This window comes from Alexandromys fortis, unplaced genomic scaffold (assembly GCF_014885135.2).
Source record: "Alexandromys fortis isolate MF-2015 unplaced genomic scaffold, M_Fortis_MF-2015_v1.1 scaffold_88, whole genome shotgun sequence".
Classification (NCBI taxonomy): domain Eukaryota; kingdom Metazoa; phylum Chordata; class Mammalia; order Rodentia; family Cricetidae; genus Alexandromys; species Alexandromys fortis.
In genome coordinates this window covers 444,241-513,430 of record NW_026067961.1, presented here as the reverse complement: position 1 = coordinate 513,430, position 69,190 = coordinate 444,241, and the positions used below count along the sequence as shown (strand labels likewise).

The window sequence follows — 69,190 nt, the reverse complement described above, 5'->3', positions numbered from 1 at the left end:
GGACAGGTAAGCATGTGACCTGGGCTGGGGTACTCCACAGCAGGGAAACCAGCTTCAGAAGGTTCCCTTTCGTAAGATGAATGTCCCATCTGCTCCAGGGAACCTGACACCTTCACCCCATTTCACACACGGTACATGCATAGCTCTGAATCCCTGAACTCAGTCACCTGTGTCCCCTCCCCTGAAGCAGGATCAAGCATTCACTGACAAAGGTCTTTGTACTCTGCGCAGGGCCAGGCTCCCCTAGTACTGAGAAGCTCCAAACCCAGACTCCTGTCCCTACCCCACCAGATCTCTAGAAGACACTGGAGGCCTCGAGGCCCAACCAGGCCCACTGGGGCTCTGTGCCCCACAGGGTTAGACACTATCATGCTCCCTCTGGTCAGAGGCCACGCTCAGGGAGGTTTAACCACGGCCTTTAGTCCAGGGACAGCAGCCAGCTTACACAGAGGTACCCACCACCACCTCTCCTAATATTTCATTCAATACTTGGGGCCATGAGGTTCTGCCTGGCTCCTTACCCTTGGTGCCCCACAGTGATCAATGCTGCCACTGATAGCCCCAATAGTCTTGGTCCCTGTGAAGAGAGAGAAACACTCCTCCTTAAGTCCCTGAGCAACACAGAAACTTCTCCCGGTTCTCTCTCTTTCTCTGTGTCCTTTTTTGTTCCTTAAAGATTTATTTTTACTATTTTTAATTGCGTATACGAGGTAGGGTACATGAGGTGTCCATGTGTCCACAGAGGCAAGAAGAGGGCCTTGGATACCCTGGAGTTGGAGTTACAGACAGTTGTGAGCCACCTATGAGTCTTCGCTCTCAGTGGCTCTTAACTGCTTTGCTCATAACGGCTGAGCCATCTCTGCAACATCACCCTGTTCTTTTACTAATTTCCAAGTAGCAATCTTTTTTTCCAGGGGTGGGGCTCAGACAGCTCCCTTAAACACTGCATGTATTTATAGATACAATGTAGTTGCCTGCGTGAGGATTTCTGTGATCTCAATAAACAAAGTTTCCCAAGTACTAAAGACTTCAATTGGCAGAGAATCATCCAGTTCCCTTAAAATGCCACCGCTCTTCCCGCCCTTAGGCAAGCCGCCCTACTCTGCCCGACTGAAGATTTAACGACCACTTAACTATGACATTAGTAAGTGAGCAGTCACAGGCTCATCCCCACACAGTGCGGCCGCCAGCGCTTCTTCAGCAGCCTGAGTATTCGCAATGCCAAATACAGAGATTATATCTGAACTGCCAAACTGGATCCAACAACTCTGCCTCAGTGTGCCAGTTCTGGGCTCCATTCCCATTCTCCAAGGGGACAGGGACAGTTACTCCCCAGGGGAGTGGGCTGTGGATCCAAGTGAACTTTCTCATGATCTGAGGCTTTTTATAACCACAAGACTCAAATCATAAAAAGGCTTGCCTCAGAGTCCAAGCCTGGGGAAGAATATCCCCCTCAATGAGACGGCTGGCTTTGTTTCCTGGCTGCAAACTGAACTGAGCCAAGACCAGATGACCCAGCAAAGCCCAGAAGGGCTGGGCTATCAAGTCATCTGAGGGAATTCAACAGAAAAAAAACTGATGCCTTCAGTCACTAAGGTCCTGTGAGCACAGCAAGAGCTGGCAGAGGCTGTCTTGGGCTCCTCCTGACACTCCACATGCAGCAGGCATTCAAAGATCTACTCTCCCTGATTGTAGATACCTACCCTGGGTAGGAAGCTGAGATAGACCTCCATATGGGACCAGGGTCATGGGCCAGAGTGAGCAGCTATGGGGAAAAGCTGCATTCAAGATCCCCGGCCACAGAGCCCACCTGTCTGCCCACCACTAACACTCCAGCTGCTGTGTCCTACTGGCCACATGCTAAAAACTCCAGTGCCACAGACTCGGTGACCTCTCCCAGATCTGGACTTATAGCCACATACCCCCCACAAAAGCAGTGGTTGGATGAGGAGCCAGGGGCAGGTCCCCAGGCATATCCTTCACACCCTGCCAGGCCTGTGGCTCATCATGAGCTGTGCACCCAGACGCACATCCATCCTGGCCGTTGTCTTTACCACAAGAAAGCTGCCAAGCTGGACAGGGAGTAGGGACATCACAGGGAGATCAAAGACAGGAGCCTTAAACAGGGGGTGGGGGGAAGGCAGAGGCAGTAGCAGTCCCCATGGAGGTCAGAAGTTCAGCTGAGCCTGGACTGACAATTTCTGCCCTACAGACATATGTCCCCACCTTGAGGGGCCTACTGACCCTTCCGTCTCATGGAGGGAGGGGTGAAGGAGGATCGGCTAACCACCAATGGCACAGCAAGAGCCACACTGGAGACCGGACTGCAGACTGCCTGACAGGTAGAGGTACAGCACTGAGACTCCATGAGAAAGGCAATGCCCTGCGTTGTTTGATGGTGTGTGGAAAAGCCGAGGTTTGGGGAAGGGTCCATTGTGGCGGAGCCAGTGTTGAGTCAGTGTGAGGAAGGAGGGGGTGTGAACTGAGCCCCCACAACACAGCTGATCTGCTACTCTTCATGGGTTCCATACATGTCTCTCTGACAGCCTGGTTCACCAACACCAGACTCCCTGGAGATTATCACTCACTGATATAGATCTGGGGTCCCAGATACACAGTCGGACTCACTGAGGTGGGAATCCAACTTTCAGAAACATTCTGATAAGGCCTAAGAGGAAAGCAGCAAGGACCACCCCAGCAGAGCCAGACTCCCTACCATCCTTGCCAGATCTGTATCCCCTGGCTCACGTGTGACTTCCCAGGCAAGAGCTGCAGGCTCCTTAAGGCACAGAGCAGGTGGCTTTGCTCCTGAAGGTTCCCTTCCTTCTCTGGCTTTGTGTCCTCGCCTTTAACAAGGGATGCTTTCCCTGGCCTGTGTCCCATGAGACCTGCATCGGCTGAAGCTTACCCAAAGCCTGTATGTATACTCCTGTAGTCTCGGTACACCCCGGGGGACAATCACAGCTGCATACGGATATGGGGCTGGGTGACCATGCCTGGGTCTCAGCAAAACCTGAAGCCTGTGGAACAGATTACAGCTCCCAGGCATGGCAGAGCTATAGACAAAGGTCATGAGCATAGGTCTCCGCTGCCTCCATTCCTGAGAACTTGATCATGTACCATAGGTAAAAGAACTGAGCAATGGGCTCACGGTTCCCTGTGGATCCACCCACGGCTCATCAGTTCCCATGTGGACAGTACTTGTGCTATGCCCAGCCTCACTGCACTAAGACTTAGCAGAGCTCTGAAGCAGCATCACACACCCGATCACAAAGCATAGCTGTCTGCGCCATGGCTTAGGAACCCGACTGCAGTGTGCCCCTTGTCCCTGGACCAGTATGACTTTCTTGGGCCTTCCTGGGTTCTCTGATTCTCATGCTCATTGTCCAGAGCCCCCATGACCTAGTCTTCTGCCTCATGCCCCATGGTTTTGCAGACCCAAGACCAGAACACAGAATCTTCAACTCATATCCACCCTCTGTGCCCACCACCTCTGGCTCACTACTAGGGGCCCAGAGTCCTCCATCCATTTGGGACTGCCCGCTTGCTCCTCAAGGGGGAGCCCACTCTTGAAGGACCTGAACACACCTGGCTTATCAGCTGTGATGAGTCAGCCCTGATCAGCAACCCAAGAGAATGAGGGGCGGGCAAGCATTGGGGCGCACAGGCCAGCCTGGAAGGATCTCACTTCCTCTGACATCCTAGGCACGCGGCTGCAGCAAGGGGCCTGTAGGCAGCTTCTGCCCAGGGATCTTGGGGAACCTCCTCACCACTCATACAGTTCTTGGGGGTCCTTCCCTTTGCTGGAAAATTAAAAAGGGCTGACCATCACCCCCACTGCAGCTCTGAGCCCTGCCCCTTTGGATTCTAGGCCTAATTTTAAGCAGAAAGCTCCCGATAGCTTCCAGCATGTTTCCAAAGCAGGCAGCCAACAGTAACCCAGACACAGTCCTTCTTTACAAGACTCCTGATGTGGACGGTTGCCACTGTGACCAGCTGCCCAACACTGCCCTCTGCCTGCATCCATCCAAGTCAGCCGGATGGGAACTGATAACTTGAAGCCATCTACCCAGGTTGTCACCTTCTCATGGTCACCAGCACCTGGCCCAAGGCTCTCAGACTTCCTACATGACACCTGAGTTCAAAAAAAAAGAAAAAGAAAACCACCCACCAGGAGGAACAAGCACCTGTCTAGAAGCAGCCTCTGGAGGGGTGACAGGGGGAGGTGACAGGGAGGTGGGGTGACACAGCGGAAAGTGGCCCTTGTTCCTCAACGAGTCTGATCTTTGAGGCACTGAGCAGCGGCCGACACCAGGACTTTCTTGGTGCTTAGAAAAGGACAAGGGGTTGTTCTCTGTCCACAGATGCCTCGTGCTAAGGGATAGTGGCTTCTCTGTAGGTGTGGTCACAGCCCTTGGGTAGCCACAACATCCAAGGAAGTCAAAACCATCTTTCTGCTAGCCAGATGGTACCTATGTGAGACCCCATGGTCTCCTGTGGAACTAGGGGAAGAAAGAGTAGGAGGGGGGTTCAAGGGTGTGGGAGGGGACAGGGAAGGGTTAGGAAGACAAAGGCTCAGCCACAGGGTGTGGAACTTGTTCCAGTGCTGACTGGTGGCTTCTGCTCTGTGGAGATGGAGGGAAAGCTTTCCAGAGACCCCAAGTCTCAAAAGTGCAAACGTCAGAAGAGGAGCTTTCCAGAAAACGTCTGCTGGCTCCTCTGGGGAGAATGCAGGATGGCGCTCATCAAACACCACCTCCACCAAGGAGGGCAGCAGAAAGAGCCAAAGCAGCCAAAACCGTGTGAACAGGCCAGGGCCTGAGAAAAGACACTATGGGCCAGCATGCTGGGCGGATCTGGGGGAGTAGGAAAGCCGATTTCCTAAAGAGGAGGCACCTAGCTGAAACCAAGATTCTCCAAGGCCCGGCCCTCATTCAGGTTTCCCCCTCTCTAAACCTTAGCTTCCTGGTCGCTGAATTGGGTCTACCTCACTCATCCTTCACAGGACTACTGTACGGGCAAAGCCTGGCACCCAGAACCGTGGCATACATAGCTGCCTCTGGTGAAGAACACAGCCTGCTTGGCTTAGTGCTCCCCCTCCCCCACGTGGGGTGGAGGATCTTAGACTTTGTGATGATGGACTTTAGACCGGTCCAGTTGTGGTCGAGCCTCATCTGGGCCTACCTGTGGACAACCCATTCAATCTGTAGCAAAAGCCTGCTCGTCCTGTGATGTCCAGTCACCTCTGCTGCAGTGAGCAAGAACCCGATGGAGTCACTGAGCAATCCTGGACCCCGGACAGCTCCTCTAGGGAGCACTCCCATCTCCCACCCTCATGAACCCAACTTGTCCTTGTAACAGGCTTCATCCCTCCAGCTACAGCACCAACTTTGAGTACAGCTCCCTTGTCACAGCGACGGGATCAGAATCGTCTCCCTGCCAACTGCCCTCCGCCCTTGTCCTCTCTTTCAGGATCAGGAGACTTCCGGTGCACGCTGAGCCCACAGTCAATGCCCTCCCTGTCACCCAGACTACCAAAGTCACGACACCCTGAACACCCTGGCAGTGGGGCAGCTCTGCCTGACATCATTAATCTCATGCTTGCTCTTGTGTCAAAGTGCACGCGATTTCTTGTAAAAATGATCCGGCTGCTAATTGGGCTGTTTATAACTTGTTTCCCTGGTTGCTGATGATAATTAACATGCAAATGAGCTTGGGGAGGGGAGGCTCTGAGCCCCCGTTCATTACCACGTTAATTACTGTTTGCATATTTAAGTATCTCAGACACAAATGGCAGCAGTTAGCAGAATGGGCAAGATGATCATTATACCCTCGGCATTTTGAAAAGTCATTTCGCTCTGTTATTTTTCTGAGTGATTAATGGCTCCTGGTGGCCTGGTTGATAAACTTCGTTAGTTCAAGCCAATCTGGGCTGTGTACACAGACTGCGAAGCGGCTCCCGGCCCAGCGCCATCAATCTCTCTCTGTACCGCCCCCACCCACTCACCCCCGTTGGTGACAGTTTCAGGAGAAAGAGGAGGCAAAGGAAAAAGTTGGGCAATACTTGGACCCAAAGAACTTCTTGGTGTTAAAGGGATGGACTCCAGAGCCATCTCTGCCCAGCAAGAGTGGGGCCATGTTCAGTTATAGGACTGAGTTTGGGGAGACCTGTGTGCATCTCAGGACTGACCTAGGGGTCCAGGGCATCCCTGCACAGAGTCACGTGAAGTTCTTAGACAGAACCTCTACAGCCTGTCCCTCCCTCCCTTCCCCTCCCTCCCTTCTTCCTTCCTTCCTGTCCCTTCCTTCTTCCTTCCTGTCTCCTCATTCTTTGCTTCCAGTTCCTTTCTCCCTTCTTCTCTTCCTTTCTTTCTTCCTGTCTCTTCCTTCCTTTCTTCCTTCCTTCCTGTTTCTTCTTCCCTCCTTTCCTTCATCCTTCTTTCCTTTTTCCTTCCTTTCTTCCTGTCTCTTCCTTCCTGTCCCTTCCTCCTTCCTCCCTCTCTTCCTTCTTCCTGCCTTCTCTCCCTCACTTGTCCTCTTGCCTTCTTCCTTCCTAGCTGCCTGCCAGGCAGCTTCTAGGTGATGGTAAGCAACCCTGACCTCCATTGGGAGGTTGGAATCCTCAGTTGAAATCCCAGCAAGCAAGTCAACAAAAAGTGAGCACAAAGCTGATGGCGATGGTGACAGAGCAGACCAGGGAAGTTACTTCATGTAACTGGGTCTGTCTAGGTGGGGATAACTGAGCCCAGGCCTAAGGGAAGTAAGGAGAACCAGGTGGATAATGAGAGGAAACAGGGACACAAAGACCCTAAGTAGGACCAGGCCCTACAAGGGACCACTGCGAGTGGCCTGAGTAATTCGGGTGCTGAAACAGGTGAGAAGAGGCAAGGCAGATCCCTAGTTAGGATCGGAGTGGGCTTTGTGTGCTGTGTTTCAGACATGGTACAGACGGACTGCAGGCATGCAGGCAGTGAGGTGGTCAGACGTGGTACACATGGGATGCAGGCATGCAGGCAGTGAGATGGTCAGACGTGGTACACACAGGATGCAGGCAGTGAGGTGGTCAAACGTGGTACAGATGGGATGCAGGCATGCAGGCAGTGAGATGGTCAGACGTGGTACAGATGGCATGCAGGCAGTGAGGTGGTCAGACGTGGTACAGATGGACTGCAGGCATGCAGGCAGTGAGGTGGTCAGACCTGGTACAGACGGGATGCAGGCATGCAGGCAGTGAGATGGTCAGACGTGGTACACACAGGATGCAGGCATGCAGGCAGTGAGGTGGTCAGACGTGGTACACACGGGATGCAGGCATGCAGGCAGTGAGATGGGATGTGATGAAACGTGTTATGCTTTGATGATGGTGAGACAATGCGGAAGGGCGAGGAGTTTCATGGAAGGCGTGTCTGAGAAGGTCTCCTCTCTCTAGCCCAGCTCCTGTGGCCAGGTAGCCAGAAACCCAAGGCTCCGGGCACAATTTCTGAGCCAAGTCTCCTCTTTAGGGCCTAGACCTACCACCTGGCCTCAGAACCCAACTCTCAGTGGGAAGACGGGGCCCCCACTGAGAAAACCAGTCATGGAGGGCCATGGCTTTTTCTCTATGAACACAGCCCTGTCTGTAGCTGGGCTGCCTGCCAGGGGAGCCTGTAAGCCCCAAATGAACAGCCCCCATGAACTCTGGAACACAGACCCCGTAACCTTTCCCACATTAGGTCATACAGCTCTTGGCTTCGCCCACCTCCTGGCCATAGGGATGGCTCCACACCTAAGAAGAGCCTGAAGCAGCCTGAAGCAGCAGGTGGGCAGATGGCAGGAAGAAGGGAGTGAGCACACTGTCCTGCTGCATTATTGATTTTAGGATGGAACAAGAGCCCCAGGGAACAAGAGGAGACAGCTCCCTGGCAGGTGTGGATTGGGCATGTCTGCCAGCTGCACGGCCTGCCAAGGACCGAGCTCAACTGAGATGGGGTCTAGGCTGGTAAGGAGGGGGGAAAAGGGGAGGGCAGAGGAGAAAAGAGGAAAGGAGAGGAGAGGAGAGGAGAGGAGAGGAGAGGAGAGGAGAGGAGAGGAGAGGAGAGGAGAGGAGAGGAGAGGAGAGGAGAAGAGCCTTGGATTTACCTGCAGGTCCTGCTCACTGTCACCAGAGAAGACAAACTGGAACGCCATTAGGTAACTCCCAGAGTGCCCCAGGTAAATAATCTGAAACCTACTCTCTACTCTCTACTCTCTACTGAATGAGGTCACATAGAACCCTGGCTGGGGAGGGTATCCCAAGCTCTGATGGCTAGAGGGGGCTCAGATGCTTACACAGCCTGGCAGAGCAATCTGGATGCTTGGGAGGCAGGTGGCCCTGGTGGGTATGGGTAAGAACCAAGCTCATGGACAGTGCTGTAGCCAGCTCTTGGGCCAGTGGTGAGTGAAGAGCACTCCTGGGAACCCAAGGTTGCCCTTTGGGGGATCCTGGGTGCTGATCTGCTCTAACTCAAACTGCCTTAGACACAATGAACCCTTGAGGTGAGCACCTGTGGAGGAGCAGAAGGAGAGGGAGGCAGGTGGGATGCCGGGTCAGTGGCAAAGAGAAGCTCAGACCCCCTCGGAGGCCTGGGATGGGCAGACAAGGCTGATCAGTTTACCGCTGAGTTGTGTCATGGACTGTACCCTGAGTCTAGCACCACTAGTAGCTTTCAGTGTCAGGAAGGCTCAGATCCTCAGCCCTTGGGGCTGAGCCTAACCATCAGGGATGTATCAGTATCTGAGGGGCAAGTTGTCACTGCCCACTAAGTGGGTGAGATGTCAGACTTCTGGAAAGACATGGACCACATCTTTCTAATTCAGTCCTCTTGGGAGAGCACCTAGGGGTCTGGGAAGGGGATCTGCAAAGACTTCCCATGGGAACAGCCACTCCCAATCTTCCTCTGGAGAGCTGGGAAAGCCGTCCCTATAAGCCCTGCGAGCATTGTCCCTGAACAGTAACTCACAATCGCCAGACCTGCATCCCACAAGGTCAGCCTCAGTTTCCTCAACTTCTCCACTGTTCTCTGCTCATCTATGAAGACCCTGGTCACCAGCCCAGTGCTCTTTCCAATGCAGGGCATCCCAAGGCCCTGCTTAGACATTGCATGCCTTGGGGAACCCTTGGGGGAGGCCATGACTCTTCTGTCTTTCCCAGGGGCCAACCACAACCACAGATATGAAGCCAGATAATCAGATACCTCTTGTGAAACTGCTCTCATGCGGCATCTAAGGGCTATCATTATGGAGTAGGGCTGACTGGATTCCCAACAAGGCAGGGTGTCTAGGGCAGCAGGACCCATGTAGTGCACAGGGCCAGAATTCTGGTCACTACCATCACAGGGAGACTGAAGCTGTGTGATCTATTCCCATGTCCAGATTCTGAAACTCGGGGCCACAGGCCTTGGCCTCTCCACCCAGGTCCAGCAGCCAGTGTGTGTCTACCACGGTATCAGAAGATAGCATGGGCAGGTAGGGCCCAGCATCCAGGCGTGCTGCCCTCCAATGGGAGCTGCGGTTACAGCTCACTCCCAACCAGAAGACGGCCCATCTGGCCAGTGCCTGCAGGCTCTCTGGCTCCATACACCCAGGAAGGACACAGGGGACAGATCAGGGCTAATGTGATTGCCATAGTCGGTGCCCCTCTGTGCCCCAGGCCCTTCCAACAGCCCCACAGGACAGCCTACTCCATTACAGAGCTCACCTAATTAGGGTAATTAAAATGAAAGTAATCAAAGTAACATAATAGGAAATTTCTTAATAAGCCCTCACCACTGCTGATTGCCTGAGTTCCGTGCCTTTGTGAACGTCAAGGAGCTGGGGAGAAGGTTAGCCATACAAGGAGATGGGCCTTGCTGGCCGTGCCCACCCTGCATCCTCAGACTTCAGCCCAGGCTCTCTCCACAGAGGGGTCCGGAAAGGTAGCCTCTAAGGAGGACATCAGAGGACCCCACTCCCCAGCAACCTTGCACCCAGTCCCCAGAGCCCCTAGAAGAGCCAGCACTGCCCCAAACCTGGACACCATGGTGCAGTGAGTTGGGAGGGGCTGCCCAAAGCAGAACCCCTCTGCAGCCATGTGAAACTGGTTACTCAGCATGCCCCATAGGGCAACGGACTGAATCTGGACTGATTCTCAGGTCCCAGTATCTACACCCTGTTTCCAAAACTGAGCCCTGTGCCCCACTACCCAACAAGGAGGAGTTCACCAGGGCTGCCAGAGCCAGGGCGATACCAGGAACAGGTTGTAGGCACAGAAATGCATCCCAGCCCACTTGTTCAGTTCAAGGAGCAGGTTGTGGTGCAGGGACTTGGGGGCAAGTGATAAGACCCTCAGGACACCAAAGTGGACAGGGGACTGAAGGGAGAGGCCTGGGGGTGGGAGTGGTGTGGAGATCACACTATCCCAACCGCTGAGTTCTGGGGTGCAGAGACAAAGTCTGAATGTGCAGGTCAGGGACTAGCACAAGTCATCGGGTAGCTTCACCCAGAACCAGAGGCTGTACTCTCCTGAGCCTCCCTCCTCCAAGACTTAGATTCTCTACTCCAAGGTCATCGCGAGAAGCCTCTTCTCACCTACTTTCCTCTCCCTCCCCACTCCTTACCACTGCAAGGGCTGGGGAGGTGGGTACCGATCCTGAGCATGTCTGGCCACTAGAGGGCAAAGCTAAGCAGCCAGGCAGCTTTGGGATGTTGATATTCTCCCTGGAAACTGGAGATTGGCCCTTCCTGCTTCTGGGTCTCTAAAGGGGCCCAGAGTACCTGGGGCTGACCAGCGGCTGCACCCACCAACCCTGGTCCCAGCCTAATAAGGAATCTGAGTCGTCAGAGATTCTCCATCCCCAGACCTGGCTGGTTCAGCTTGTGAGTGCAAGCGTTGAGGGTAGGCATGAGTACACGTGTCTGTCAGGGAGGGCTTGCTGGGGCTTTTCACTGAAAGCATTTGGGGACCAGGAAATGAAAGGCCAAGAATAGTTCCTGGGGTCAGAGGCCAGGGTTAGAAGACAAGTTATTCCTGGGGTCTTACCTCAGAACTCACCGTGGGTTCTTGTGCCGTTCCATACCCAGCTCCAGCCCCGGCCCTCAGCCTGCATCCCCCAGGCTTGAGCAGGTTGGTAGGGGTTGGAGCTCCGAGACCCTGCAGCTATTTGCCTTCCTGACAGAGGGAGCCAGGGGTCCCAGACTACGCCAAGGCCCTGACCCCTTAAGCATTCAGCTGCTCCCCAGACGTGGACACCAAGGCCCCCTGAGGCTGACCCGAGTAGGCAGGGTCCCATCCCACTTGACAAAGGGGGAAACTGAGGCTCAAGAGATAAGAGTAGTAACTTGAAACCCAAACTGGCGGGCCCCAGTAGAACTCAAGTCCCGCTAACGGAGACAGCCTGTCAAGGGGTTCCAAAAATGTCTCTTTGGTAACCAGGTCCCAGGTTCCGTCCAGCAGGGTCTGTACAGGTTCTGAGGTCTCAGTGGCAGGAACTGGGAGGTTTCTCTGAGGTCAGACTCAAGAGAGGCTATGGGGCAGGTGAACTTGAACCTCGGACACTAATACAATTCCCCTTCTGTAGGTATCGGTGGTACTCATGAAGACCGAACACGGACCAGTGGGGACTGAGACTCTGATGTCAGCTCAGGAGCTCGCGGTCTGCCTCTGCCAGGAGGGGGACAAGCACCTGACCCTTGGGGAGCTGCCTTTAGCCACAGGCTTCTACCTGGCGGCCTTCAGCTGTCATGCCCCTTCGGCCGTGCGGCACGTGCAGGCTGTCCTGGCTGAGGCCCCAGGGACACCTGTGGGGGCCACACTGGAGGCCTGGTGTCGCGGGGACAGCCAGATTCCTGATATCCAGTGGGATGGCATGGCCGTGGTCTCCCTGACAGGGCCACTGGCCTCTGCCTTCCTTGGTGCCATTTACCCAAACCACCCTGCCACTGTCCTGTACCTTTTAGCTGGCCTGCTGGCCCACGGGCGCCACACGGAGGTGGTACAGCGTTGCAATGCCCTGTTGGATACACACTCCCAGCAGACCCTGGAGCTACAGCTGACCCGTGCCCTAGCCTGGGTTCTCTCAGTGGACCAGGTCAGTGAGGGCATAGCTGCCTATCTTCAGACCTATGCCTCGAGTGCAGACCGGACGGTGGCCTTCATCCGTAGCCACCAGCAGCCCTATCTCCCCACACTGCTTGGCACCCTTTGGGACTACCTCTCAGGACTCCTGAAGGCCACAGAGAGCAGCGGCCCACAAGAGACCAACTGCCGGGCACTCCTGAAGGCCCTGGACCCCAGGGGCAGCTGGGTGGACGCCATGTCACCTAAAGCTCTGCTTCATAGAGGCAGATTTGAAGACTGCCTGGCAGCGTGCAGCCGGGACCTTCAGCCTGACCCAACGGGGAGCAGACCCCAAGGTAGGACAGTGTATCACTAGTCATATCCCCCAAGAGCCGTGGCGACAGTTACTCCAACAACAGCTAAAACCTGTCTGTGGTGGGACCAAACCTGGGGTGGGGCAAGGGCTGGTGCTGGAGCTGGGGACACCACAATGAAAAGACAGAGAACCCAGAAAGGAACAAACAAGGTTCTTGCCTTATAAAATGCAAGGCACAAATCTGGCTGTTAGCAGAGAAGGGCTTCCCAGAAGAGGTGGCTTTTCAGCTGAGCCTCAACCACGCTTCTTATGGTATCGTGTATGAGTGTGATTCAGGAGTCAGAAACAGGCCAGACTTGCTGGGATCTGGAAGTCTGGGAGGAGGTTGGGAGACTGGGAAGTCAGGAGTCTTAGGGAAGGTGAAGGAGACAGGCGCTGGGAAGGTGGAAGGCTGGAGCAAGGGCACTAGGAAGGTGGGGGCTGAGGGAGACCACGCCCTCGGGCTGGAGGGAAGAGGGAAATAAATGGATGTGAGGTGTCACTGAGTCACACACTGTGAACCAAGAATGGTTTAAAGACTTGACTGGGGAGGGGTTAACGCGGACGGCAACCCTACGCCAGCAGCTTTCTCTGGCTGTAACACAACACCTACGATAATCAACTTATAAAGAGTAAAGATTTCTTTCACCTTGCCGTTTTTCTGTGGACTTCAGTCTGTAGTCAGCTGTGGTCACACAAAGGCGCTGGGATGTGGCAAAGAGAGACAAAGTGTCTGCTGAATGCCAGGGTCCCTGCCGGCCGGAACATAATAAACAGGAACAGGAAGGAATTGGCAAGAACCGGAAGCTCCGTGTCCTGGCTCTGATGTGTGTGGTCGGCAAAAGTGCATCACATCATAGAGGACTTGTAGCTGGATGTGATGGGACACACCTGCAATCCCAGCACTCTGGCTACCGAAGCAGGACTAGCAGGATGGGTGTGAATTCAAGGCCAGTCTGTTTACCTAGTGAGTTCCGGGCCAGGCAGGCTGTGCGGTAAGACTCTGTCTCAAAACAAACAAAAGCAACAGATAATATTGAACTTGCTAAGTTTACATTTGCAGAATAATATGATTCGCCATGTTCAGTAATATACTAAAAGGACATATGAGATTGGAGAGCTGCCTCAGCATTAAAAGCACTGGCTGTTCTTGAAGAAGAGCTGGATTCAGCTCCCCAAGACCTACATGGCAGCTCACAACCATCTGTAACTCCCATTTCAGGAGATCTGATGCCCTCTTCTGACCTCCATGGGCACAGCACACACATGGTGCACAGATATACATGCATATAAAACACTCACACATAAAAGTAAAAATAAATAAATCTTGCAGGCTGGTGGCACACATGTTTAATCTCAGCACTGGGGTGGGGGTGGAGAGAAACAGGCAGATCTCTGAGTTTGAGGCTAGCCTGGCCTACAGACTGAGTTCCAGGACAGCCAGGGCTACATATAAAAACCCTGTCCCCTTCAAAAACTTTATAATAAATAAATAATTTGTTTTGTTCCGGATGGAAGCTCCACCCCAGCTCCTGGCATCCATATACCCAAAGAGTCTAGAATGTTCTAGTGAAAGTTCTACCTCAAGCCTCCTCCCCATCTCTCTCCAAACCCTGCCTCATCTCAGAAAACCTGCCAAACGATGACCCCCTCCCCCCAAAGATGCTCAAGACCACTCCCACAGGGGATTTAAACTCTCCCCCTCCGAGAAATCAGACGTGATTTTCTGGTGTTTCTCTAGGGGGCCAGAACACCATCTGGGAGCATTTTACCCATTAAACTGGGCCTTTTTAAATTCCGTTTGATTTGGTCTGATCTGGATTGTGCATGAGCAGAGAGATTTATCAGGATACACAAACTTTCAATGTTTTTTTTAAAAAAATACTTTATTTATTATGTATACAAAATTCTGTCTGTGTGTATGTCTGCAAGCCAGAAGAGGGCACCCCATTACAGATGGTTGTGAGCCACCATGTGGTTGCCAGGAATTGAACTCAGGACCTTTGGAAGAGCAGGCAATGCTCTTAACCACTGAGCCATCTCTCAGCCCAACTCTCAATGTTTTTAAAAATGTAAAAGTAGAAACAACAAGAAATTGTAATACAGTTTATAAAACTAAAAGTTTCTCCCTCAACTGTAAAATGTAAAAGAAAGGACAATTAGCAGAGAAGAGATTGTTTTCAAAATACACAATGGCAAAAAGAATAACAATAACCAGTATGCAGAGATTTGTGGAATTCCTACATATCAGTGAGAGTAATAAATAAATAAAGTAACTGGTAAAAACTTCCCCAAAGAGAAAACGCAGCAACAAAACCTGGGGAAAGTATCCAGCACCGTGGAATCAAGATGGAGGAGAAGTACAGCAAGGAAAAGCATTTTCTTTACACAGCTGATCGGAAAAGAAATTCATTAATGAACCCCAGAAAATCGAAAATGAAAGCCATGAGACGGTGTCTTAGAAGTCCCGGGCCATCGACATCGCTAAAGCTAAGGGCGGATCCGGCTCTCGGAAAGGTGGATGGTCCTCACAGGTCACCTGTCCCAAGGGCGACAGCTACCTGTTTTGGATGAAGTATCAAAAGCCAAGTATTTGAAGGAAGGTGTCGGCTGGTGACCGCCTGGAGGCGGGAGCTCGGAGGCTTTTCCTTTAGCATCTCTGCAATCATGCCTACAACCGAAAGCCCCGGTTTAAAAAGAGGAGGGGGCCACGGGAGGGATGCGGTGCAGAATCTTAATGTTAAACCCATGCTGATTGCTGAACTGGATGCACGCAGGAGAGACAAGATGGTCCCTGTGAAGCATCAGGAAGAACTAAAAAGAGAATTTGACAGAATTTTGTAGTGGTCTATTTGTATTTTGATAAATAAATTTTCCCTGAAGACCAGAGGCAAAGCTAAAGCCACTAGAGGTCAGGCAGTGGTGACACACACCTTTAATCCCAGGATTTGAGTGACAGAGTCAGATGGTTCTCTGTGAGTTCAATACCACCCTGGGCTACACAATATTAATGCAGAAATAAATCCAGGTGGGGTGGCCTACACCTTTAATCCCAGCACTAGAGAGTCACATGCCCTTAATCCCAGCACTAGAGGGAATATAAAATGGGAGGAGAGAGAGGCTTAGTTTGCTTAGTTTGTGGTTGCCCAGCCTTGTAAGACTTCTCTAGTGGCTTGGCTTTTCTGGTTTTTAGGTTGAACCCCAATTTCTGTCTCTGGGTTTTAATTATTTCTGCTACAGAATTCGGAGTTTGAGTCCAGGCAACTTAACTGGCTACAAATACAAAATTCAGTCCTCATCTGAGAAGCATAATAAATGAGAGTCTTTGCAGGGCATTGCTCAAATGTCTGGTCTACAACTTAAAAAATACTAGCGGAGGTAGCATAACTCAGTGATGAACTGCTTGACTAACATGTACGCAGACCTGGATGTGCTACTCGGCATCACCCAAAAAAATGGAAATTAATTAAAAAGTGAAATAATAATGAAAAATCAACACTATAAAGATAGAAGAGTCATCAAAATTTAAAATAAAAAAGAAGAAAAAATGAATAGAGCCTTAACAGCCTATGGGACGATGAAGAAATCGAATGTGTGTGTATGTGTGTGTGTGTGTGTGTGTGTTTGCATTCTTGGAAGGAAGTGCGGCTGTTTCCAGGGTTGATCTTTCTTCTGTTTACACCTTTGGCTTCTGCCACCAGGACTGGGCAGGGGACCCTGTTGGAGGCGGGTTTCTTGGTCAGTCTGTGCAAACTGGTTGTTTGTAGTTTTGCTGGGTTCAGGGCTGTGATAGTCTGTTCTCCACGTCCATCCTCACACCTTGGGGAGTGTCCATCACTGTAACCCCCACGCTAACAATGGGAAGGGATAGAAATCAGGAGATTCAGCCAGTGACCTCCACCCACTCTTCCGGTAAGGGCTTCAGATTACTGAGCCCCCTTTTCTGCTATCTCTGTTTTCCTACAGGAAAGCGTTGGGTCCCGAGATTGTAGGATGCAAAGATTCCAGGACTGGTGACCCTACAAAGTCAGACTCAGAATCCCAGTTTCACAGAGTGGGTTGGATGGGGTTACATCCCTGAAAAGGAAACTAAAACCTATCGCTGGAAGTCAGGGCGGAAGGAAATGTAAATAAATTTCGATTGGGACTGAGAGGTGATGCCTACCCAGAGTCAGGGGGAATCGTGATGGGTGGCACCAGCTGTGGTGCTGGCGCGGATGCTATGGCATCACTCACGGGCGCCATTTGGGGTCGTCCTTGTGGTTCTAGGGTCCTGGGTTACCTGCGGACTTAGGGGAGATACCCTGAGCTGACAAAAAGAGCTTTCGTAAGGCAGAGCAATACAGGTTTTTCTCCCCAGGTGAGCACCTGGCGGCCCTGCTGGTCACCCGCGCAGCTGCGGCCTTCTTCCTGGACGGCCGAGCGGGGGACATGCTGCTGGACCTACAGGAGGCCTTCCGTGAGAGTCCCGCCGGAGCACGGAGGCACTTCCAGGCACTGCTGTCGGCCGAGGACCGCGAACGGGTGCAGGCTCAGGCGCTGGAAGCCGCGGACGTGGGCTTCGACCGATTCCTGGAGGCTGTGCGAAGCCGCCGGGACCTGCGAGAGGACGCGGACCGCGAGCTCTTGGTTCCTGTGACCCACGCGCTCCAGGTCCTGCTCCGTGTGGCTCCCGCCCGAAGGCGACTCGAGCTAGGGATCCGCCTCGCCGAGTGTCTGCTGCTGGCCGGGGACGTAGCGGGCGCTCGCACGCAGTGTGAGCGTCTCCTGCGGCCCAGGCGTCCTGGGGAGCGCATCGGGGACCGCACCGGAGACCTCGCGCCGCTGCTGGCGCTGCGCGGCTTCTGTGCGCTGCACGCGGGTGATGCGCGGCGCGCGCGCGAGGACTTCCAGGCGGTGGTGGAGCGCGGGGCGCCGCACGCGGAAGGCTGCGTGCGCGCGCTGTGCGGCCGAGGGCTGCTGCGGGTGCTGGAGGGCAGCACCTTCCTGGGCGCGCTGGACTATGTCACCGCCTGCCGGCTGCGGCCGGAGGAGACGCTGCTAGTCGCCAAAGCCTATGTGCCCTGGAACCAGAGAGGGCTGCTGCTGACCGTGCTGCGGGAGGAGGGCCGCAAGATGCTGCTGCGCTCGCCTAGCTGCACGAAGAAGGCTGTGCGGGGTGCTGGCCCTGCAGCAAGGGCGCAGGAGGGGTGAGAGCCTGCCCCGCGCTGGAGGTGGGGGAAGTTAGGTAGGGATGTCTGATAGAACACTGTGCTAGGATCGGCTGGGTGGCTAACGGTGGGAATCTGGAACAAGGGCTGAAATCTCAGGATCCTGGATCTCAGAAAGTGATGCCTTGTGGACTTCCTCCCCTTAATGTTAGGAATACATTAGGTTAGGTGGAGGATCACACCTGCAATCCCAGCCCTTGGGAGACTGATACAGGAGGATCGCCATGAAGACAGCTTGAGCTATAGAGTTCCAGGTCAGCCTGGGCTACAAAGTGAGCCCGTGTTTCAAAAACACACAGGAAAAAGAAAAAAAATAAGAAGCGAAAAGGTCAGGGGGCTGATGAGATGGCTTAAGAGTTGAGAAAAAGTGCTAGTAAGAACCTGAGTTCAGTTCCCAGCAGTATGTATACACCGCCTATAACTCCAGCTTCAAGAGAACCCTTGCCTCTGGCCTCCGAGGACAACTGCTCTCGTTTACACACACACACACACACACACACACACACACCACAATTTTTTTAAATGAAGTACTTACATTTTACTTTGTGATTTTTTTCCGTTTTGTTTTGCTTGCCTATATGTATATCACATGCCTGTAGTACCAGCAAAAGCCAGAAGAGGGCTTCAGACCTTGGTACTGGAATTACAACTGTGGTCACCATATGGGTGCTGGCAATTGAACCCTAGTCTGCTAGGAAAACAGCCAGTGCTCTTAGCCATTGAGCCATCTCTCCAGCCCCATTGTTTTCCTTTTTAAATGGAAGGGATGAGACCTTCTGAACATCAGACCCCTGCAATGCGTCGTTCTAGCCTTTTCTTATTGCGCACGTGAAATGCCTCAAGATACAGAGTTTTTGCTGCAGCTGCAGCTTGCATCCTCCTCCTAAACTTGAGTGATGTTTCCTTTTGTTGCTAAAGACATTTGTGACACCCTGTCTCCATAACAACTTGTCCCAACGTGCAGACAGGTGTAGCTCTGGCTCAGGAGACCGCTCCAAGGAAGGTCTTTGACTTCAAGTAGCACCCACCCTGCCCTCCCAGGCCCATGTGACATGCTGTGGGAGGGGTGTACCTCCCTCTGCCCAGCCTTCACCCACCACCATTAGTCCACACCCCATGCCCACCCTTGAGCTTCCTCTGCCCTCGTGTGGATTCCTATTGCTGTTACATTTCACCATCAATTCTTATATTAATAAGAAAGGAAACTGAGGCAGGGTCTGCTCAGGGTCCTTAGGTGACTTTGGTCCCTTCTTCTGCAGAGGGCCTGCCCTGTGTGGTGGTGGAAAGAGCATGGGGAGGGTGAAGGGGCAGGTTAGGAGTCTGGAGAGAGGTGACGTGGTCCTCCCTCTTCAGCTCATTAGGAAAGGAGCTACCCAGACTACAGGCATGGTTGGGGGCAAGAGTCACCTGAGGCCTGACATCGTGAGTGATGTAGGGGTACAGGAAAAGGCCTGTCCCACACTGAACCACCTTCTCCATAGGGATACCTATGGTGTCTACCAGCTGGCCATGCTGCTGATGGAGCTGGATGCAGAGGATGAGACTTCCTGCCTCTTGGTGGCCGATGCCCTGTACCTCTTGGGTCGCCTGGATGATGCTCACAAATCCCTGCGGATTGCCTTGTCCCGGAAGCCCCAAGCGGCCCCTGTGCTGGTGCGACTGGCCCTGCTTCAGCTGAGGAGGGGCTTCTGCTATGATGCCAACCAGGTGAGAAGACCTGAGTGGGTATGTACAGATAGGAGCGGGCACTGCTCTGCGGAGAACACCGTGCATCCCATGGCCCCAGATCTGCTTCCTACAGCCTGGGCTTTGGAATAGGAAAATAAAGCCCCATACCACCACCACCTGCGGCCATCCCTCACCTCTCTGAGCTTCATTGGCTGAGGGAGGGCTCAGGACCTGAGAGGTACCCTGCACACAGTAGGTGCTCCTACTTGCTTTGACTGTGGTGTAATGAAAAGTGGCCAAGAACCAATGGATCATAGTCTGAGCCTAACTCAAGCCTAACTCTGCCTGGAATAGAGGTGCAGCTTTACAAGACTCTTGACCCCTGCTTCCCAGCCTCTGAGAACCCCTGCTCTTGGAATGGTGGAGTTTAAGACCTGGCCCATGTGTTGTGAGCTTTCTGTTTGCACCAAGGTTCACAGTTCATGTTTCTGAGGAGATTTCTGGCCATGAAGCCTGGGCTGAGGGACCAGCCAGCTTCTTCATTCTCCTCTGGTTTGGCTGGAACCTTGATTCTCTGGGCAGAAGGATGGGCAGAAACCTTCTCTGTCGGGGTCAGGAGTCTGCACCAGGCCCATGGGGAACAGTTGTGTCTCCTAAGATGGAATCATGGAGAGAGGAGCTTGTCTGTACCTGAGGAGAACCCTTGGCTAGAGTCCGGCCAGACCCTTGGCTTTTGGTCCACACCTTATGAGCAGCTCCCTAGAGTCCCCGACACTTGCTCTTCTAAGGTCTCCTGCTCAAACTTATTCAAGCCTTCCTCGGATCAGCTTGTTGGGGTGGGGTCTCCACCCACGTGATAGAGGACGACACCAAGACTGGGAAAAGGAGCCCACCCCACCTGTCAGTTTCTGCTGCTGCATTCTATGCTTCTTCACCCCCACATCCCTGTCCTCTCAGGAGGAGGCCAGGACTTCAATTCCTGGAAAACCTTCCAGTGCTCAAAATAGATATCTTTCCCCCACTCCAGAATGTTCTTCCATGCAGAGCCAGGACGTACTCAGAGCAGCCAGTGCTGGGAAGGGCGTGGGTAGTAAGAAACGAGGAACAATGGAGATCACAGCAATGACTCTCCTCTTGCCCCACAGCTGGTGAAGAAGGTGGCCCAGTCTGGAAACACCGCCTGTCTCCAGCACACCCTGGACGTCTTCCACCAGGAGGACCTGAAACTGCTGCAAAGTCACTGTCACACACGGGCATTAAACATACTGCAGACATGGACAGGGGGCCCAGAGAGCAAGGCCCACACCAGGGAAGCCATCGCGTACCTCTCTCTGGCCATCTTTGCTGCAGGTAGGAACCCCCCCCCCACCAGCCTCAGGGGTCTGATCCTGTGCCAGACGCATGGGAGACATGGGATCTGAGGTCAAGCTTGCTCCACACAGTCCTGTGCTTTTGAGACTCCACAGTGTAGATGAGATGGGACCATTTACCAAGATCACCTAAGTGCTGAACCCTGGCTATCTGGTGAGCGTACCAAAGCCTGAGGAAGGCCTGGGCCAGCTGGGACTCTGTTCTGCAGAGCAAGCAGGAGTGAGGGAGAGCAGGATGCTGCCTGCATGCTCCCCTCTGAGGTGTAGGCCAGACCTTGGCTCCCCTGAGCCCTTCACAGTAGTGGCAGGTTTTCTATGCCCATACCCGGCCTCCACATCCAGCCAAGTCTTCTCATCCAGGCTGCAGCAGGTTCCCCGAGCATGCTGGAGCCCAGTACTCGAGTGCCAAGGTGCAAGAACAAGTCCCTGGAGCCGGGCAGGGTCAGGGGTGGGAGTCGTGTAGTCCTGCATTCGATCATGGTGGCTTCTTGGTGACTTGTGCTGGCACCTCCCCACTGCTTGCTCCTCATAGTAGGTGAAAGGGAGCTCCTAGGGGGAAGGAGGGGAGTGGTTGGTGTACCCAGTCCAGCAGGTCACCAGCGGCAGGGGAAGGTCAGGACCCAGAATGGCCTGCAGAGGGAGTTTGTGGTTCCCTGTGTGGGACACTAGGCAGATGTACAGGAGTGTGACGGAGGCAGTCTGTCTGGGGAAAGGCTCCACCTCCCAGAGTTCGCTGGGAATAGCTGCCCACTCTGAGCCTCAGTCTACCTACTACATCCTTCCTCTCTCTACCCTGGCCTAAGGAACTTGTCCTACCCCCTTCCACCAAAACAGTGGCATAGACCTTCCGAGAACACCCCAATCATCCACTAGTTCTCCCAGGTACCACCCCTCCTGGTTGGGCTTCTGCCCTGTGGCCAGTAACCCTGGTGGCCTGACAGAGTCTTAATACCCAATGGAGTTTTAGCACCCCAGGGTGGACCTTGTATCCCTTTGCCCACCCAGATTGGACACTGTATGGGACCCTGTTACAAGAGCCCTAGCCAAAGCCCTGTCCTGACCACATGTACTTCCTTCAGGGAGTCGGGCCAATGAGTCCCTCCTCACCCGAGCCCGCTGTTACGGGATCCTGGGTCAGAAGAAGACCGCCATGTTTGACTTCAACTCCATGCTTCGGGAGGAGCCAAGGAACGTGCAAGCTTTGTGTGGCCGAGCCCTCGTGCACCTGGCCCTGGACCAGCTTCAGGTGCCAGCCCATCCTCCCCACCTGGGCCTAGGCAAGCAGATGTGAGGGAGACCGGGGTGCTACCTTCCTCCTCTGCTGAAGGAAGGTGAGCAAGGTCAGGCCTTCCAGTGACGGGGCCCATATGATCCCGATGCAGCTAGGAGCCTGGCAGAAGTCACCCCCAAAAAGGTGGCCTATGACATTCCATCCATCAGGGAGCACGTCAGAACTCTTCTGCCCACAAGCACTTGCAGAGAACGAGAGTCACATTCCCACAGCTTCACCTTTCATGCTTTCCTGCCTCAGTCTGCAGGGATAGATATGCAAGGCTTTGGGGCAGCCAGGGTCTTAGTAAACCTGTGCAGGTGGTAGTGTTGTAATTTATTTTAAAACTCTACGAAGAGAAATCACACCATGCAACAAGGCTCACATAGGAGGCTTATTTGGAGAGGAGAGAGAAGAGGCAGAAAGGGCTGGGGGGAAGAAACCAGTCTCCGGGGACAAAAGTGGCAGAAGAGAAAGAGATGAGAGAGAAAGAGATGAGAGAGAGAGGGAGGGGGAGGGAAGGAGGGAGGGAGGGGGGAGGGAAGGAGGGAGGGAGATGGAAAAGGGCAGGCCAGCCAGTACAGATGCCTGAATGCTAACAGGTAGGTAGGCCAGGATAGTCAGGATAGGGAAGGTGAGAAGCTGGGTGGGACGGACCCCCTGAGACTCCACGGACAGAATTTGAGAAGAGAATTGAAAAATGGGAGTAAAGCCCTCCCACGCCCACACTCACAGGCCTCCCTCCCTTCGTAGGAAGCTGTGGAGGACATGCTCTCGGCCCTGAAGCTCGATCCAGGCACTGTGATCTCTGAGATCCACTCCCTGAAGCCGGAAGTTCAGTTGCCCCTCACCCAGGGCCTCCATAGCCGCTGCCAGGTCCTCCTGAACCAGTGGCTGGACGCTGGAGGCCTCCTTGGGGAGGGGGACACCCAAAGCCTCCTTGCCATGGGGGAGGCGTTGATTAGAATCGACCCTGCACAGCCCAGTTGGCACCTGCTTCTCACGGACATCCTCACAGGGCTGGGTATGTGTGTAAGAGCGGGGGACATGGGCCTCTGACCCACACTCCTGATCCTCTGTTAATTCTCTGTGAAGTGGAGAAAGAGTCTCTGGACTATGGTGTCTATGTTTCCAAATCCCATGACCTCCAACCCCTGTAGGGCCTGTGGAATGGCAATTCTCTGGCTTTTTTGTTTGTTTGTTTTGTTTTCCAAGACGGGGTTTCTCTATGTAGCCCTGACTGTCCCGGAACTGGCTCCTTAGACCAAGCCGGCCTCAAACTTAGAAATCCACTTTCCTCTGCCTGCCTAGTGCTGGGGTTAAAGGTGTGCCACCACCGCCAAGTCACAGGGAACACCCAAAGGACCTGTGCATCCACATGCGCCATGCGTGTTTTCCTGTCACCTTTTGTTTGAAAGGAAGCTCTCTCTCATCTGCGTTTGTCCTCCAACGCCTACAGGGAGCTGCCCCACAGCTCTGCCTCCTACTGGGGCTGAGTATGCTCCCATCAACTGGACCCCAACCGAGACAGAATAGGGGACACCAAAGTAGCTCCCTGGGGCTAGATGTCCCCCTTCCTGGGCATACCTCTTACACACACACACACACACACACACACACACACACACACACTGACCGTCTTCCCCTGATCCCCACAGGCAAGTATCAAGAGGCTGGCACCCACTTGCAAGAAGCTCTACAGCTCAGCCCATCATCAGAGGCTGCCCAGGCCCGGCGAGGCCTGCTCCAGCTTAAAAAGGGAGCTGTGTCAGCTGCTGCCCATGACTTGCAGTGCCTGGCAGAGACAGACACTCAGGACCTCAGCTTTCTCCTGCGTCTCCTTGAATCCCCAGAGCAGCGGAGTCTCACCCAGGTGAGAAGGTGGGAAGCCAGGTGGGACAGACCCCCTGAGCCCCATGCTGACCTTGTCCCAGCACCACAAGCTTCAGAAGTCCACTCCTAGCCCAGGGAGCTCTTCTTTCCTTGCTGTTGGCTGGTTTCCTTGGGTTTGGGATGAGGTGGAATAAGAAACCCCAGATCTGGTCATGGAAAATTTCTGGAAACACATACCCTGTTTCTTTGCTTGTGCATGCGAGCCACAGATGACTTGGGCACCTTACCCCAGTATAAGGCCCACCCCAGGACCCAGCTCAGGCTGGAAAGAGCAGAAGGGGGGGGGTATACAAGTCCAGGCCTTGGAGTCTGAGAGACATTGCGTCAAGAGTTGACATGAGGCAAAACAAGCATCTCTCCAAATGCATCTGTCTCTCCATTGCTCTGAATTCTGCCAGCAGAGTGACATGGAACCGGGCATATCTGTAGAACAGTATTCTATAGTATAGATTCTAAGGGACTAAAAGCCTCGGGACAGGGGGTCTGGGATCTGGACTGTGAGCTAAGAGAAAGGGAAGAAGGTGGGGTGTCAGGAAACCCAGAGAAGCTTACACAGGGTCGGGATCAGAGATGTCTCTGGGGTCCTGGGTGCCAGATAGGAGTCCCCGAACTGGAGGGGGCTGGGGAGTGGGATCCTGAAGATCTAAAACGGTCAGAAGGGGAATCCCCAAGCTATGGGAGGACTGGGGAATTCTGAGTTGGGGGGGGTGGGGCGCTGAGGGTGCTGCTACGGGGTTCCTGGAGCTCGAGCAGGGACTGAGGACTTGAGATGGAGGCCTGGGGAGGTCCCGAAGCTTGAAGGGGAAAATCGAGAAAACACTAGGGAGATCCCAAGACCTACGGGAGTTGGATCCCAAGAGCTGGGTTTAGCAAGGCAGCGTTCGGTTGCTTAGCAACAGGGACCAACCCGGAAGTGGCCTTTCTTAGCTTCCTGCCTCGCTCTGGTCTCGCCCACCAAGAGCAGTCCTGCTGAATATACTGTGCCAGCGACTACGCAGTCAGTAGCCCGTTCCTGAGCTGGGCGGAGCGGAGCTCCTGCAGAGCCGGGGTGATCCTTTGCACCGGCGGTCTCTGAGTCCCTTCTAGCTGCACCCGGCAGTCACGAGGAGCAGGCAGCTTGGCAGGGAGGGCAAGAGGCTCTTGCAGGTCACACAACAGGGAATAAGAAGAGCAGATGCCCTTGTGCTAACCTCAAAGCCTAGAGCCCTCCCTGGGAGCCTTCAATCTAGTACAGAGAGAAGGCACTGTACCCCATGAGGGGAAGCCGGTTCCTGTTCCTATGGACCCCGGGACCCATCAGCCCTCCTAGCAGTGACTCTGCAGAGCCCTGGGACCAAAGGGAGGCAAACATACTAGGCCAGCCCTCAGTCACATGGAGTTGACTACCTAGGGACCTCTAGGCATCTCTACCCACGTCCAGTCCAGGCCCCCAGAAGTGAGTGGGTCTTCTGCACAGGGAAGGGACCGCACTCCAGCAGAGGCTAACTCTGCTTTTTCTCTGTGTCCCCGGCGCAGGCCGCTGCCAAGGAAGCAAGCAACCTCTTGGATTTAGGACAGCCGAGGCGGGCACTGGGATACTGTTCTTTGGCCGTCCTGGCTGGTGGTGGCAGGCCTTATTACTTGCGTCTCCGAATGGCCTGCTTGACCCAGCTGCAGGAGTATGACCGGGCACTCAGGGACCTGGATCGTGTGCTGCAGGACGGTGCGGGGGACAGTGACCCGACAAGGCAGACACAAGATTTCTGCACCCGGGGTCGCCTGCTGCTGAGTCTGGGGGATACGCATGGAGCTGCAGGGGCCTTCACCCAGGCCTTGGCCCTGTCACCAGCCCAAGCTCAAAGCAGCCTGGCAGAACAACCTGGCCGGGCGCCCACAGCCAGTGTGTTCCTGACCCATGGGCAGCACTGTCTAGAGGAACAGCGCTATGAGGAGGCCTGGACAGCAGCCCAGAATGGCCTCCTGGTGGACCCCAGCCACCGTGGGCTGAAGAGGCTGAAGGTGAGGACCCGCAAGGAGGTATCCTCTGGCTGCAGACTGCACTGACCAGTAGATCCAAGAGCTGCTCTCTTCACTGGCCACACGTCCCTGTCTGGACTGGAGGAGACAGTTCCTGCTTATGTAGAACAGCTGTCCTGGGTGACTCACGGCCCCACTGAAGTGGGCAGCCTCAGTACTCTGCTCACACCTGGCCTTGGAGCAGCCACAAGCAAGATCAGAGCTGGCACCTCAGGGTCCTGGGGGAGATGTGCTGTCCTGGGGAGCCCTCCCTGGAAAGGAAGCTGCTTAGACTGGTCTGGACTGGCTCCTGCCTCAACCTTTCCCAATGTCCAGATTCCTGGATGCATAGGTGGAACTGGCTTTGCAAAGCCGTTCACCGGGGAACTCCGTGCCCACGCCAGCAAGCACAGCCCACGCAGTCCCTTCCCTCCACAGGTCCCTGAATGCTTGTGATGTTGAAAGACCCTGGCTTCCACTTGGCCTGGGCCTGTCCAAGTTGTCAGCATGCGACTTGATCCTTCTGAGCTGGGACAGCAATTTCCAGACCTAGGCAGACTTCCCCTCCTGTCTTGCTCCCTGTCATGGGGCTCCAGCCGGTCACCATCACCACCACCATCACCAAAGCTGTCACAGAGACCAAGCTGGGGTGGCTCATTCATTCGTGACAATGGGCAGGGCTGCTTGGCATGAAGTGGCACAAGCCCCTTCCTAGGTTCTTCTGGGAGGGTGAGAGCAGTGTGTCTGAATTCTAAACACATCCCTTTGCCCTGGGCTGCCCTCTCTGCCCCTTCCTTCTGCAGTCCTTAGTCCCATAGACTAGCCAAACCAACCCCCAGGCTCAGATACACAAGATCCCTAATCCTGCCCATCCCCAGGCAGCAATGAAGTGACTGGATGGGGTTAGAAGCCTCCTTCCTTGCCATCCCTCCAGTGGAGTGAGAGCCAGACCTGCCAAACTCTGTCTCCATGGGTCAGTGCATTCCACGGAGGACCAGGAAGAGCAGGGAGCCTAGAAAGGCTTCATGAGCCACAGTCTGGTTCCTGCCTGCCTTCCACACTGCAGTCTCCAGGACAGCCTGGTGCGCCCGTACCCAGGTTGCACCTTCACCTACCACACGTCTGTCTGTCTGTCCATCTCTCCGCCTGTGCATTCCTTGGCACTACAGACACTTGCCAATACCCAGCAAGACCAAGGTCAAGGCCACAGAATCCTGGTGACTAAAGACGGGGCAGCAGGAAAGAGGGGGTGGCAGGCAGTAGTCACCTGGGCGTGCCTTCCCCACCCTGTGCCTTTTGTTCCTGCCATCCCTCAACCTGAGGTATTTCATCACATTCATTCACTCAAGGACATCTCAGCATGAAGGTACTGAAATCTGGCAAAGCTTCTCCCCACCCTCTCCTTCTCCAGCCACAAGGGGGCATCGCCCAGCACCTCAGGGTTCAACTCACAGGGTCTTGGCATATGTTCACGCGTGTGCGTGCGCTCACACACACACACACACACACACACACACACAACATCACACACTGCTTATCTGGCACCTTGCTGCGGTCTGACTGTGTTCCCAGAATTCATGTGTTCAGATCCTACTACCAAGGGGATGGTGCCACCGTTGTAGGGTCTTGCAGATGGGAAGTAGGTTGTGATGATGGAGCCTTAAGAACTGGGTGAGTGGCTTTGTAAGACACTTCAGCCCACCCACGTGTGAGGACAGAGTGGGAAGGTGTCAACTACAAACCAGTGCCCAGCTTGGACTCAGCCATGATAAATAAAACTCACTCGACAATGTTCCCAGCCCGTAATATTTTTGTCATAGCAGTTGAGTGAACTGAGATACAGTGTCTCCTCCTCACCGCCACTTCTGCCCTGACCAAACACTTCTAGTCCCTGAAGATGGAGGTGAGCCTTAGCTGGCCAAGCTCCTCAGCCCACACCTTGTCTCAAGAAATGGTCCCAGGCTAGATCAGGCACCACTGCAGTCTGCAGATCTTGTTGGAATATTATGGCAGCTGTGCGTGCACCCTACCTGGGGTTTATGCCAACAGGCCATCTCCAGGGCTACTGGCCCCCACCGTCCTGGAACTTACACTCCGTAGACCCCTCTACCTCCTTACAGCCCCCAAACTCCTACCCACAATCTCCCAGCTCCTTCTTCCATGCGTGGCTGGAATGGAAAGAACCCAAGCCATGCGCCCAGGGCAGGTGTCCAGCTCTTGTGTGGTTCCTGTGTCTCTGGACCATGGAGTCCAGCTTGCACTGAACCAGGCAAACCATGAGTCACTTCCAGCTGAGTAGTTCTGATCAGGATCTGTGTGCACACAGCCACCCCAATCCAATTGGCTGTCACCATTGACTCTGCCCCCACCTGCTTTCCCAGGACCTGGAGGTGTCACGGTATGTGAGCCACAGCCTCAGGACTCCTGTATGTGTCACAGTGAGTGAGCTACAGCATCAGGACTCCTGAAGGTGTCAGCGTGTGAGCCACAGCCTCAAGGACTCCTGGAGGTGCCACGGCGTGTGAGCCACAGCCTCAGGACTCCTGAAGGTGTCAGTGAGTGAGCCACAGCCTCAGGACTCCTGAAGGTGTCAGCGAGTGAGCCACAGCCTCAGGACTCCTGAAGGTGCCACGGCATGTGAGCCACAGCCTCAAGGGCCTAACTTAGACTTCATTCACTCAGGGGTTCCTAAAACTTGGCCTGATAAGGGTCTAAAGGCAGGTCTTTTAGCATTGACTGACTATGGGGTTTTCAGACAAGAAAGGCTAGTGCCCCCATATGCCCCTGGTGGAGGGTCACTTGAAAGTCTGGGGCTCCTGAGTTCACACCTCAGCCCATCCAGACGTTCCCATTCCAAGTTTCAGAGTCCAGCTCCTGTCCAATGCCCTAATTTTCTCATAAGAATTCAGTAAGGGGCTGAGGAGACAACTCAGTCAAATGCTTATTTTACTTGGGTTCAATCCCCAGAACTGGGGTGATAAACACCAGGCCAGAGTGTCACACACCTGTAATCTCCATTTCGGGGAAGTCAGAGACAAGAGGATCCTTGAGGCTAATGGAACAGCCAGACTTCCTACTTGTGTAGGCAGTGGGAGACATCCATGAAGGAGGGGAAGCCACTCCAGAGATCCCCGTAACACCAGCTTACATGGAGAGCTACTGGTGGTTAGGTTAGGAAGTTTGAGTGTCACTGGGGTAAAGATAACTCGTGAATCACATACTGCAATGTTCTGAGGCGTCCATCAGACCAGCCAGCTGCCCCTCTCTGCTCAGGAGGCTGGCTCCCTATTCACCCTTCCCAGCCCCTTGCAGGTGAAGCTTGACCACACCTGCCTGGCATTGGGCATACATTCGTTTTCATGACAAGATCCATCTATGTTAATCAGGATCAACTGCCTGGATTTGGAATCATCCAGGAGATAATACCTCTTGAGTGTATTTCCAATACTATGTCCAAAAAGTTCAACTAAAGAGGGAAGAACCACCCTGGATGGGTGTGGTAGCGATGGGCTGGGACCCTGGACTAAATAAAAAGGAAAAGGTGGCCTGAGCCTCAGCATCCACCCCTGTGGCCTGAGCATCAGCGTCCCCCACTGTGGCCTGAGCCTCAGCATCCACCACTGTGGCCCAGGTACCAGCATCCACCACTGTGGCTTCAGTGTCCACCATTGTGGCCTGAGCCTTAGCGTCCACCACTGTGGCCTGAGCCTCAGTGTCCACCCCTGTGGCCCAGGTACCAGCATCCACCACTGTGGCCTGAGCACCAGCGTCCACCACTGTGGCTTCAGTGTCCACCATTGTGGCCTGAGCCTCAGCGTCCACCACTGTGGCCTGAGTACCAGCGTCCACCATGGTTCCTGACCGCAGATCCACTGAGGTCCACTGCCTCACGCTCCTGCCGCCTCACCTCCCCGACACCACACTAGACCTTCAAGTGCTCTAAACTAAATCCTTCCTTAAATTGTTCTCGTCAGGCACCTGTCCCTTTAACTACAATTTCACCCTGAATTCCAGGTGAGGGACCTAAGACCTGAACCCAGCTCTGTGCTGCAGGCAAGACTGCCCTCCCCGCAGGTCATGAGTCACCCCCAGAAGCCATCAGAGAACAAACCCAATGTCTCCAACAGTTCAGTTAGGAGATTGCTCTCATGAGACCCTGGCTCTACAGTCCAGCCCTTCCTGATGCCCTTGGAGGCCAGGAGCACTTGTCCATGGGCCACCCGGTTAGGTCTGAAGTCAGCCCTTGCTTAGGGCCCTATCACTTTCTTTGAGCATATTCCTGGCTCATATGTGAAGATCTGAAAGACAGCTCCTGAGCCCAAAGCCCCTCTTCCAGATCCCAGCCACACTGCCTTCCTGGCTCTGTGGAAGGTTTGGTGTGTAAACTTCACAGACAATCCCTTTGGTGTGTAAACTTGACAGACAATCCCTGGGAAAGAGTCCAGCCTTTCACTATCATCTGGAGTGAGGATCCTTTCAACTGCCATGCCTGTTCATCACGATGGGCAGGGCGTTCCTTACGCTGACAGGTCCTCCAGAACCACCCCTCACCCCACCCAGAGACTACAGGAAAGAAGCCCAGAGGAGGGGCCACACATATCAGCCTGAATCAGAAACCCAACCAACACCTCAGTTCAAAGGAGCAATGTGTTTCCTACCCAGAAGTCCCTAGGTCCCTTTGGGCTAGTCAAGAGACAGAAATGAGAGGTAGATAAGGCTTGGGGGATCAGAATACCCACTTATGCTAGAAAGCACGTCTGCCCCTCCCCCACACCCAAGCTCATGGAACGCCTGAGGATGTCACATCTCCAGGGAACTCACGCCATCACAAAGGTGAGCCAGAAGCCAGCTCCGTCTGACCTCACAGCCATATCGGCCTGACCGCTGCTCTACTCCACCGAGAGCCCACCTTGGCCAGCTCACCCCAGCTCTGAGACACCCTAACACAGCCCTTAAGGACCTGCCCAGTGGTGGCTGCGGCTCCTGAGATCACTCGGTAAGGTCCGTGGAGAGGATCCTGCCCTGCTGCCTCACTGGGTGGTATCTTATTTTGTTTCGTTGTTTTGGTTTGGGGGGATGTTTAAATTTTGTTTTGTTTGAAACAGTTTCACTCTATAACCCAGGCTGCCCTTGAGTTCACAGCAATCCTCCTGTCTCAGCCTCCCAAATGCACCATCACGCTAGACATGTAAGCCTTGTCATGGGACCCTCTGATAACCCAGGCATTTCATTCGATGGCACCGAGCATTTCAGTATTTCATCACCTACACCTAGTTGGTTAGCCCCTTTGATCCCCTTCCTACCTGAAAAGCCCCTGTCCCTTTATCGTGACAACCCAGAGCGTCTCCTAGAAGATCTCCAGGGAGATGAAAACCCACTTCAGGGCCTGGCCACACTGACTCCTTTCCCTCTTGCCCAGCACAGACATGCCCCGCCTGTCCCGGGTCACCTGACTGCGTTTGTATTGTGTGTGCCTTGTTAGCTGGAAGTGGGTTTCAGGACAGAGTGGTGTGAGCCCGTAGAATGCAGAGGAGAACTAGCCAATGCGTTCGGAGTCGGAACAGGTTACTGGAACTAGAGCTGCAAAGGCCAGGCCCAGGAACCGGCTTGTCTGCAGGGTGACAGACTCTCTTTCACGAGTCACCTTTTCAACTGTTGCTATGGATACCCTACAGAAGCCACAGGAGCTCCAACCCTGGGGGTCTGGCAGTCTCATAAGGATGACTTGAATAAGAACATTTGGGGTTGTAAAACTGTATGTTAACGCAGAACAGGAACAAGCTGAGGTTGCTCAGTTGAACTTGAAAGCCAGATCGGGGAAGACCCTTGAAGATACAGCCTTCTCTATTCTCTCCTTAGTTAGGGATCTGGGAGGTGGGCACCCTGAAAAAGTGGCTTGGGGAATAGACAAGGGGGGGCGGTTGAGGTGGCAGGCCCACAGTGTCCTGAAATGACAATAGGAACTGATGCTCCAAGGGAGGTTAGAGGCGACATCTTCTGACTTCCCCACTAAGAGGATGGAAAGGGGACACACCCTCAGTAGGTCTGGCTGCAGCTCAAGCAGATGGCAGCCTGGAGCCAACTGGGGGCAGTAGGAAGGGGCCAAGGTCAGACTCCTGCAGAACTAAAGGCCTAGGAACAGAAGTCTCCAACAACATGGGAATGGGACTGGCTGGAGGAAAGCAGAGGCTCTGTGGGCGTGCAAATGGTCAGGCAGCCATGGTCTGAGCATCCAGAGGAAGTATCAGAAGTGCTGGGTTCACGGATAGTTAACTGACCGCCAAAAAGCAGGGAGTGAGGCCCAGGGTCCAGCCTACTCTCCACCGTATCGAAACCAGCCATGCCAAGCTTGTGAGAATTGCCTCAGAGCACATAAGCCCCCTTCCCAAGCTGGGCCATTTGGAAGATGACATAGAGACAGGGGTGTCTGAGATCCCCAATGAATGGGCCCGGAACTGAGGCAGGATGACCAGGGCACTCACCACTCCAGGAACCTGGTCACTAACCTGCACCTGTCCTGCAGCCAGCCCCTCCCAGCCACCTGTTCTGGTCACAGCAGCAACCTGCCACCCATATTGTGTGTCCTCCACTTCTGTCCACCTTAGGGGGGCTCAGAAGAACATCTTCCCCATAGTGAGGAGCTGAAGGGATGACCAGATCTGCTCACAGCCCCAGGGATGATAGGGAGGAACTTCCAGACACCGATCTCCTCTTGCTCTCCTTGGTTCCCACATGCGTTCTCGCCCTTCCTAACCCCACCAACCCCCGAAACTCCTGGATTCCAACAAGAACTGTGGAAGGAGAGGCAAGGAGCTCGGGGCCTGAGCCATCTTCCCAACAACATCCCTGATCCAGCTTCCAGGCCCAGAAATCCAGGAAGCCCTGGGCATAGGCAACCCAAGAAGGCTCCACTGCCAGTAGAGATATCTAGGTGGAGCTTCCTGGGTCCTGCATGCAGACCCCAGGCCGGGAGCAGAACAGCTCCAGGACTAGTTAGTCCCTGTTGTGTTTGATGATAGAACAAGAGAAACTGACTTTGAAAAGCAATGGCCATCGTGACCCATTGGCCAGGTCTCATTTCTACACAGGGGTTACCTGGGCACTCAGAGACCCCTACCCCTAGCATAAGAACCCCTGGTAAGACCAGGGCACGCAGGGCACAGCTTGCAGCTTTGAGAGCAGAGACCAGGACACGGCATCCCCAAAGCACCAGCTTCACTGTGGTCAAGGCACTCAAGCTCCAGCTGCCTCTCCTGGCCCTGGCCTGGGGTGCTCAGCTGTGTGCTTTTCCCCCAGAACCGGCTGATGGGGAAGTCGGAGAGCCCAGTGGGGATGGTGGAGAGAGCAGACCGGTCTGGGAAGAAGAGGCGCTCAGGTTTCCTGGAGGGGGGGCTGCTGCTGCTACTGCTGCTGCTGCTGGGAACCCTAGTGGCCCTGGGTGTCCTCTACAGCAGAGGTGAGTAAGGACACCCTGCCCTCTTACCTTCCCCCTACCCACCCCCGCCCAGGGCTTTGCCTGAGAGACGCCAGCCTTGCAGAGTGAGGCAGAGGGCTCTGCCAGAACCCCCTGCCCGCTCCCAGGGCCATGGTGCTGACTCCAGAGATGCCACGGAAGGGACACTGACCTGCACGGACCCAGCGACCCCATCCAGATAGCTCTGTCCTGGCTTGCTGGCGCGGCAGCTGCTGCAGGCTCTGCCTCCGCCCCCTCTGCCACAGCAGGACTCTAGGATGCTGCAGACGGCAGACAGGTCCCCCGCCCCACCGGGCCAGCCCCCTTCTAGTCCGCAGCACAGCCTGGCAGAGAGGCTGCTGCAGTTCCCAGGTGGCCCAGCAGCAGGAGCCCAAGCCCCTGAGCGAAGGGGTCCCTCCAGCTGTCTCACCTGGTGCCAGTCAGGATGACCTGGTGGCTTCTGAAACAGGCTCTTGCTTATTGCAAGTTTGAAGGAAGGGGCTAGCCTGAGGACCCATGAAAGTGGAGGGGTGGCTAGGGCTGCCCTTTGGATAGACCTCGGGTGTCCCAGGAACTGCTTTAGCACACTGACCTCTCCCTAAAGGACCACATGTAGGCCCAGGGTGCTTCCTTTGGAGGGGGCACCTAGACACCCAGCAGCTCTGTAACTTCCAAGCCCTTCATCCCTTTTGAGCCAGGAGCAGGGGGATAAACACACAGGAGGAAGGAAGGTCCACCTTCTCCACTCCGCCATGTCTGTAAGTGATGCGCTCACCTTGGTCTGGCTCTAACTCCAGGGCACCAGACCTGAATGTCCCCTCAGGGGACTCCTGATGAGGGGCAGCTGGGAATGCAAGTGGGTTCCGCCCTACCCAGGGCTGCCTTCAAGGGCCCATGTAGAGTGTGGCTCCCGCCCAGTGGCTGCTGTGGTCTCTGCCTGTTTGGTTTTCCTGCAAGGGTTGACAGGTACAGCCAACTTCAAGGTCAGGAGTGACAGAGCCCCTGTGCCCAGTGGAGCTCAGGGCCCCAGGGCCCTTTGTTTGAGGAGCACTGATCTCAAAACACCTGATTTTGAACCCTCCAGAGAACAGGTCTGATGACCCCACAGCCAGCAGTGAGGTCAAGGGTGGGAGTCCTCTCTCTTGCCCTGTCTGTTGTCCTATCTCTCTTCTCCCCACCTGGTTCTCCCTTTGCCCTTCAAGCAGTATGACTTCTGGGACACCCAGGGTCTCCTTGCCTCTACCAGGGCCCCACAGTTTCTGCTTCCTCCTCCTCCAGGGTTCCTGGGCTGCTGGAATGATCTCACATCTAACCTGGGCTTCAGTCCAGGACTTCAGTCAGGACTGGGCAGATAAGGAGTTTTGTATTAGCCATTTTCAAACATTTTCTTGTTTCTGTCTGGAGGATTTTTATTATTATTATTTCCAATCTGTGAGCTACTGTTTACTCTTTAATGTCAATATCCACATGAGCGTTACCATCTTAACTTTTACTGACCTCTGGGTCAGTTGCACAATTGTCAGAAACTCAGCTGGAGGTGGTCTGGTGGGATTTCTCATGATTGCCTGAGGTTAGCCTTCTTGGGAATGTTTCTGCTGTTGTGATAAAATATACCCTGAAAAGAGCAACGTAAGAGATAAAGTGTTTGGGGATGTCACAACAGCAGGACTCAAAGCCATCAGACGAGAGCAATGACCGCTGTGTTCAACTCATTGTCTTCATTCTAGACAGTCCCGGGATACCTACCTAGGGAACGTCCCACCCACAGTGGGCAGCTCTTCTACAGCTCAGTCAGTCAGATGGTTCCCCTCCCACATGCTCCCAGGTGGTTCTGAATCCTATCAAGTTGGTAATGCTGACCATCACACTAGCCCTAGGCCAAGTAAGGCTTGGCCAGTTGTCCTACAGGAAAACTGTCAAATCGGCCAGAGGCGCTTGAGGGCTGTGCCCGCCCCTGCCTGCTGAGTGACAGTGTCCATAGGTGCCTGTGAGTTCAAAGAAAGCCCCTGTGATAGTTGCTTCCTTCGTTCTCTTGATCTTTCAGATAGCTATTAAATGTGTGTGTGTGTATGTGTGTGCGTGTGTGTGTGTGTGTGTGTGAAATTCTTGCACTAGAGACTTGTCAGATTCCTGAAGTGATATCAAGGATTAATTTCTCTCACCAATTTAAAATTAGCCCATGACCATAAATTTAGCCATAAGGGGTTGGAGGTGGCTCAGCGGTTAAGAGCGTTGGCTACTCTTCCAAAAGACCCAGGTTTAATTCCAAGTACTCAAGTGGCAGCTCACAACTGTCTTAACTCCAGTTCTAGGGGATCTGACACCCTCTTCGGGCCTCCACAGGCACCAGGAGCACAAATGATGCGCACACACACACAAGACAAAACACACATACACATAAAATAAAATCTCAAAAAAAGAGAGGACTCTACGATGTTTTCCTCAACCACTTCATCAAAACAGCCACAAAGTACAAACTTAGCTTCATAAATTTATGCAGTTCTATAATATATGTATATTATTTATTTACTTTGTGTGTGTGAGTGCTGTCCCTGCTGTTTTATATTTAGTTATGCATACAGAATCAGCCCACTACAAGTCATTACACAATGATCTTATCTTAATGCTTTTAATCCTAGATTCTGTTCTTTTTTAAAAAACAAAATCTTTTTGCTTGGGGCTGGAGAGGTGGCTCCGTGGTTAAGAGCACCGGCTGTTCTTCCAGAGGACCTGAGTTCAATTCCCAGCACCCACACAGCAGCTAATAACTATCTGTAACTCTAGTTCCAGGAGATCTGTCACCCTTTTCCGGCTTCCATGGGCATCAGGCACACACATGGTGCACAGGCAGACGTGTAAGCAAAAACACACAGACACATAAAAATAAAACAGTAAAAACCAGATAGTTGTTTTTTACAGTCTGCCCATCACATTTTATTTGTGCGGTGGGGGCAGGTGGTGACTTGCATGAGAAGGCAGAGGACAGTTTGTAGGGTCAGTTTCCTTTCCACTGCACGGGGCTGGAGCATCAAAAGTGAGTGCTTCCACTCTCTGCTCGGGAAGCGAGCGTCCCGTGCACAGCTCAGCTGTTTCTCCTGCAGCCCTGATGACTAGGTTTCAAGTTTGCCTTTCACTGGGAGGATTTTCCTTATCTGCATTCCCTGTCAGCACTAGACTGTGTCTTTTGTGCACAATGTTTGTTTGTATTTCTGATGCGTTTTCATCTTTGTTCAAACTGAGCCGTTTTTCCCTCAATTTGCTTGAATTTTTTATATCTTTTTGATAGTTACTCGTGTTCTTTCTTTTAATTAGTTGCTCAGTTAAAATTATAAATACACCTTTTTTCCTGGAAATCCATTTTATCTTGTGTGCACATGGTGGGGATGTGTGGCGTGGTTGCGGAGGTCAATTGATTCTTTGATCCCGTATTTGGATGGGTTCCAGGGATCAAACTGAGGTCTCTAGGCTTTCTCAGCAAGGGTCTTTATTCTTGAGCCATCTGGCTGGCCCTGAAAGTCAAATATTTCATCAGTGGCTCGGTGTCGTGCCCTCGTCCATGCTCACCCAGAATTCTCTCCACCAGCAACCAAATTCATTGTTCAGGTTGGCTAACCATGGCCCCTGCCTGGCTTTGTAAATAAGCTTTTATTGGCGTGCGGCCTTGCCCACTTGTGCACGCCTAGACTCCCTTCCTGGCCAAGCAGCAAAGCTGAGGAGGTGAGACAGAACCTGCCAGGAGCATGCTGCCAGCCTGGACTGTGTCCTTGGAGTCCACAGCTCATCTTTGGGCTCCTCTACCTGTTAGTCAGCGAGGACATGAGGGCCCGAGGTGGTGTGCACACCAGTTCTCAGCTATACAGCCAGGGATTCCAGCTCCTGTCTCAGCTGTGTGACTTCAGACAGCTTCCGTGACATCTCTGGGCCTCAGTTTCCCGACCTGCAAAGCAGAAATGATAGGAGTGTACGCTCACAAGAGGGCTTGAAGACTTGACACAACAGGAATGCTTAGGAAAATGCCCGTCGCATTGCTCATTACCAGATGTAGTAACAAGATGCCAGTCTTGCCTCTGACGCCGTCGGTCTTGTCTTTACATCCTGTACAAAGGCGGATTCGCTTGTGAGACACCAAGCCCCCACCTCTCGATAGAGAGGTCTCCATAGCTTTTGCTTAAATCCACGCGCGTCATTTATATATTCTATGGTGTATTTTAAAATCCTTATCATTTGTTTTTAATTATGTATACATGGAATATGTGAGTTCATGTGTATGTGAGCGCAAGTTCTCTTGGGGGCAGAAGAAGGGGTCAGCTCTGGGAACTGGAGTTGCAAGTGACTGTGAGCATTCATGTGGGTGCTGGGAACCAGACTCAGTCCCTCTGCCAGAGCCATCTCTCCAGCCCCCAGTCTTTATGAACTATGAAAACTAATGAGTTACATTTTCTTTCCTAGCTATTGTCTGTATTTCATTGTTCATAACTCTACTGACGGTTCCTTTTTCTGTCTAGTGATTGTTATGCAAGACCTGTCTTTACTGTTTCAAAAAACCTCTGTGCTTTTGTGTGCTCTGTGTATGGCAGGGAAGGAGAGAGAGAGAGAGACGGGATCTCATGTAGCCCAGGCGGGCCTCCAACCCTGAACTTCTGATCTTTCTGTCCCTACCTCACAAGCGCTAGATTGCAGGAGTACTCCTCAACACCTGTATTGATTTAAGATAGTTTAAGATAGTGTTTGCGGATTAATGAGAAGATGTAACAGGCAACCTGAACACCAGGTTAGTCCTGCAGTGTTACGGATTTGAAATGCCCGGCATGGGAGCATGTGTTTGAACACTTGGTGTCCACCTGGTGGCACTGTTGGAAAGGTTATGGAACCTGGCTCCACTTTTCCTCTGCTTTTCCTGTGGGCTGATGAAACGTGATCCAGCTGCTTCCTGCCTGGCAGGGCAGCCACACACCAGCCTCACACTCCTGCTGCCCCGCCTGGTGATCTCTTTCTCTCCAGAGCTGCTCTTTGCCAGTGTATTTTGCCACAGCAGCAGGAAAATAGTCAATAAGATCACCTTAGATGTCAGCCCATTCGAGGTACAGCTCTGGCTTTTAAAATAATTTTCCTGGCCTTGCTCATCTTTTCTGCAGAATAAAATTTCAGAAGTAAGCAGCTGTACATTTTACACAAATAAGCGGCCTCCTCAGACTGAAGTCAGACACGAGTCCTCTGACAGCTTCCTGTCAGCTTTCCCGGGCTGTGGCTCGAGATAAATGGCTTTAAAGGATGAAATGTTATTTTGGGTACGGTTTCAGAGGTCTCAGGCCCAGATAACCTGGTTCCATTACTTGAAAGCTCCATTCCCAGTATGATTAATAAAACCCCGCCACTAATATGATTGATAAAGACCCCTCCCCTAGGGTTTTTCTAGCAGAAGCAGACACAGAAGCAGACAAGGGCACTCCGTGGCAAGCCGGCCACTCTGGGGCCCTCAGTCTTTCCTGCCGTCCTCCCCACATCCTGCAGAGCCAAACTGTTCCCCTGGCCCATGAGGGTGAAAGTTTATCTTTCCCAGTCAGCAGTTCCATGGCTGGGCCTTTGTCTTTCTTGGCCTCGCTTGGCCACCACTGGAAGCTGCTCTGTCTCTCTGGAGCAGGCTCTCTAAAGTCTTGAGGTCTTCCTTCATCAGCCCTGCCAGCGACTGGGAAATCGTGGGAAAGCGTGGATGCTCTCGGAAGTCCTCCCAACCAACAGGAGCACGCCCACACGGGGCGGTCACTGGTTTAGAAGTGACTGACTTCTTGCTCATTGTTTGAACATCTCTCCCGGACCTGTGTGTCCCGCCTCTCCCCAAAACTGTCCCAAGTTCTCTGAAATGTCATTTTCCTCATCTTGTGGCTGAGTCTTGGGTTGGGTCCAAAAAGAGTGGTTCTTTTTTTTTAAATAGGTTATCTGGCTCTTGTTGTGGTTTCTGGGAAGGAAATGGCATTCCGTTGTGGATTTTGGGGTCAAAAATAGAGCTTCTCTCATAAATCCCAGGTACATATTTAACTTAACATAAGGCTAAGGAGGGGCTGGAGAGATGACTGACCTCTGGCTTCCACACGCGTGTGCATAGATGCATCCCCACATATGAACATGCAAACAATAGGCACATGAATAAATGAAATAAAATTCTGGTTGCTTATAGACTCGCTTTTCTCAGTCTGTTCTTTCTGGTGCTTTTTGTCTGTGCCTGACTTGGCCTGGAGCTCCTTGCTAAGTTCCACAGAGCATCGTTGTAGCTCACCAAGTCTCTCTTCCGCTGCCTTGAAGCCATCCATTCTGGGTTGGCGATTGTTTGTAAACTCCAGCAGCTGCGTGTTTTCCCTTTTAAAATGTTTATCATTGTATTTATTATTAGTGTGTATGCAGGTGAGAGAGAGAGAGAGAGACAGAGAGACAGAGAGAGACACACAGAGAGAGACAGAGAGAGAGACACAGAGAGAGAGAGAGAGACAGAGAGAGAGAGAGAGGCATATGTGAATGCAGTTGCATGCATGCCACCCAGCATGAGAACAACTCGCAGGAGTGGCTTATTTCCACCGCAGGTCGTCGGGTTTGCACAAGCACTTTACCCCACTGAACCACCTCACTGTCCCATATGGTTTTGTTTCTAGCATTTACAGCTGATTCTTTTTCGAATTGATTTTTAACTGCTCCTTGTCTGTTTTCAATTATTTCATCTCTTTTAAGTATTTCCAAAGTATATTATGCTCTGTGTCACTTAGATACCTCTAAAACCTATACCAACACCCAGTCCCCCCAAAACAACAATTGCCCAACCTCTGTCCCTGGCTGAGGTCAGGTTGCGCATGTCTGTGTCGGGGTGACCTCATCCAGGTACAGAGACCTAGCTAGTCATGTTCCCCTCCACGTGAAAGCACAGAGGCTCTTGGAGCACTGTTGTGCTCTTGTGCTTAGAACTGGAGCACGCCACACCCACCTCGTTTTGTCCGCCAAAGCAGGCCACGTAGCACCTCTGCCCATATCTGAACTCCTCGGGGCTCTGCCCTTTGCTCTTCCTGATGTATGGACAACTTCTTTTCACAAACACAAATTCACATCCACGTGGGCTTTGTCCTTGGCCTTCTGTGTGATGTAAGTGAAGAGAGTTTCCCTCTGAGAACGTGTGTTTATTTCCATTGGGTGTCTTGAGACACTTCCATTTGGGACGACTTCATGTTGACTCTCAGGGCGAGTTTCCTTGGCCACGCCACACTCATCCCCCATCTGCCTCTCCACCCACTTCAGTAGGTTACTCAACCTCAAGGAACATGAGTTTTCTCCATCGTTGTAGCTCTCTCTCTCTCTCTCTCTCTCTCTCTCTCTCTCTCTCTCGTGTATATGTGTGATATGTGTGTGTGTGTGTGTGTGGAATCCAGAGATCAATGTGCGGTGACTTCTATCATGCTCCATTTTGTTGTTTAAGGATTTATTATGTGTTTTTTTTAGCTCTTTACACGCATGTATGTTTGTGTAGGGGCATGTGCACACAAGTGCAGTTTCCCTCTAGGCTGAGAAGAGGGAGCCAGAGACCCCAGAGCAGGATCCTCGGCAAGAGTGGTCCATGCTTTAGCCACTGAGCCATCTCTGCAGTTTCTTGAGACAGGGTCTCTCACTGAACCTGGAGGTCACTGATTAACTAGGCTGGCTAGGTAGAAGGAACTGCACCCACCAAACCCAACTCCTTCTGCAAGTGCTGAGGCTCTAAACTCAGTCCCTCACGTGTCGGCAATCACTTTACCGACTGGTTGGTCTTCCCAGACCTTCTGTAGTTGTTTCCCTAAGAGAGAAACTGAGGAGAAGGGAAACACAGGTTATTTAAATTAAAGTCTTAGGGACGAGAGAGATGGTTCAGTGGTTAAGAGAACAGGCTGCTCTTCTGGGAGACCCAGGCTCATAATCACAACATCCAAATAGCATCTCACAGCCAGCTGTGACTTCAGACCCAGGAGATCCAACACTCTCTTCTGGTCTCTGTGGGCATGCTCATAGTGTACAGACACACATACAAAGACACCCATATATACAAAAACTTGATTAGAAGTCAAGGAATTTTAAATTTCTTTAAACAAAATTTTAGGAAAATAAACTTTCAGAGGGATTGTGAAGACTATTTTTTGTGTATTTGTGTGGCAGGCATGTGTGCACATATATGTTTGCATATGTGTAGGCACACATATGTGTGCAGGTGTTGGGGGGCTAAAGGTGGACATTTGGGTGTTTCTTCAATCGTTCTAAACCTTATGTGTTGAGAAAGAGGTTCATTTAATCTTGCTGGCCAGCCTGCCTCAGAGACCCCATGTCTCCACCTAGAAAGCACCGGGAGTATAGGTGGGCCACCTACTTGTAACAGAGGCTGCTTGTTTCTTTCCCAGCTGCCCAGACCCAAAATAATCACACAGAAATTATATTAATTAAAACACTGTTTGGCTTATTATCTCATACTTCTCGCTAGCTAACTTTTACACCTTAAATTAACCCATTTCTATTATTTTGTATTTTGCCACAAGGCTCGTGATTTTCTGTAAGGTTCCCAAGGAGTCTGTCTCCTTTGGCCTTTGGTGTCTCCTCGACTCTGCCTTCATTTCTCCTCTACCTCTGCATGGAATTCCCACCTTGTTCTATTCTGTGCTGCCACGGGACCAAAGCAGCTTCTTTATTAACCAATGGTAATAAAACCTATTCACAGCAATCAGAGGCGACTTCCACATCACCTACTGGTCTTTACTTGGGTGCTGGAGAACTCCAGTTCTCACAATTGCTTGGCAAATGCTTGTCCGCCGGCCATTGCCCAACTCTCAAAGCTGTTTATTGGCCTTGGCACACCATAGACATCGCCTAAACAAACACCAGGGGATGTCCAGGGAATTTGATCTTCCTGGAATCCCATCCACTCAAGTAATTTGTTACCTGTGGCGTTAGCCCAGAGATTCTTGTGTTGTTTCCATCTCTTGAGGTCAGGTCTCACTATGTAGCCCAGGCCAGCCCTGAGCTTGCAATCTTTCTGTCTCTGTTTCCTGAACTCTTGAGACTACCATACTTGGCTCGCTCTAAGCTTGTCCCCTCTAAACTGTCCCCTCTATTGATTTACTTCCCTTGCCTTTGTGCTTTGGTTTGGTTTGAAGTCTTGCTGACTGGCATGTCCTGAAACTAACACTTCCTTTGTGGGGTTCAATGACCATCACATCTGGGACGTGGTTTCCTTGCTTTTTTTTTTTTTTTTTTTTTTTTGAGACAGGGTACTAGCCTTGAACTCTTGATCCTCCGTCCGTCTCCTGAGTGGTCCTGAGTATCCCCAACACTCTCGGTGACCTCACTTCTCTTCCAACATTTCCATCCTGCTCTTTTCTGTGGCTTCCACTTGCCCGGTGAAGCACAGGGCCTATCTGTAAGCTTCCCACCTCTCTTGATAGACTCTTTAGTTTAGTGACCACAGCCTTTGCACAGACTGACGTACTAACAGTGGGGTCACCCCAGAGTCCACTCCTTTTGATCATTTGGGGTTCCCTCTTGGTTTCTTTATTTGTCTTAGGGTTTGGGGTTTCCTTTTGTTTTTATTGTTTTATTTGTTTTTTAAATATTTATTTATTATGTATACAGTGTTCTGCCTGCATGTATGACTGCACACCAGAAGAGGGTGCCAGATCTCTTTACAGGTGGTCGCTCTGAGGAGACATCTCTCCAGACTTGTTTTTTTTGTGTGTTTTTTTTTTTTTTTTTTTTTTTTTTTTTTTTTTTTTTTTTTTTTTTTTTTTTTGGGAAGGGGTGGTTGCTGTTGTTTGCTTGTTTGTATGTGTTTGGTTTGTTTTGAGACAGGGTCCCAGGCTGGCCAGGAACTCATATGCACCTACCCCTGCCTCCCAACTGCTAGGATTAGAGGTGTATGCCACCACACCTAGCAATGATTTGGGTTTCATGTAGCTCAGGGGTCTGGCCTCAAACTCACTATATAACATTAAATTCCTAAATCTCCCGCCTCTACCTCCTAAATGCCATGCGTGGTTCATGTGGTGCTTGGTATGGAGCCCAGGGCTCTGTGCATTGCTAGGCAAGCACTCTACCAGCTGAGCCACATCCTGATTCCCAAGGTTCCTTCTTCATTGTCAACAATATTTAGCTGCTTCCCTGGGGGCTAGAAGTGGAAGGTTCTTCTCTGCTCTCCTTCTCTGTCAGTGGACATAACCTCAAACTCCTTGAAGGCTATGTGAGCAAGAATAGGTGGGAACATACACCCTCTGCATCAGGGACTCCCCGAGACCCTGATTCCCACAGCAGCCCACACGGGTGTACCCAACATTCTGTGGGTGGAAGCATACTTGGGATCGGCCTTGCAGCACGGCCTCCCTTCCTGAACTCTGGCCTGGTCACTTTTCTGTGGGAAGGAAAGGACTCATGTCTAGAATTCCGTTCTTTTTGTTTGTTTTTGTTTTGTTTTTCAAGACAAGGTTTCTCTGTGTAACTGCCCTGGCTGTCCTAGAACTCTCTCTGTTGACTAGGCTGACCTGCCTGCCTCTGCCTCCCGAGTGCTAGGATTAAAGTGTGTGCCGCCACCGCCGCCCGGCTAGAATCCCGTTCTTTTGTGCCTCTGTGTCCTTATCTTCCTTGAGACGTCCTAAGCTCACCTGTGGTGGCTTCAAAGGTGTGCTGAGCCAGCAGATTCACGGTCCTCCTGGTCACATGTCCTCTCGCTGGAGGTGTGGTGTGACTCCATGGGATCCAAGGTTCAGTGTCTCCCTTCAGACTCTGCTTCTGAGATGGGCACACCCCCACAGGGCAGCCAAAGCTCAGGGATCTTACCCCTTCCCTTGCAGAGCTGAGGAGTCAACTTTCTTGTCCCCGGATCTCAGGTTGCCCCTTGAAAGTTTTCCCTCAATGGCTCCTTCAGATTGGGGATGAAAGGATAGGACTCTTCAGGGATAGAACCCACACTGGCATCATAGCCACGTCGGGTCTGGCTTGTAGCACCCTCATGTGTAGAACAAATGGCCTTCTACACTGCCTAGTCCTAAGGAGTACCCATTGTTGGCACCTCCAGCACCGTCTGTGCTGACTGTGCCGGGAACCAAGCAGATACCCCCCCTAAACCCTCCTCCCCCACCGTCTGTGTATCTGACTATGGGGAGCCTCAACACCACACACCAGGCCTGAAGATGGCCCAGGCCTGACTTGCTTTCTCCCAAACTTCACTCCAGGTCCTGAAGGCTTCCATGCTAAGCAGCTTCCCTCCCCACGTGTATTGGAGAGACACGGACAAGGGGGGTAGCCTTAAACCTTCAGCAGGCAGTGAAAGTAGTTCTGGGGGAGGGGACGGTAAGGTTGCCATGATGGGGCTCCCTACAAAGGCCTGATCTCCCCAAATTAGCCTATGTATTCCTGCAATAAGAAAGCAAGAGCAGCCTTCTCTAAGTGCACTCCAGGAAGACAGGCAGAGCCTGAGTAGTTCCAGACGGACTAGAAGAGAGGAATAGCAAGATAAGGGACCTTTCCTTTCCCATTCAAGCCTAGCAGGACCTATGAGGAGAAGGAAGAGGATAGAGGAGAGGATGCCTAAGTTGCATAGTCCCCCTGTCTCAGTTCCCTGGTAGCCAGCCCTCACTGTGTGGTGAGCACTAGAGCCCACAGCACTGTACACAGACACCAGTGCCGACAACCAGATCCCAAAGGCTCCACCGGGGGGCTAATGGAGGAGGCTGAGCCCTGTGTTTCTCCCCAGGGAAGCAGCTGCCCCTCTTAACTAGCCGACTACGCTTCTCCCAGGAAGAGAAGACGATTGTAAAACGAGGTAGCCTTTGCCTTCCCTGCCAGGCAGCCCTGAGGAGGTGGGCTTGGCATCTGGGCCTGCCGCGGGTAGAGTAACGTAGATGGGCAGAGAGTCCAAGAGGGGACAGGGAAGAGAGGGACGCCAGTCTCCAGTGCCTGTTGTATGTAGAATGTTTGGGCACAGCTGGGTACCACCCAGGAGGCCAGCCTGGTGTCACCTTTGGGTGTACTGACTCCAGGGTAAGGAGAGGGTGGGAAAATGCAGTCCGTTAGAGCTGGTGGGACAGCAGGGTAGTTATGAGCAGCCTCAGCTCTGAGGGTGCTGGGTCCCAATAGGGGTCAACGGAAGCAGAGAATTTAAAAGGGGATCCCAGGTCACTGCTGTAAGGAAAAGTCACACTTGGGATCCAACTGGGGACCAGTGATGTGCTTCAGAGCTCTCCTGGAGGTGTCCATGGAGGGTGGGGGAGAATGGAGGCCCACCTTGTCTACCCTGCCATGTCCACCCCAGCTTGTGCTTCACCAAGTCCTCCCAGGCCTTGGTCCTCTCACCAAGGCCTGCAAGCTGTGCAGCCAAGCCTCTGTACCAGCTCATCCGATGCTCTGTACCTCACGTTCCTCCCTCTGCTCCTCCAGCCATCAGAGAGCCATCACAGCAGAATGACGTCTGTGTCACCCCAGGCTGCGTGATTGCAGGTGAGCCCCTCCCCTAGCTGCCTGGAGCCGAGCTGAGCAGCCCTGTGGGCTGGGGTCGGCTCCCACCTGCAGGCCTCCCATGCAAGAGCCCTCATCTATGTTTATAGAAAACAAAGTCAAATCAAAGGATATTTTTTATTTCAAATTTTCTACCAAGACTTTGTCTTAAAATTGGGTGCCACAGACTGCCCTCTGCAGGAGGGAAAACGAAGTTTTGTGGGGTGACGGTGGACCGGGTTGTTTTGTCTGAGTGAGTCCTGGAGCCCCACAGTGATGCTTCCTTTGAAATCTCCCGCTACAAAAGCCCCAGACCAGGCGGTTCCCAGGCAGAGTGAGCAGAGCCAGTGAGCCCATAGCTCAGGCCCCTGTCACCAACATGCTCTGGATCCTAGGATGGACACAGCTGCCCCTTGTGATAAAGAAAAACCTCAAGGCAATAGACGAGGTGGGGGATCTTTTTCTCCCCCATAGGAGAGGTCACTAGGACTGCATGGGGCAGAAGGGCTGTGGCAAGGAGGCCAGGAGGCAGGGCCGCCAGCAGGAGGGAGAAGACAGGGGTATTCAAGATCCTGTAGCTTATAAGTGGCTGCTGTAGTCCTTGAAGACACTTGGGTCATTCTTCCAATGTTACTAGCCTCCCTCTGACTCAGGGAGAGTGACTGACTTGCCCAAGGGCAAGTAAGCAGCTGCCACCAAGTTAATAGTTGATATTAAATCTCAGACAAACTGTCCCCAAAGGGAGGATACTGTCTCTCAGACTCTGAGATAATATCAAGATGTCCACATCTCAGGGTCTCCTCTCCCCGCTCCTCTCTCCACCCCCTCTGGATAAACAGCTGCCAGAATCCTCCAGAACATGGACAACTCACAGGAGCCCTGTGACAACTTCTACCAGTATGCCTGCGGAGGCTGGCTGCGGCGTCATGTGATTCCCGAGACCAACTCCCGCTACAGCGTCTTTGACATTCTCCGGGATGAGCTGGAGGTCATCCTTAAAGGTGAAGAGTAGCCACCACCTGGGGGCATAGAGGGCTCACTGAGCCTTGGGTCAGTCCCTGCCTGACAGCTAGGTATCAGAATCAGAGTTGGAGTGGCCTATGACTGTGCTGAGTCTTAGGGCAGCTTGATGATGCTAGCCTGGGGCTAGACAGTAGACATCAGTTGTCCTGGGGCCCCAGCAGCCACCTCCACCTCTGTGAAGCTTTCTCCTTTGCCCACAGGGGTGCTGGAGGACTCCTCTCTCAAGGACCGGCCAGCTGTGGAGAAGGCCAAGACACTGTACCGCTCCTGTATGAACGAAAGTGAGTCGAGCCACCTGTTAGGGCCCAGTTAGCTCTAACGATACACTACACACGGAAGTATCTCGGGGCAGGGGTAAACATCATGCAGGGTACATGAGAAGGAGCTGTGTGCTGTGCCTCACCTGGCCTAGCTCATTACCAGCTACCCTGGGTTTGGGGCTGTATAACCCTAGCCTGTAGTTACATTACCCGAAGGTACCACTCTGGCCGGCTGAGCTGCAAGTTGGCGCCACCTGTCTTCCCTGGACATCTCCTAAAGGTTTGGGGTTGATCCCTGTGTACCAACAAGGCTACTTAGTGGGACTGTGATTTTATGAGATTATCTCCGTTGAAACCTGTACTTGGGCATGGCCAGGGCTATCTTATCTCCACAAACCATGTGACCAATACCCACAAGTCACAGACAACTTCCTTTAGATTCTCACATTTACTGAATTTCTTGCCTCAAGGGTTGGGTGCCCAAGGCAGGATGGCAGCAATATGTGAACAGAACCCCGAGCCCCTTCCTCAGCTTCCAGCCCACCAACCACAGTAGCAGCCCAGCAGCTGCACAGAATCCTGCTCGCTTTGACCCAAGCAACCAGGACTTCATTTATAACTACCGGTTTCTCTAACTTTGTCCCTACTTCCAAATGAAGCCCAAGCAGAGAAAGCCAGAGAGACCACAATCCAAACCCATGGGAGGCCTCCTCTTTTCACAAACCCACGGCATCTTGAGTCCTCCATCAGACTCATCTGGTGCCTCCCTTACCACTGAACCACCGTCCTTTCCCTGTGGCCCCTCAGCCCTGTCACATGCCGGGACAGTGGACATCAGCCCCTTCTCGTTACCAGCTCTGGAGTCCTGCCCTGTCATCCGAAGGCCCGCCCTTGTACCTATGGTGACCTCTGGGTTACACCCTCTACACTTAGTCCTGCCTGAAGTTCTCCCAAGTACCCTGTCAGAGAAGCACCCCCTTAGAGGGAAGCCTCTCTGAGCTTCAGCCCATGCCATCGTGGGCACACGCAAGTCACATGGCCCCTGTGTTGTGACCCGACTCTTGCCCAAGCACATTCTGTGTCTGGGCCTCCCTCCTGGCCACCACTCTTCCCTAGGCTTGTCACCTGCTGCCAAGTCCCATCCTCTGTGTGCTTTATCAGCAAGCCCCGAGCTAAAGCTTAGCCGTGGAGCAGCAGGCATGTTCCCGGCGGGTGCTGTGGCACCTGAGCCACTGGAGTCTGCGTAAGCACCCACTCCTTCCCTCCTCAGGTGTGATAGAGAAAAGAGACTCTCAGCCTCTGCTGGACATCTTAGAAGTGGTAGGAGGCTGGCCTGTGGCCATGGACAAGTGGAGTGAGATGGTGGGTAAGTAGAGGCAAGTTTGCCGACTTCGGGGACAGGCTGCTCAACCCCACAGCTGCCCAGAGGTTGCCTGCTCTTAGGGAAGCCCCAAGAGGCTCATTCCTCCCAGAGATAACTTACAGCCCCCAAATCTGGCTTAGGCTCCACACTAGGGAGTCAGTGGGATCTGTGATGGGTGCTCACGATGGCTGGTCCCCTGAAGCGCTGTACCCGATCGTCCCTCCTATTATCCAAGACGCCAGACTTCATATCCCCGTTCAGCCCTCAGACTGTGGCCCACTTCTGACTCAGGGGCAGGGATGATGCCTGGAATAGGGCATCTCCCATTCACAGCCACTCTTTCCCTGTGGACCTTTGAAGAACAGACCCTAAGCCCCTTTGGGGAATCGTTCCTCAGTCCCCAAAGTCTCACAATGAATTCACTACCCAAGCCTGGCGGGGCTCACTATACTCCCAGAATGCTGTGCTCAGGATGTACAGTTCCCTGTCTGGAGAGGGGCTAGCTGGTCTCCAGCGTGGGTACTGACTCCTCAGGCCCCAAGTGGGAGCTGGAACGGCAGCTGGCTGTGCTGAACTCACAGTTCAACAGGCGCGTCCTCATTGACCTCTTCATCTGGAATGACGACCAGAACTCCAGCCGGCATGTTATCTATGTACGCAATACCCTCTGTGGGCAGGGTGGGGATCGGGTTCCCTGAGTCTAACTCTGGGCCTTGCAGGAGAGCAGGAGATAGACAGGGTGGTGGCTGGGGGGATCTGGGAGCCCGACGTTTGTGTCCTCTGTCCACAGGTGGCTCTGCAGTGTATACTGTGCTAAGTAGGGTTCATAGGGGCCTCGTGGCCCCTGCTGTGTTCTGAGAAGCTGGCCCCGTGCTTACCCTGCTTTTTTGGCCCCTAGCTGGAGGGTCCAAGAAGCACACAGATGCCACATTGGGAAGGCTGTGGTACAAATCCCTCCTGTGGGGACTTGAACCCCAAACAGCCCCTCTCTATCAAGGAGAGGCTTGGGTTCAGAAGCATCTGACTTCCACAGGGAGCCAGTGTTGTTACCAGACACAGTCTGGAGGCAGGGGATTGCTGCCCCCCTCAGCCAGGCTGCAGGGATTCCCCACCACCCGTGAGGAGTCACACACTCTGTGTTTCCAGATAGATCAGCCCACCTTGGGCATGCCATCCCGGGAGTACTATTTCAACGAAGGCAATAGTCACAAGGTAAGCAAGGAGCCTCGGGGCCCATGTCAGATGCAGTTCCCTGCACATATACTGTCCCCCCTCCCCCAGATATCGGCTCTCCTGCTTGTCCACTAGCCTTGTTCCCCACAACCAGCCTCTGGAAGCACTTGTGGGGCTGTGGACAGGCACTGAGCACTGGGGATACAAACATGGACACCCAGTGTTCACACTGCAGGCCCTGAGGTGAGTGAGTTCATCTGGTCAAGCAGTCTGTTCGGCTTGACCCATCCGTGCAGAGCCAGGCCCAGTGTCCTGAGCCTGCTCTGCGGTGAGAAGTCAGCTGTAGCCCAGGAAGGCCAGGGTAGCAGGAAGAGTTGGGATGGACAGAAAGAAGGCAGGGACAGCAAAGGCATCTGGCCAGGAACAGGGTAGGAATGACCCTCACAGCAGGGCTGGAAGTATTAGTGGGCACATGGGTGGATCGAGAAAGAAGGATGGTAGCAGGAGACAGGAAATCAGGACCCGGATCATCCCCAAAAGCTCACAGGTACGGCCCCCAGTCCCACCTAGCAGCTGGCAGAGCAAGGTCTCAGTGGATGGGGCAGTCTGAAGCCTCAGCTAGAGTGAGGAAAGCCCCTTCAAGAATAGACACAAGAAAGGATGTCCAACTGAATGGGACAAACATAACCCACCCCATGGCTGAATCACGGCTGGGGCAGTCCTACCTCACCCTGGCTCCAATGGCTAAAGAGTTACTGAGCACCTGTGGAGGCCAGCGTGGCACTGGGCAGCCCTGAAAAACTGTCCCCACCCTCAGAGGCCTGTGCACGGGTCTTTCAGAGCAATGGAGTTGGGACTAGAACTTGGTCCTGAGCTGTCTGGCATGGCCAGAGCCTTGTGACTCCACACCAAGTTCAGGGAGCAGACCCAGACTACAGAATACGGAGGCCGTCGTGCAGGCTTGTCCCTAGAGAGCGGGATGGAGAGGCAGTCACAGCGGGGTGTGGTATGGATGGTCTCCACGCTCTATTCCGGGCTGCCTGTGCCAGAACCTGTTGGGGAAGTTAGAGGGGCAGGTTTCTAGGGGCCACTCCACGTCACATACCACCCCCACCCCACAGAGTGCTCCATGGTGGCCAAGGTGGCCAAAGCCGCCCAGCTCCATCCATCGTCCTTTGGCCCAGGTGCGGGAAGCCTACCTGCAGTTCATGGTATCAGTGGCCACCATGCTGAGGAAAGATATGAACCTGCCCAATGACAACTCTCTGGTGGAGAAGGAAATGGCGCAGGTGCTGGCGCTGGAGGCACATCTGGCCAATGTGAGGCAGGGCCACGCTGGGAGGCTCGGGCTAGGTGCTGAGTGCCACGCAGTGTGACCCCTGGTCCCCACGCAGGCCACAGTCCCCCAGGAGGAAAGGCATGATGTCACCACCCTGTACCACAGGATGGACCTGGTCGAGCTGCAGGACAGGTTTGGTCTGAAGGTGAGACCCAGGCACCAACCAGGAAGTAGCATGGGCTCAGCCCCAACCCACCTGGATACTCATCCCCCTCCCCCGCCCGCAAAGCTACTCCGACATTAAAGGGACGGTAGGGCTGGCATCCAGGCAGATAATGCCTTTAAATGAGCACAGTGAAAACGTTCTAGGGGGACATCCATTGTTGCCCTGCCACAGGCCTCCTCTGTAGGTCAGGGTGCAGCTGCTACAAAAGTAGGTGACTGGGCCTGCGGCCTCTTCCTCCCGACTAGAACATATAAACACTGGAATCCATAGCTCTGCACAAGGATAAGACAGGCGAACCCCGAGAGAGCCCTGGTTCCAGCTTGTGTTCCACATGCTGCCAGGCCCCTAGATTTGAAGGTCAGGGCTGGAGAGACGGCTCAGCAACTAAGAACCTGCACTTTCAGAGGACCAGAGTTCAGTGCCCAGCACCCACAGCAGGCAGAAGCTCCAGGAATTCGGTGCCTCTCCTCTGGCTTCAGTGCGTACCACAGACACACCCACACCCACCCACACCACCACACACATCAGAAAAGTTCAAATAAATCTTTAATTAAGCAGTAAATGCAAGCCCGGCCTGGTGGCGCACGCCTTTAATCCCAGCACTCAGGAGGCAGATTCAGGCGGATCTCTGAGTTTGAGGACAGCCTGGCCTACAGAATGAGTTCCAGCACAGTCAGGGCTACACAGAGAAACCCTCTCTTGGAAAACACACACACACACACACACAAAGAGAGAGTGAGAGAGAGGGCATTGTCAGCTACATAAAGAAGTTCAAGGCCAGCCTGATTAGAGACTGTGTCTCAAGATTTTTTTTTTTTTCAAAATAGTTAAAGTACACCACTAATCTCAGCAGTGTGGCTGATTCGCTAAGAGCAAACATGACTACGGGGCTAGGAGACTCTAATGGTAGCACACGGCCCTTGCATGCATGAGGCTTATGTTAATTTTCACATAAATACTAAAAAGGTTGTACACAAAATAGATACCTACCCAGCTTACGTAACATATACGACCATCGTATTTTCTACTTTGATCACTTTTGCTAAATCATGTCTGCCCAGCAATCTCCCCAACTACACTTTGTTTTCAAATATTCTGCATAGGTTCTTAGCAATCTCATAGCCCCACAGGCTCTTGGGAAATGCCACTCTTTGTCTTGATTCTTAACAGCCCTTCCTCACCTGTTTCTCAAATGTTCTTCAGTGGAAGCTGAGTTTCTCAGATGCACAGAGGTCCACCCTCCCTCCTCTCTCCCCACCTCTCTCTCTCTCTACAGGGCTTTAACTGGACCCTCTTCATACAAAGTGTACTGTCCTCTGTCCAAATCGAACTGCTGCCGGATGAGGAGGTGGTGGTCTATGGCATCCCCTACCTGCAGAACCTTGAGTCTATCATTGACATCTACTCAGCACGGTGAGGCTGGGAAGGGGAACCTTGTGCTTGCCCCACAACACACACACACACACACACACGCACACACACGCGCTCACACACGCACACACACGCGCTCACACACACGCGCTCACACACACACACACACACAGTTCCTGCTTTCGGGTTAGGATACCACCAAGAACTTCTCAGGCGTGAGGGACACAGAGGTTCGATTCTGGTGCCTATGGTGCCTCACGCTGGCGACAGGAATCCTATCAAGCATGAGGGATAAACAAGCCAGTTCTTAAGAGGATCTTGAACTCTGCTTGGTGTGGCTAACACCTTCTGGCTCACCTGTCTCCTTACACCTCTGCTTCTTCCAGGACCATGCAGAACTACTTGATCTGGCGCCTGGTGCTGGATCGTATCAGCAGCCTGAGCCAGAGATTCAAAGAAGCGAGAGTGAGCTACCGCAAGGTGAGTGTGTCCTTCGCCCACTGAGCCGTGCGTGCACTCTCATCACCGGGGTCTGAGAAAAGGCTCCTGCCCAATAGAAGCCAACAAAGCAGAAGACAGGGCTGTCGAAAACCAAGTGTGACCAGAGGAGGGACCAGGCAGGGTAGGGAGTTGCTCAATAGAGGTCAGTTTGACTCTCAAGACACGAAGAGATGAGGAGAAGCTTTGGGTAGTGTCCAGGCAAACCACCAGGTCCAGGGGGTGAGGACAGGGTCTGAGTGGGACCCTAGCTTTTCCAGAGATCTTCTCATGTCCACAGTCAGCATCCGGTCTGAGTCATCCTCTGGGTACCCTGAAGCCTGTGGTGGGAGGATCTGCCTGCCTCACCTCACAAGCTCAGGGACCCACATATGACCGGGAAAAGTTAAACACTGGCACGTGGGATAGGATGCGTGAGTGACTGAATGAATAAACACGCCAGGCGCTGTATGGCACAACCGTGGAGGAGGTGCGCTGGCGGGAGTGTGTCAGCTACGTGAACAGTAACATGGAGAGCGCCGTGGGCTCCCTCTACATCAAGGAGGCCTTCTCCAAGGACAGCAAGGACATGGTGTGTAACCTGGACTGCAAAAGGGCACTGTCCGTGGCAGCTCTCAAGCTCACCCTGGGACAGCTTCCTGGCAAGGATACCAGCCCCATCACCACCACCCTACCCAGTGACTCCCATGTGTGGCAGAGGGGCATTAATCCCAGTGCCCACCAGAACAGAGGAAGGCCAAGAGAAGCCCTGCCCCCAGGTGTTCGTGACCATGAACTCCAGTCCTGGACCCTGTTAGGTCCCTGGGAAAGGCACAGATTGTATGTGTGGGTTCTGAGTGGGTTCCGGGCAAGCAAACCTCCAACCCACCTGTGAGGCTCCAATTCTGAGCCAGAATAGTTACCCCCTATCAATGCCACACCCCTCTAGGAAGTCAGGGACAGAGCAGCAGTGGTCTCATCCTAAAGGTGAGACCAAGCCTGGAGTTCTGGTCACGCCCCCTAAGCCAGCCCAGGACATGAGGATATACATTCCCCCAGGTCAAAGAGCTGATTGACAAGGTAAGATCCGTGTTTGTGGATACCCTGGATGAGCTGAACTGGATGGACGAGGAATCTAAGAGGAAGGCCCAGGAAAAGGTGGGTGAGCTACAACCTGTGTGAAGACCTGAGGGAAAGTTCCCGTGGTCAGGACCCCATGCTGGAGAAACAGCCCTGGTGGGAGGGAAGTGCCCGGGAAATCCCCAAGAAACGGGAGGCTCCGTGGTCTGGGGCTAGGATCTACCCAGGCTCCTCTAGCTCTGGTGACAAGCCACCGTCACTGGCCTCCCAAGCACCCACACAGAGCCCCACCGATGTGTCTGGTTCTGCAAGCTGATATCCCCTTACTGACACAGCAGGGAACAAAGCTAGCATGTAGGACGAGGGACCTCCCATGGTGGATGACCCAAGCTGCCCCTCCTCTGTGCAGGCCATGAACATCCGGGAACAGATCGGCTACCCTGACTATATCTTGGAAGAAAGCAATAGGCACCTGGATGAGGAATACTCCAACGTGTGTACCCTTGGGCACTCTGCCTGGCCCCACCCCCCGCCCTGAACCCCTGGAGAGCGGGTTCTCCATGCCAGGCATCCTTCTGTTCTTCCAGTTGCTCACTTAGACACACTTCTACACCCTAGAGGGACTCTAATCTCACTCTGCTAACAGGCAAACTGAGGCCCAGGGAAACTAAACTTTGCCCTCAGCTGAGGGTCTGGAGACCCGTCCCCAGCCTTCAGCCCTGCCTCTTACACTCCTGGGGACTCAGCCTGAGTCTCAGTCATGTCAAGCTCTGTTCTCCTCATAGCTGATATTCTCAGAGGACCTGTATTTCGAGAATGGGCTTCAGAACCTCAAGGCCAGTGCCCAGCGGAGCCTCAAGAAGCTTCGGGAAAAAGTGGACCACAACCTGTGAGTGGAATGACTAGGAGGCTTAGCCTGGCATGCAGGGGTGGCTACAGGAGTCCGGCCTGATGCCAGCTCAAGAGGACACTAGACCTAAGCCCTCCCCCTCCTCAGCTTTGGGGGTTCTTCAGGGCAGGATCTGGTCAGCCAGGGCAGAGGGGACCATAGGGAGGGTCCTAGCAGATGTGGACTCCAAATGACCAGTATATATTCACCACAGCTGGATCATCGGGGCTGCAGTGGTCAATGCCTTCTACTCCCCAAACAGAAACCAGATTGGTAAGCCCATCTCACCTCTCTAGTGCCAGAGGACAGTCCCTGCCCTTGCTTAGAAACTCCCAGTCTACCCTCAGAAAGGAGAGTGGGTTCAGTCTCTTTCACGTTGTCCCAAGGGTCACAGGTTGAAAGGAACACAGAGGAACCATCAGAGAACTTTTTTAAGAAGGCAGCGGTGGGCGGGAGGAAACTGGGCACGGATCACCAATCCAGCATTCCTGTTTCCGTCTCCGAGCTCAGTGTCCCTGTCTGCACACTGGGTGTCCCTGTCCTAACCTCCCTAGGCCACAGCATTAGATGGCAGGCCCAGTAGAGGTGCCCACCTACCTGAGCCTGGCACCGTCACTCACAGCTTCTCCTTGTCACCCTTCTGGGACAGTGTTTCCTGCCGGTATTCTCCAGCCACCCTTCTTCAGCAAGGACCAACCGCAGGCCTTGAACTTCGGGGGCATCGGGATGGTGATCGGGCATGAGATTACACATGGCTTTGACGACAATGGTAAAGGGGCATAGGGGAGCGCCCCAGTCACAGATACACCTGTAAGTCACACGTGCACACACGCGCACACACGCACACGCACGCACACACGAGATTACACACGGCTTTGACGACAATGGTAAAGGGGCATAGGGGAGTGCCCCAGTCACAGATACACCTGTAAGTCACACGCGCACACACACACACACACGCGTGTCTGTTAGGGCCTGACATCACCACCTGTGATGTCTGAGCTGGTTTTCCCATATGGCTCAGCCAGGGGTATCATATGAGGGTAGCCATGTGCCCCCCCTTACCTGGGTTTAGACCCCTGAATTTGAGACCCCTGGTCCTAATCAGGGGCAAGGATGGGAAGGATGGTGTGGAAGCTCTCCTGAGCAGCCCTCAACATGGTGCTGTGTGCTCAGAACCCCTGGAATCTAGCACTGGCCTGGCCTTTGGAGAGGGGTGCAGGAAGGCAGTGAGAGCGGGGCCTTGGGGGACAGTGTGTGCGTCCTCTGCTGCCACCCAGGTCGGAACTTCGACAAGAATGGCAACATGCTGGATTGGTGGAGTAACTTCTCAGCCCAGCACTTCCGCAAACAGTCGGAGTGCATGGTCTATCAGTACAGCAACTTTTCCTGGGAACTGGCCGGCAACCAGAACGTAAGCATGTCATCAGGACTGCAGCGGCCCTACACCTGCATGCACCCCAGCCAGCCCCGTGGGACAAGAGGAGGGCCAAGGCCAGGCTGCCCCCCTCATTCTGTCTCTTTCATGCAGGTGAATGGATTCAGCACCCTCGGGGAGAACATCGCCGACAATGGTGGGGTTCGTCAGGCGTACAAGGTGAGCCCTGGCGAAGCCCTCGGAGAGAGTTGAGGCGGTCGCAGCATGGCAGGGCAATGCCCAAATTAGGGCTGTGTCCTAAAAACACCCCAATTGGACTGGGGAAGAAGCAGAAATCTAAACCCCATGGTTGTAAACCTGATATCTCACCCGATGAGCAAGTGTAGGAGCCCTTTTTGTCTCCTAAAGAGTATTTAGTGCAGACACATGGCCATGGGCTTGAGCAGCCCACATCTCCAGCCTTGGGAATAGAGCACCGGGTACCAGGAGCCCAGATGGGTGGATTTCAGGTGGCAGCTATATGGCTAAGGGTCCCACAGAGTTCTGTCGGATCAGTCTTTTGAGGGTTGCAGAAGAATTATCTGGCCTATACACAGCAGCCCTAAGCTAAGGAGGCAGGGTTCCCATCCAGGGAAGGCCCTGGAACCAGATTATTCCGCATGGGGCTCTCCGAGAGCCCAGCTGGACCAATTTGGTACTCGCAGGCTTACCTACAGTGGCTGTCTGAAGGCGGCAAGGATCAGCAACTGCCGGGATTGAACCTGACCTATGCCCAGCTTTTCTTTGTCAACTATGCCCAGGTAACTTCTAGTCCTGCTCCTCACACCCACAGTTTTGAAGGGCCCACTCTAGGGTACATCCAAGAGCACCATGAGCTTGCCACACTCCAAAACCAGAGCCAGTAGGCTTGGCAGGCTTCCGAGAGAAAGACTGAAGCTGGGGACTGGGAGCCAGCTGGGGAGGAGGCAGCAGGTGCGGAAGGAAGGAAGGAATCTGTTGATCTCTCTAAGCAGAGCGCACTGCTCCAGCCCTCAGGCCGTAACCAAGCCATTCATGCCCCTCTAGGTGTGGTGCGGGTCCTACAGGCCTGAGTTTGCCATCCAATCCATCAAGACGGATGTCCACAGTCCTCTTAAGTACAGGCAAGTGTACAGTCCCCAAGCAAGCACGCATGCCTGCCCCTGCCCTGACCCCTTCCCTCATCTCAAACCTCCTTGGACTTGCTGGTCCACAGGGTACTGGGCTCACTACAGAACCTGGCCGCCTTCTCTGAGGCATTCCACTGCCCACGAGGCAGCCCCATGCACCCCAGGAAGCGGTGTCGCATCTGGTAGCCAAGGCTGAGCTACGCTCTAGCCCACGCCCACCCGCCACCTAGAGGCTTCGTGAAAGGTGCAGCTGGATGTGCAAGTCCTTGCCTGAAGGCCACTGGAGCCTCCAGCCAGTCCTCCGCACCAGCCTAGAGTGCAGCCGCCCGCCCACACCCGGGATGAGGGGTGCCTGGTCCTGCGCCCCTTCAGGCCAGTGAGGGTCATCAGTCCTGTAGGAGCTGTCCACTGTCTTCCGCCCTCTCCATAGTGCGTGGCTAAATGTCCTCAAGCTTCAGACTTGAGCTAAGTAAATGCTTCAAAGACTTTGTGTTGCTCATGTAAGGGTCAGGTGGGTGGTCAGGTGGAAGCGGCTGGGTAAGCTGTGGCCAGGGCGAGAATTACAATGGATGAGAAGAAAGGGCTCCTGACCAGCCTCCTAGTTTTCTGTGCTAGGAACCATGAAGAGACCAGGATGCCTCGAGAGGCCACCCTTTGGGTCTACAATTCGGTGAGTTGGGCTTCCAGGACTGGACTGGAACATTGGATATATATATCCTGGTGACTCACATCAGTACCTGGCAGAGGGACCTCAAGACATGGGGAGCAACAGGTGGAATCTGGAAGCCAGAGATGGTCTAGATCGCAAAGGAGGCATTACCTGCTGTTTACAGATGATCCCTGGATAGAGGGAGGACATCGAGGTGGGCACGGCAGTCACCCTGGCTTGGTCTTAGAAAGTGCTAAGCTGGTCATCAGAGCCCACCTAGAGGGAAGAACCCTTGAGAAGGGAAGACCTGAAATGGTGGGGTGTCTGGAGTTCTGCTCAGACCTTAGGACCCCGGGGAAACAGACATGCTTAGCGAGACCCAGGCTTCTTCCGGGACAGCACCAGCCAGTCAGATCCGGAAAGGGTTTCCAGCTCCGGAAATGGTCCCTCAGTCTTCGGCTGCCACCTCTTCCCTGAGTCCCATTAGCCTCCACCCTCCACCACGAACACAAGCAGACACCTGCCTCCCATTCCCCACAGCTGGGCTCCATCTGGGAGCTGAGTCCAACAACTCTCCTCTCGGTATCCTCCAATGGAGTGAGAACAGTGTCAGGGTGACCTTGTAAAGAAATGACACTGCTGTCTCCAGGGTCCCACAACCAAAACCTGAAGTCTGTCCTCTGGAAGATTACATTTCAAGTCCCTCCTGCCCGCAGGGACAACAATAGGATGCAGAGTGCAGAAGCAGTGGGGACACTCACTGCCCGGGACCTATACTTTAATGGCTCATTGCTTGTTCGAGGAGGAGACAATGTCCAGTATCATGTTCCAATGGCTCCACGGCAATTGGCTACATCCAAGGTTGCAGATGCTTCCAAGATCTCAGAGGCCAGGCGTCACCTCCCACACACCTCTTCGTCACACTGTAGGGGAAACAGGGGCCCTGTCAGTCCGGTCACACTCCTCAGAGGCCAAGAAGGAGGCGTGCTGGACACAGGAAGCAGTCTAACCCATGCAATGGAGCATAGGGGGCAAAACCACAAAGGCCCGACGGAGACACAGAGCCCAGCCCTCCTTAACCCACAGCTCCTGCCCACAGCAGGACCCTGCTATGCCTGACCACTGTCTCACTGCTCCTCCATCCCTTTCAGCTTATTCCCCTCTCCAAGTAGAGCCATAGAGACACATCTACATCCCAAGGCTGCCAACACACACAAAATTAGGTAAATCCCAAGAGGCTGTAGCTCAGTTCCTAACCATGCCAACCACTGTCCCAAAGGGATAGATATGTGTGTGTCCCAAAGGGATGTGTGTATATATATATATATATATATACATACATACATACATACACACACATATATACACACACATATATATATACACATACACACTTATATACATACATACATACATACACACACACGCTAGGGGCTAGATAACAAGCAGTGTCCCCCAAGGCCTCTACTCACCTGGGGTGGTTTGCTGGAGGAAACCTCTGCAGAGATACCCAAAGCCTGCAGGACGTCCTCCTGGGGAACATAGTCGCCTGGGGACTTCTGGACGAAGTGTAGCAGTACTTTGTCACCACCTGCAGCCACAGGCAGGCGGTCAAGTTGTATCTTACACCCATATGACAGGAAGAAGAGGGGAATCCACTAACCAAGCCAAGCAGCCCCAACCTCCCAGCCAAGCACCCAAGACGGTTTAAGGGGTGGGCGCCATGAACACATGAACCACCAAGAAGGGGAGGATGGAGCCGCATGCCCTGCCCTGACCCACCCTTGCTGACCACCAGCAGGCCTCCACTCTGCAAGAGGTCACCAGACAGGTTCCCCTGGATGCCAACAGCCTTAGCCTAGAAAGACAGGAACAGGACCCGGGTCAGCCCCACAGCGAAGTCTCCAGGGACTCCCACCATGCTCTTGGCCGCCACAGACCTTGGAGGCCACATCACGCACAGGTTTCCCCAGGGCAGCCGGCAGGATGCTCAAGCTGTTGTACCTACAAAGACACAAGGTCCCACGTTCAGATGCTGGACAAGCACAAGCACACACACCTGTCCCCAGTGTCCTGCCCCACCCACTTCTCTTACCGGGGCCTCCACCTGAACCCGGAGCATCTATAGAAGCATAGGGAGCCCCAGGTTGGATACCGCTGGCCTGAGGCCCCGGAGAGGGGCTGGGATGTGGAGACTGAACTCCAAGCTGGGTGTGCCCCGGGATCTGGCTTAGCTGGCACTGCCCATCATGACAGGCAGCCTGTGGCAACAGAGGACTGAACTGGGCCATTGCTAAGGCACTGGGCTCCAAGATTCCCTCCTGTTTATGAAACTGCAGAGGGTAGGCCTGACTTGGGTCAACACCCTTAAGAAGACCCCAGAGAAGGACTTGGCTGAAACTGGCCAGGCCACCAGAGTCCATTTCCACGGAACAAACTTATCAGCAGAGGGTGGCAGCGAGAAGATACATAACAGAGCAGCGGCCACTCTATCCTCCTGTCCCTGGCTAGTCCCACACAGTCACACTTACCGCTTGAAGCCCAGCTCCTTGTAGAACTGCTTGCTCTCATCGAGATAGAGTTCTAAAAAGGGAAAACCACAGGTCTGTCCCCTCCACTCACAGTGTCCAGTTCAACCCAGCCAAGCCAAGAGGAGCAAGGTGGGATTGAATGTCAGCACTGCTTAACCGGGAAGGGCAAGTCCCTGGGACTTTGCCACTGGGCTAGGCAGCCAGTGCACAGGCTAGAGATTGTGCTTGGAAGAGTTGAAGTGCTGACACATGAGTATGTTCCTGCTTGGCCTGGAAAGGGGTGGACAGGGCTTGGCGGGGAGGCCAGCCAAGTTTCCGAGTCCGGGAAGAGTCGTACCTCCTGAGAAATAGCCGCCATCCAGGAATTCCTGCAGGCCCAGGGCCTCAGGCCCCACGCCCACTAGGCGCACGTCGTGCTGGTCCAGAAAGCTCCGGAGGTTGCTGAGGTCCTGAGCGATCCAACGGCACACCATGCAGCCAAAGCGTCGCAGACCGGCCACCACACAAGCTTTATCCTGCCAAAGGCTCCGCAGCTCCACAGCCTGCAGAATAAAGCTGTCAGGGGGCGTGGGCTCATCATAGCCCTAGGTCCTACAGCCCCACACGTCCCGCAGCGTGCTGCTCCATGATTCTTAGCCCCACTGTTCCTACTGAGGCAATACCCACGCCCAGCATGCGAACCCATGGGACCCCTCTGAACCTCCACTCTAGCCCATGTGAGTTGGCAGGGCACCGGGGCGGGTGCTGGGATACGTTCTCTGCCCTGCGCCGGGCAGGCCTCACCTCCCCGGTCACTGCATGCTTCAAGACACACGCGCCCACGCGACTAAGGTCCACCGCACTCATGGTTTCTTCGGGCCCCTTCTGCTCCGGGCTCCGGGAAGCCTCAGTCGGTAATAATACTCAACCTCGTAGCCCAGTCCGGGAGGGCTGCACTATCTCCTGAGTCAGGACTGCTAGGCCCCGCCCTTACCCCGCCCAAGACTCCGCCCCGGATATTCTAGCATGTAGATTCCCCCTCCACCCCACCCCTCAATGAAGATCCAGGCTCCTAAATGGGGAAAGGAATTGGGTTATTTATTATTTTTTTTTTTTTGCACGTGCATAAACCCGTTAGCCAATGGAGTAGCAGGAGAAGCTCGACAGACTTCCGCAAGCAGTGCGCCTGCGTAAAATGTGCTAATGCGGGTCTCCCCTTACATCAGGCGCCCGGAAGCGTTGCAGGGCAGTGGCATTGGAGTTGAAGCAGCGATCCGAATTGCAGGGCAGAGGCACAAGAAAAGAACCCTGCCTTTCCAGAGCCTGGGTTTCTGCTTTGAAAAGTCCCAGAGCGTCGCGTTTTCGCGAAAATCTTGATTTTCGTCATAACGTACCTTTCCTGCTGTGCTTGTGTCCGCCTTTAAGCCACGAGCTCGAGAGAAAAACAACCCGCAGGAGATAAACAGAAGCTCGCAGCGATGTGCCCCTTGGAAGAGTAGAAGGTTCGGGAATCCGCTTGTCCTGGCCGTTCTTCACTAGCCCTGATGCTTTCTCGTTCAGGCCCTGCTTGACTGAAGTTGGGTACCACTTGGCAGCCTGACCGATCAAGCAGTCGATCCCCCAAGCCCACAAACAGATGCAGAGGCTGGGAAAGGAAGAGAGGCACCACAAGATATCCGATATCCGTAAGTGATGAGGCAGAGACTGAAGGTCCAGGCAGGAAGTCAGGAACCGTGTCGCAAGGTCAGAAGGAGTAGAGGTGAGGGGCTGAAGAGATAGCTCAGGGCTTAAGAGTGCTAGTGGTCTTCCAGAGGACCCAGGGTTGGGTTCCCAGCATCCCCACAGCCCTTTGTAACTCCAGTTCCAGGGCATTTGATGCCCCCCGTAGGGATGCTTCAGACACCAAGCACGCACATGGTGCACAAACATACGCAGGCAAAACATAAGAGTAGGGCTGGGGAGATGATTCTGTAAAGTGGCAGGCATCTGTAGTCCAGTGCTGGGGAAGCAGGCATGAGTATCCCCAGGGCTCACTGGTCAGCCAGTCTAGCTGAATCAGTGAGCTCCGTGTTCAGTAGTAAACCTTGTCTCAAGAAATAAGATGAAGGATGACTGAGGAAGAGACACTCAGATCTACCACTGGCCTCCATCAATGTGCAAACAGACACACAAAAAGGAAAGAAAATAGAAACAGAGCCCAGGGAGGAGCTGGCCTATAGAGAATTGACCACTGGTTTGAGGGGCACCTCCAGAAGAAAGCCAGAGGTGGGGCTCATCTGCCTGCTCTTCCGTGTTGAGAGGTACAGGAGTGGAGGCTCCCAGGAGGGTGGGAAGACATCTACAGAAAGGGCTGCGGGCTGAGCAAGAAGACCCGACAGGTGCAGTCCATGAGGTTGCTCACTCCCTCACCTCCATCCTCATGGGGTCCCAGATGGGCCCGAGAATCACAGTGTGGTGTGGCAGATCAACAGGAGGAACGTATTGCAGAGTCTTCACTCCGGGTTTACAGGATAGAGGTACCTAAGCTGAGGAGAGAAAGCCCTGGAAACATGAGGTCATTCCTGTGTGCGTCACAGGTCAAAGGTTAATAGTGAGCTGGAGCCAGGTGGTGGTGGTGCAGGCCTTTAATTGCAGCACTCAGGAGGCAGAGGCAGGTGGATCTCTGTGAGTTCAAGGCCAGCCTGGTCTATGTGAGCTAGTTCCAGGACAGGCTGCAAAGCTACAGAGAAACCCTGTCTCGAAAACAACAACAAATTTGTGAGCTGGGAGGAAGGACATAAATTTCATGTGCAGGCAAACCTGTGAATTGTTTGAACAGGATATCTTCAGAATTCTACCAGGACTGCTGATGCTGACTTCCTATCTTTGGGATTAGGGTTGTGCTTTCCGCCAGGGTAAGGAGGACCTCTTTTGCATGATCATTTTAGCTTCTGCTTTTGTTGGTTCTTATGCCAAACCAGCAAAGTCGGAGTGGTATATTCTTGCCCTTCTCACAAATATCAGTGACACATGGAATTAAACAATATTCAAGCAGAGAAGTGCCAACCTCAGAGAGCAGCTGGGTTTATCCCTCTGTAAACTTAAACCTCAAACCTCAGTTGATCACAGCAACCAAGTTTTACCTCCTGCTCCTGTGTATCAGAAGGGTGGGGATTGCTCCTGGTGCATGCTTCATTCTGAGATCCAGGCTGAGGGAGCCATGACACTCTGAACCATTTCATTCTCCTGGCAAAGCAGACCTGGGGCAGCCTGCTGATGCTCACATGGCACTGACCAAAGCGCGGCAAGGCCAGGTGGACGCTGGGGGCAGGGATGTATGTGTCTTCCAGAAAGCCTGGAAATGAGCAAGCTTGCTATCCCTCACCACCATTCTCCAAAAATATGAGACTATGGGCATAAACACAAGGAATGGAGAATGGCGTGTTGTGGCACAGCAGACTGGAGGGACCTGTGTGCGTGTTTCCCACAAACAGGCTGATGTAGAAGTCCCCCAAGAGTTATCAAGGCTCACACAACCGCAAGCAATGGCCCTGAACAGTGGCTGGGTCGAAGGGAGTTCCATCTGTCTTAGTCACTGTTCTGCTGCTGTGAGAAGACACCATGACCGAGGCACCTATTATGAAAGAAAGCATTTAATGGAGAACTTGCTTACGGTTACAGAGGTCTAGTCCATTTTATCACGGCAGTGAGCGCGGCACCGTGCAGGCAGACATTGGAGCAGCAGCTGAAAGCTGCATTCTGATCATTAGGCAGGGAGAGAGAGAGAGAGACAGAGAGAGAGACAGAGAGAGAGAGACAGAGAGAGACAGACAGAGAGAGACAGACAGAGACAGAGAGAGAGAGAGAGAGAGAGAGAGAGAAGAGAACGGAAAGAGCTATCCTAGACCTGATGTGGGTTTTTGAAGCCTCAAATCCAGTCCTCAGTGATACACTTCCTCCAACAAGACCACACCTATCCTTCTAATCCTTTCATATAGCGCCACTCACTTGTGACTAAACATTCAAATACATGATCCTATGGGGCCATTCCTATTCAAGCCACCACACCAGCCTTGGCTCACAGTGCGAATGGATGGGAAGCCAGAGAGGAGCCTGCTAGTTTTCTATCTGGAGATGTCAGAGACCAAATAGCCCTCACAGGTCACTGCCCCAGGCTGCCATTTTTTTTTTTTACCAAATTATGGTAGTTTGGCTGATGCAGGGGTTGATGCAGGCATCACGGTTGGCAGCAAAATGATCCGTGAGGAGGTGAGAATGAAAAGTCAATTCATCCTGACTTAGTGGGAGTCTGGGTGCCGGGCTCTTTATTGCCAGCATATTTAAACACAGTACAACTTGGGAATGTTTCCTGGTATAATACAATCCCTGGTGCACAGCATACATAATTAAATTGAAACTTAAAATCCATGTCATTTCTTCCGAGATGGATTGTAGAGACAGGGCACCTATCTTAGCTTAAGGGCCTAAGAATCTGTCTTGGTCATACAGATAGAGTAGAGGTCATTTGGGATACTAGTCACCTCCAGTCATGGTTGTGGGAGCTTGGGGGGGAGCCCTGGCTATACAGATAATATTGAATCATTTAGACTACTAGCCACCTTTGGTCCTAGTCGTGGGAACTTGGGGGGAGCCCTGGCTATACAGATATATAAGAGTCATTTAGACTACTAGCCACCTTTGGTCCTGGTCGTGGAAACTTGGGGGGAGCCCTGGCTATACAGATAATATAAGAGTCATTTAGACTACTCGCCGCCTCCGGTCCTGGTTGTAGGAGCTTGATATGGCCTGGCCCTACAGATAACACAGATCACCAGGCTGTTAATCACCTCCAATTCCCAGCATTCTTGATGGAAAAACAGGTTTTATGTGTAATAGGACTCTCTTTGGCCTAATAATGACACAGAGACTTCTTATTAAGTATGAAAGCTTAGCTTTAGCTTAGGCTTGTTCCCAACTAGCACTTAGAACTTAAATTAACTCATTTATATTAATCTACATTCTGCCACATGGCTAGCTACCTCTCCTCCGTACAGTACATCTGACTTCCTCTGTGTGTCACTAGTGTGAACAGAGACTGCTTGTTCATTTTCTGGCCACCCAGACCCGAATAATCACACAAAACTATATTAATTACAGCACTCTTTGGCCTATTAGCTCAGGTTTCTTAAATAACTCTTACATCTTAAATTAACCCATTTCTGTTAATATGTGTATTACCACGCGGTTGCAGCCTACCGGTGAGTTTCCGGCATGTCCTTCTCCTTCAGCAGCTTTATGGCATCTGTCTCCTCTGTCAACCACGTGGCGTCTCCTTGAGTCTGCCTACTCTCTCTCTATATACATCTCTGTTCAGATTTCCTGCCTGGATTTTCTCTGCTAAGCCATTGGCTGAAACAGCTTTATTCATCAACCAATAAAAGCAACACATATACAGAAGGACATCCCACATCATGGTAGTAACTCCCCCACCTCTCCGATTCTCCCCCGAGTTCCTCTCTCTCCACAGTTCTGCCTATCTCCTGCCTCGCTATTGGTCTTCCCACTCTTTATTAAACCAATCAGAAGGTGCCTTAGGTAAGTGAGGTAAAACAGACACATCTCACAGTGTGATCAAATATCTTGCAGCATATATGTCCTTTCCCTTGAGAGGACAGTCCTGAGCGCTTAACATTCCTGGTTTTCCCGGTGATATGTGGGTGCACGGACCTTCATACTCCCAACACTGATCCCCTGTGCAGCTGCTGAATGTCAGAGTATGACTCAGCACACACACACACACACACACACACACACACACACACACACACAGATCTCACTTCACGGCCAGGAGTATTGGTGTACACCTTTAATCCCAACACACAGATGCAGGTGGATCTCTGTGAGTTAAACCCCAAACTAGTCTGCATAGTGAGTTCTAAGGACAGCCAGGATTACAAAGAGAGATACCTTGTCTCAAACAAACAAAAACAGGTTAAAAAAAAAGATATCCCTTTAGTCTTCCGCAGGCCAGGGGCCGCTGGAGGAGCCACACACACAGGAATGCTATTATGTAGCTTTTTATTCCCATTTGAAAATGTCCCTCTCTGAGGGGAGGGTTTCTTGAAGCTCTGAAAGTAAAGGAAATTTACAAGACTCAAAGGAAGTTCCTGAAACTGAAAGGATTCATGAGGCCCCTCCCCACGATTAGAGAAATAGTAATGGCACCCAGGAAGTGAATTATCTCGACCTATTGAGCTACCATGAAAGCTTCACAATTAGCTAGAGATGAAGCTTTTGTGACTCGTCACCCATGCTGATGGATTTTTCTGTGGTGCAGAGCTGCCTTTGAGTTAATAGAAAGTCATGAAACTCAGTGGTTCACTAAGACGGACTTCAGTGAAATCCTATCTTCAGCTATTGTCAGTGATTAGACCTTTGCTGACATCTCCCCAGCAAGTGTCACACAATCCATGAGGAATGAAAACTACGGCTGAGAATCCTCTAGCCATCCACCAATAAGACAGCACACTCTTGTCCTGTGCCCTGTCTCTCAGTGCCAGGGTTAGTGACAGTATTATTACCAAGATGCAGGCTGGCAAGGCCACAGACTGGGGGAACCACCATTGAGAAGCAGGCTTGTTAGATCCCCTCCCCTATGCCACACCGGGCCACCTGGGGAAGCCCCAAAGTTGGTCAGCAAACACAAGGAACAAGGTACTTGTCTTAGGGTTTCTATTGCTGTGAAGAGACACAAAGACCATGGCAACTCTTATAAGGGGAATCATTTAGCTGGGGCTGGCTTACAGTTCCAGACGTTTATCCATTATGGTGATGTCATGAAGCATGTGGCATACAGGCAGACATGGTGCTGGGGCTTTGAGGTCTCATACATGCTCAAGCTATGCCCATTGTGTAACCGTTCACTTCTTGCTGCCTGCAGATGAAGGAGCAGAACTCTCAGCTCCTTCTTCAGCATGTCTACCTGCATGCTTCCATGCTTCTCACCATGATGATAGTGGACTAAACCTCTGAAACTGTAAGCTAGACAGTTTTCCTTCATAAGAATCGTTGTGGTCATCGTAAGCCTCTCAAGTCACATGAGTGACCAGGCCCCCCCCTCGAGGTCCTCTAACTGCCAGGTTCCACACACAGAACACTCTAACTGCCCTAACTGATGGACCCTGCCCCCATCCTACAGAGCAAAAAGCCCAATCTCTGGATGTGAAATTCTGCCAATCTCCATCCTGGAAAGTTCCACCCTGAAAAGTTCTAACCACTTCCCAAGAAATTCTAGCTAAGCCCTGTATCCTGCTGGGTCTGCTGCTGTTTCTTTCCTGAGCAGAGGCAGCCACCCTCCTCGTGTTTAACCTCCCACTAAGTCTCTTGTGCGAGGTTTGTTGTGTGCTGTGACGTTGGGGTATTCCTTGACTCCTAGCTGCCAGGACAGCTTTCTGTCTGAGTTGTAACACGTTTGGTGCAGAGACTCAGACAGACTCTCCTAGTGCCTGGATTTCCCCTTGCGATCTGAGCTGCACTGGGACCCTATCCCTCCTCCCCATCACACCTGCAACAGACTCATCTCTTCTGGGTCACCACCCCATCCATCAGCAGTAATTAGTTAAGTTTCCTTTTGGTCAGTGTAAGCATTTCCCTAAGTCTGAGGAGGTCACCGCTGAGTGTCTGGCACCCCTCAAGGAGTCAGAGATATCCTCAGCCATGGTCTTAAAGGCTAAACCTGGCCCTCTTCACCTGACATCATCCCCCACCCCTGGAGCTACAATCCTGCAGTTTCCTTAGACCAAACTGAGCTATTGCGCCCCTTCCTGCCCTCTTCTCCCACCTTCCCCTTGGAGCTGCCGGTAATCCCACAGCTCCTCTAGGCCTGCATGACTTTTGTGAACCCATTCCCTGACCCTTTCCTGTGGATGAGACCCCCCTCCTCCTAGAGTTTGGTTTTTGTTCTCGCCTTCTCACCTCTGCTAAAGCCCTGGTTCCAGGCCCCGAGTCTCTCCTCTGGCTTAGCCAGACTAAGCCCTGACCACAGTTGAGTGTGGTGATGACCCACTGAATGGCTTGGTCCTGGTTTGGTCCTCCCTGAGTCCTGGGGATGCCCACGACTACAGGCTGCAATGACATAAGCAGTGACATTTTCCCTCATCTATGGGGTTGTGTCTCCCATACCTTCTCATTCCCCCTTGAGATGGCTCTTAGAAAACCTCCAGCCTCTCCACCTGGCACCCGACCTGAAGGGCCCTAAATTTATTCACTTTTGCAATCAAACTCGGTATTGAACTCCTTAGATAATGAATACAAAGGGTCACCTAACGGCACCTTAGATGCTAACATTGGGACCTTTACAAATATTGTGTGATCGGGGAAATGGAACGAGATTCCACATTCCCTATTTCTCAGCTCCAAGTCTGGTTTGTTTTTGCCTTTTAAGTTACAATAGATGGATCTGTAAGTTTGTTGCAAAGTAGAAGCCAGGAGTGAGACCTGGCAGGGGCGGGAGAAAGCAAAGAAGTAGGCGAGTTGCGACAGGCCCACACCATGCACACACCCTGCACACACTCCTCACTGGCTGGTGCTTCTCTCAGCTCCCTCCTGCAGCGTCCTCTGTCTATAGTCAAGACTCA

At 53.0% G+C, this 69,190-nt stretch overlaps 3 protein-coding genes across 5 annotated transcripts; 2 read left to right on the top strand and 1 right to left on the bottom strand.

The window, feature by feature from the left end:
• Positions 1-10,761: 10,761 nt before the first annotated feature.
• Positions 10,762-27,324, top strand: Ttc34 (tetratricopeptide repeat domain 34). Of its 2 annotated transcripts, none has more exons than XM_050153107.1 (9): positions 10,762-10,891; positions 11,574-12,408; positions 16,768-17,596; positions 19,099-19,324; positions 20,431-20,635; positions 21,735-21,901; positions 22,679-22,949; positions 23,584-23,798; positions 25,334-27,324. In XM_050153107.1, exons 2-9 carry the CDS (start codon positions 11,589-11,591, stop codon positions 25,859-25,861), a joined length of 3,261 nt encoding a protein of 1,086 aa, XP_050009064.1. In that variant the 5' UTR covers positions 10,762-10,891; positions 11,574-11,588; the 3' UTR covers positions 25,862-27,324. The 2 variants fall into 2 exon arrangements, with proteins under 2 accessions (XP_050009064.1, XP_050009065.1); XM_050153108.1 differs by having other exon boundaries at positions 10,766-10,872.
• A 3,128-nt stretch (positions 27,325-30,452) lies between these two features.
• On the top strand, positions 30,453-58,107 carry Mmel1 (membrane metalloendopeptidase like 1). Of its 2 annotated transcripts, XM_050153317.1 has the most exons (24): positions 30,453-30,809; positions 33,110-33,269; positions 45,010-45,078; positions 45,693-45,752; positions 46,589-46,750; positions 46,973-47,053; positions 48,303-48,398; positions 48,930-49,048; positions 49,542-49,607; positions 50,690-50,887; positions 50,963-51,052; positions 52,350-52,486; positions 52,831-52,924; positions 53,385-53,513; positions 53,981-54,079; positions 54,411-54,494; positions 54,787-54,890; positions 55,105-55,163; positions 55,540-55,659; positions 56,171-56,304; positions 56,422-56,487; positions 56,973-57,068; positions 57,334-57,410; positions 57,503-58,107. In XM_050153317.1, the coding sequence occupies exons 2-24, from the start codon at positions 33,119-33,121 to the stop codon at positions 57,600-57,602; spliced, it is 2,391 nt and encodes a 796-aa protein (XP_050009274.1). In that variant the 5' UTR covers positions 30,453-30,809; positions 33,110-33,118; the 3' UTR covers positions 57,603-58,107. The 2 variants fall into 2 exon arrangements, with proteins under 2 accessions (XP_050009274.1, XP_050009272.1); XM_050153315.1 differs by lacking the exon at positions 45,010-45,078.
• A 719-nt stretch (positions 58,108-58,826) lies between these two features.
• Prxl2b (peroxiredoxin like 2B) lies at positions 58,827-61,579 on the bottom strand. The gene is made up of 7 exons (XM_050153298.1): positions 61,380-61,579; positions 60,934-61,138; positions 60,597-60,648; positions 60,006-60,069; positions 59,848-59,923; positions 59,538-59,656; positions 58,827-58,988 (listed from the first exon to the last, which is right to left on the bottom strand). Exons 1-7 carry the CDS (start codon positions 61,440-61,442, stop codon positions 58,962-58,964), a joined length of 606 nt encoding a protein of 201 aa, XP_050009255.1. The 5' UTR covers positions 61,443-61,579; the 3' UTR covers positions 58,827-58,961.
• Positions 61,580-69,190: the final 7,611 nt, after the last annotated feature.

Coding starts and splice junctions, on each gene's coding strand:
- Ttc34 (XM_050153107.1), top strand. CDS start 11,589: ATGAAGACCGAACACGGACCAGTGGGGACTGAGACTCTGATGTCAGCT. Junction 20,636..21,734: donor TCTGGCCATCTTTGCTGCAG/GTAGGAACCCCC, acceptor TACTTCCTTCAG/GGAGTCGGGCCAATGAGTCC. Junction 21,902..22,678: donor TGGCCCTGGACCAGCTTCAG/GTGCCAGCCCAT, acceptor CTCCCTTCGTAG/GAAGCTGTGGAGGACATGCT.
- Mmel1 (XM_050153317.1), top strand. CDS start 33,119: ATGGGGAAGTCGGAGAGCCCAGTGGGGATGGTGGAGAGAGCAGACCGG. Junction 52,487..52,830: donor ATTGACATCTACTCAGCACG/GTGAGGCTGGGA, acceptor TGCTTCTTCCAG/GACCATGCAGAACTACTTGA. Junction 55,660..56,170: donor ACATGGCTTTGACGACAATG/GTAAAGGGGCAT, acceptor GCTGCCACCCAG/GTCGGAACTTCGACAAGAAT.
- Prxl2b (XM_050153298.1), bottom strand. CDS start 61,442: ATGAGTGCGGTGGACCTTAGTCGCGTGGGCGCGTGTGTCTTGAAGCAT. Junction 60,070..60,596: donor AAGGAGCTGGGCTTCAAGCG/GTAAGTGTGACT, acceptor GTGTCTTTGTAG/GTACAACAGCTTGAGCATCC. Junction 59,924..60,005: donor TGCGTGATGTGGCCTCCAAG/GTCTGTGGCGGC, acceptor CTGTCTTTCTAG/GCTAAGGCTGTTGGCATCCA.